At 41.3% G+C, this 72,089-nt stretch overlaps 2 protein-coding genes across 5 annotated transcripts; one reads left to right on the top strand and one right to left on the bottom strand.

Moving 5' to 3' along the window:
* The first annotated feature begins 2,182 nt into the window (after nucleotides 1-2,182).
* On the top strand, nucleotides 2,183-9,587 carry LOC112250619 (lens fiber membrane intrinsic protein-like). The gene is made up of 5 exons (XM_024420916.1): nucleotides 2,183-2,266; nucleotides 3,624-3,846; nucleotides 6,166-6,306; nucleotides 7,153-7,287; nucleotides 9,367-9,587. Exons 2-5 carry the CDS (start codon nucleotides 3,669-3,671, stop codon nucleotides 9,435-9,437), a joined length of 525 nt encoding a protein of 174 aa, XP_024276684.1. The 5' UTR covers nucleotides 2,183-2,266; nucleotides 3,624-3,668; the 3' UTR covers nucleotides 9,438-9,587.
* Nucleotides 9,588-11,277: 1,690 nt separating this feature from the next.
* On the bottom strand, nucleotides 11,278-49,503 carry LOC112250620 (GRAM domain-containing protein 2B). Of its 4 annotated transcripts, XM_024420917.2 has the most exons (13): nucleotides 49,430-49,503; nucleotides 48,735-48,773; nucleotides 19,235-19,369; nucleotides 18,895-18,955; nucleotides 18,688-18,760; nucleotides 18,305-18,408; nucleotides 17,790-17,888; nucleotides 17,350-17,490; nucleotides 17,083-17,167; nucleotides 16,444-16,524; nucleotides 16,108-16,207; nucleotides 13,967-14,074; nucleotides 11,278-13,426 (listed from the first exon to the last, which is right to left on the bottom strand). In XM_024420917.2, the coding sequence occupies exons 1-13, from the start codon at nucleotides 49,486-49,488 to the stop codon at nucleotides 13,387-13,389; spliced, it is 1,125 nt and encodes a 374-aa protein (XP_024276685.1). In that variant the 5' UTR covers nucleotides 49,489-49,503; the 3' UTR covers nucleotides 11,278-13,386. The 4 variants fall into 4 exon arrangements, with proteins under 4 accessions (XP_024276685.1, XP_024276687.1, XP_024276688.1 ...); XM_024420919.2 differs by lacking the exons at nucleotides 48,735-48,773; nucleotides 49,430-49,503 and adding an exon at nucleotides 33,944-34,160; XM_024420920.2 differs by lacking the exons at nucleotides 48,735-48,773; nucleotides 49,430-49,503 and adding an exon at nucleotides 28,145-28,301.
* Nucleotides 49,504-72,089: the final 22,586 nt, after the last annotated feature.

Below are 72,089 nucleotides of genomic sequence, written 5' to 3' on the forward strand. Positions count from 1 at the left end.
ACAGAAATGAATAAGGAATTTTGGTCGTTCTACGCAAGCTCATATTCCTCTCAAAGGAAGCTCGACAAGCAAAAGCTGGAATGCTTTTCGACAAACTTAAAACGACTTCAGTTATCAGAAAAGGACAAAGCAATGCTAGAACAACCCATTGAGTTACAGGAGATCTTACTAGAGGTGTTCAAAGACTCCGACATGTCTTCAACACTTCCTCCTTCGATGCACATAGTCATTATTGCTTTAAGACCGGGAAAGAACCTCTGGCCCCAGGCAACAATACCCAATTTCTCTCCTCCCCTATGATGAAAAGGTGCTGGCTAAAGTACTTTCTAGTAGACTGTCTAAGGTAGTGGGTATTATCATTAACCCGGACCAGTCTGGGTTCATACTACAAAGATTTCGACCAGACGACTGGTCAACCTACAGTAGCCTATGCAGGACAACTTCTCCAAGTATTGCTCTCTCTCTCGATGCCAAAAAGGCTTTTGATGGTGTTGAATGGGAATATTTGATGTAGATAAACATATTTTGATTTTGTAATCATTGTATTTAATGGATTAAGACTTTATATGATGCCCCTTCTGCCTCTGTGTTAACAGCCTCCTCTCAGAGCCCTTTGAGCTTCAACGTGGGACCAGAATAGATTGCGCATTGAGTCCACTAAATCAAAACCACATTTTATTTGTCACATGCGCCGAATACAACAGGTAGACCTTACAGTGAAATGCTTACTTAGAAGCCCTTAACACAACAATGCAGTCAAGGGGGAAAAAAACGTATGGAGCAACAATATAATAACAGTAGCGAGGCTATATACAGGAGGTTCCGGTGCAGTCAATGTGCAGGGGGTCACGGGTTAGTCGCGGTGATATGTACATGTAAGTGGAGGTAAAGTGACTATGTATGGATAATAAACAGAGTAGCAGCAGCGTAAAAATGGGGGGTGGGTTGGGGACAATGCAAATAGTACGGGTAGCCATTTGTTTAACTGTTCAAGAGTTTTATGACTTGGGGGTAGAAGCTGTTAAAAAGCCAAATAAATAAATAAACTATATATTCAAAATAAAGCAGTCGTGCAGCGCCCCTGGATGGACAGCATGTTCTGATCTCACTCTTAGAATATACTATATTATTAGCCATGCTCCGTGTAGAAATATGGTACCCTCTACAAAAGTGTTCCTCAGTTCAATGATTAGGCCAGGATTCAATACAACCGCAGTCACTGCGGTCTTAAAGGCAATGTTCCCGCATTCGCGGAGATCGCGTTCACAGTTAACGCTGCATATGTCGGGTTGGACATTGCCTTTATTAAAAGCCACATTGCCTGTTACCAGTGAGCGGATTTAATCCCGGTTTTACTCAATTTGGCTTGATGTTCAGAACACTGCAGATAGAAATACAAGGTGTGCGCAACTCTCCACTCCACATGATATAGTCCATTTTATGCATTACATTTAGATCTGCAATACTCTGAGCTGCTCCGCATCCTAGCATTACTGCAGAACTGCAGGTGATGGACCATGGCAGGCATAAACCCAATTCAAATTCTAACTGTGATATTCTCTGCATTGTCTGTTGGGGCAGTTGAGCCCTCCAAGACCTACCCTAGTGACCAGAGGGTTACCACTGACTAGTGCAGGGTTAGCCAAATCCGGTCCCGAAGAGCTTCTAGTTGTTCCAAGTGTTCAATCCAGCCCAGTTATAACACACTAGGATAAAGTATTCCATATGAAACTATCAATCAGTGTTACTATAGGGCTGGACCCTGGACCAGTGAGTGACCATGTACTGTACAGCATGACATGCTGACCCTGGATGGTACCCACTACCCACCATGGCGGTAAGGACATGGTGAACCCAGCCCTGGCATGGCTGAATCCGGGTGGTGTTGTGGCCCTCTATCCACAAAAGAGTCCCGCGACACCGAGGGCTGCCTGCCAGTGCAACTCAGCCACTCTCTAAGAGGAAGGCAGAATAGGTAAGGAGGAAGAGGCCATGAGTGAAGGTGTAAGAAATATAGCTGGAGTGAGCAAGCAAGTGTACAGTTTAGAGGGAGAGAGTGGAGGCAACGGGGTAACGGTGCGTGATAGAGGGATGGAGAGGGAGTGAACGAGAGAGAGAGAGAGAGAGAGGGATTACCATCATTCACGTTGCACTCGATCATTCCCTCTATTGTACAGGCAGACAATGAGGGCCATGGGTAGAGGGTTTAAAAAGGATAGACTCACGCAGACAGCAAACCACCCAGCACAGAGACAGCAACCAACAGGTATCTGCAAACGTTCCTTTTTTTTTTTTTTTTTACATGGATATAAATGGACTATATACCAAAACACATTATAGCAACAATAATGTGAGGGAACTACTCTTTGGAGAAAACTCACTTTATATCTTTGGTCTGTTATTTAAGTTATTTCAATCAAAAGAACAAATATAATTTAGAGTATAAATGGGCCAGTTAACATTTGATTGAGCTTTTGGTCTTCGGATGCATTGAGGCTGCTGCAGGAATTGAAATGGCAACTATGGAATATGGTACCCTTTCTTCACCATCGTGCTGCCCCGAAGGGCTTGGATATTTCTTCACCATCGTGCTGCCCCGAACAGCTGGGATATTTCTTCACACCAGATCTTTTCACATTGCCCTTCCAGCAGGGTTCCAAGCAGCATATGGTGGATGGTTTGGTTCGGCTCAGTAGTTTGGAAAGGGTATTGGTACCCCATCACGCTGGTCACAGAGCAACATGCTGACAGATCTATTGCTCAGCATTAGAAGATTAGTTGTGATGTGCTGGGGGAATTAGTTGGAAACAATGGTTTGAAATCAGCCTGTTCAGCACTCTCATTGACATGCAGTCATTTTGGTTAAGTGCTTTGTTTGGTTTGGCAAAATGTGCAGGTTTTTGCTTTTGTTCTTGGTGGCTCTTGATCAGATAGGTGGAAATATGCATTCAATAATGTTTAAATGACATTTTAATGGATTGGAAATGGAGTTAACTTGAGCAATCTTTTTTGCAAAGACGCTTTGCATGGTGACTAGAAGTGCAGTTGTTGTTAGTGTGCTTATATTTGGGTAGGTGTCACAACCACATGCCATTAAAACTTGATGTGTCCGCTCTGAAGCCTAAAGGTGTTAGTGTTGACTTCCAAATGAAGGCCCTGCTTTGAACTTCAAAAATGCATCCTTCCTTCAGTTCTTCTTTCAAGCCTAATCACAGATTAGACTAAACTGCTTTCGCCTATGAAAGGATGTCAGATAAGACCCAAGTAAAGATGCATTTCATAAAATTGAGCTCAAGGCTGTTTGCAATGCCACCATTGTGATGTTCACCCCAACACATGTCCACCCGTGTTCCCCCCCCCCTCCGGCATTTTTGTTGTTGTTACTTCCTCACCCAGTCTTCTATCCAATGTATGCCATAAGTTCGAAGCGTGGTTCTTTCCTTCTGATCTGTTCGACAAACAGGTGGTAAAAACTCAACACATGGTACACTTTTTAAAAGTAACAAATGTTATCCTATCCTCCACTTCCAGATGATTTTGTTCAAGCTTGTATTGGTTAGAGTGATACATAGTGATGAACTCTTTCAAATCTTCATTTATTTTTCATTTTTACCTCAAATCAGTTGCGGTGCATTTAGGAGGACTGTGCTATCCCAGGCTTCTCCTTGATGCTGTACACTTTAGCAGGAGGGGGCACACTCTGTGGTGTGGCCGCCCTCGTGCTCCTCATAGTCTCCACGGCAACCGACTTCTGGATGCAGTACCGCTACTCAGGCGCCTCGGCCAACCAGGGCCTCTGGAGGTTTTGCATCAATCACAAGTGCCATGCCCACACCATCACTGTGGGTGAGTAGTACAATCTACCTTTAACTAATAATTTAGGATCCACTATGAATTTTTCTTACTTTGAGGGGATTTTGGCATGCAAATAAGAGCATGCTACCTGGGGTCCATTGATTCTCAGTGCTTTTTTGTTGTCAATGCTAATGTGGCTAAGGCAGATAGTGGCTATGGTTATTTATAAGCTGGGTGGTTTTGAGCCCTGAATGCTGATTGGTTGACAGACGTGGAATATGAGACCGCATACCACGGGTATGATGAAACATTTATTTTTACTGCTCTAATTATGTTGGAAACCAGTTTATAATAGCAATAAGGCACCTTGGGAATTTGTGGTATATTGCCAATATACCACGGCTAAGTGCCGTGTCCAGGCACTCCGTGTTGCTTCGTGCCTATGAACAGTCCTTTGCCGTGGTATATTGGCCATATACCACGTCTCCTCAGGCCTTATTGCTTAAATATACATTATTTTTCTTGGCCCATAAACTACTTTCAAGGTAAGGAACCTACAAGTCATTTTGTATTTTTGGTGAACTACCCCTTTAACCTCAACTCTTGTGATCAAGAGTCTGTTTTTGGCCTAACCACTAAAACTGACCCTGAACGATAACGATTATGAATAGCCTATAGAGATACTGTAAGGTGAGTCAAATAATAGTTACATAAAACTGCTAACTATTTGGATTTTTAGAATCACACATAACTACAATACACATACATACACATACATACCAACCTATAAATAAAAAAACTTTTGATAGCTACGAAGGAGATTTCTCACCAATGCTAATATACTAAAGTATTCAGATCCCTTGGCTTTTTACACATTTTGTTACTTTACAGCCTTATTATGAAATAGATTAAATAGTTCCCCCCCTCAGTCTACACACAATACCCCATAATGACAAAGCAAAAATAGGTTTAGAAATTTGCAAATGTATTAAAAAAAGTGAAATATCACATTTACAATAATCAGACCCTTTACTCAGTACTTTGTTGAAGCACATTTAGCTGCGATTACAACCTTGAGGCTTCTTGGGTATGACGCTACAAGCTTGGCACACCTGTATTTGAGGGGTTTCTCCCATTCTTCTCTGCAGGTCCTTTCAAGCTCTGTCAGGTTGGATGGGGAGCATCGCTGCACAGCTATTTTCAGGTTTCTCCAGAGATGTCCGATCGGGTTCAAGTCCGGGCTCTGGCTGGGCAACTCAAGGACATTGAGACTTGTCCCAAAGCCACTCCTGCATTGTCTTGGCTGCGTGCTTAGGGGTTGTTGTCCTGTTGAAAGGTGAACCTTCGCCCCAGTCTGGGGTCCTTAGTGCTCTGGAGCAGGTTTTCATCAAGGATCTCTCTGTACTTTGCTCCGTTTATATTTCCCTCAATCCTGACTAGTCTCCCTGCCACTGAAAAACATCCCCACAGCAGGATGCTGCCACCACCATGCTTCACCATAGGGATGGTGCCAGGGTCCTCCAGACGGTTTCATCAGACCAGAGAATCTTGTTTCTCATGGTCAGAGTCCTTTAGGTGCCTATTGGCAAACTCCAAGCGGGCTGCAATGTGCCTTTTACTGAGGAGTGGCTTCTGTCTGGCCATTCTACTATAAAAGGCCCGATTGGTGGAGTGTTACAGAGATGGTTGTCCTTCTGGAAGGTTCTCCCATCTCCACAGAGGAACTCTTGAGCTCTGTCAGTGACCATTGGGTTCTTGCTCACCTCCCTGACCAAGTCCTTCTCCCCCGATTGCTCAGTTTGGCCAGGCGGCCAGCTCTAGGAAGAGTCACGGTGGTTCCAAACTTCTTCCATTTAAGAATGGTGGGGGCCACTATGTTCTTGGGGACCTTCAATGCTGCAGAAATGTTTTTTGTACCCTACCATAGATCTGTGCGTCGACAATCCTGTCTCGGAGCTCTACAGACAATTCCTTAGACCTCATGGCTTAGTTTTTCCTCTGACATGCACTGTCAACTGTGGGACCTTATATAAACAGGTGTGCCTTACCAAATCATGTACAATCAAATGAATTTACCACAGGTGGACTCCAAGTTGTAGAAACATCTCAAGGATGATCAATGGAAACAGGATGCACCGGAGCTCAATTTCAAGTCTCATAGCGAAGGGTCTGAATACCTATGTAAATAAGTAATATATATATATATAAATATAAACCTGTTTTTGCTTTGTCATTATGGGGTGTGTAGATGGATGAGGAAAATAATTATATCTATTTTAGAATAAGGCTGTAATGTAACATAATGTGGAATGTCAAGGGGTCTGAATACTTTCCGAATGCACTCTATATGACGTTGTCCTCTCTGCACAGCCTTCTGGGATGCGACGAGGGCCTTCATGCTGCTGGCCGTGCTGAGCTGCTTCGCTGGCGTGGTGCTGGGCCTGAGTGCCTTCGCCAATGGCACCAAGAGCAGGAGGGTCCGGATGGGGGGCATCGCTCTGCTCCTCTCAGGTAAACACCAGGGGCCATATTCATAAAGCGTTGCAGAGTAGGAGTGCTGATATAGGATCTGTTTTGGATTTTAGATCACAATGAATGACATTACATGGACATGGGGGACCTGATCCTAGATCAGCACCTACTCAGATGCTTTATGGATACCAGCCCTTATGTGAAAAGACAGGAAAGGAGAAAGCATGGAAGGCCAACAGGGGGTTTGCCTTGATCTGTCCAGTTCCTTCAAGGAGAAGACACCAGTTTACACAATGGAAGTAGAAAGTATGAGATAGCGGACCAGTCAGGAAAAAATATAGTGGGGAGAACAAGTATTTGATAACCTGCAAAATCGGCAGTGTTTCCTACTTACAAAGCATGTAGAGGTCTGTAATTTTTATCATAGGTACACTTCAACTGTGAGAGACGGAATCTAAAACAAAAATCCAGAAAATCACATTGTATGATTTTTAAGTAATTAATTAGCATTTTATTGCATGACATAAGTATTTGATACATCAGAAAAGCAGAACTTAATATTTGGTACAGAAACCTTTGTTTGCAATTACAGAGATCATATGTTTCCTGTAGTTCTTGACCAGGTTTGCACACACTGCAGCAGTTGGAGTGTACCTATGATAAAAAATTACAGACCTCTACATGCTTTGTAAGTAGGAAAACCTGCAAAATCGGCAGTGTATCAAATACTTGTTCTCCCCACTGTATATATAATAAATCAGGAATGACATTTTGCAGAATTGTATAGACTTGAACAAACATCAACATTATTTAAAAAAAAATCTGTCTTGGCCACATCGACATGTTTCTCTCTTTTGCCCCACCACATTTTCTTTCATCCCTCAGGTTTTCTTGCTCTGTTAGCTCTGGCCATCTACACGGGCGTGACTGTCAACTTTTTTGGCAAGCGCTTCCTTGATTGGCGCTTCTCCTGGTCCTACATCTTAGGTTGGGTGGCCATCATCTTAACGTTCGTTGCTGGTAAACTCCTCTAATAAACCCTTTGGTCTTTAAAGGGATAGTTTGAGATTAAAACCCTCTAGAGTCTAAGCGGGGTGGGGGGCTAACATGGAATTGTTTTAAGTTGGTCATACCAAGAATCATTTAGCTATTTGATTTGGAGTTTTAGGACCCCTTAACTTATCAAATTGTTTATTTTATTTGGCCTTACTGCTATTAGCCCATAGAAATGCCAGTGGTGGAAAAAGTACCAAATTGTCATACATGAGTAAAAGTAAAGAGACCTTAACATAAAATGACAAGTAAATGTAAAAATCACTAGTAATACCACTTGAGTAAAAGTCATTTGTTTTAAATAGACTTAAGTATCAAAAGTAAATGTAATTGCAAAAAATAAAAGTATAAATCATCTAATTCTTTATATTAACCAAACTGCACAATTTTCTTGTTAACTTTTTATGGATACCAGGGGCACACTCCAACACTCAGACATAATTTACAAACAAATCATGTGTTTAGTGGGTCTGCAAGATCAGAGGCATTAGGGATGACCAGGGACGTGCGTGAATTGGAGCATTTATGTCCTGATAAGCATTCGAAATGTAACAAGTACTTTTGGGTGTCAGGAAGTAAAAGTTGTCAAAAATATAAATGGTAAAGTAATGTACAAATACCCCCAAACAACTTAAGTAAATTTTACACTACTGAGCAATGCATTGAATAACAGCTTTGCACATGCATAATCAGATGGTCCCCAAAAACATTTTAAAAAGGAAGTTTGTTCTAGATCTGAGATATAAGATCAGGATTTTATTCTGTAATTTACATGCATTTACCCTTTATTTTAGGCACAAAACTATATTCATATATACTTCCATTAATTTTATTTTTATCTGGTACCGTCTACCTCTTCCTAGGGCAAAACAACCGATAAGTATGTGTTAGTGTGTAGCCCAAATGGTTCAGACGCTACAGACAGATGTTGCAGATCGGATGTACGAACTTAGAAGAGTCCCGTGTTCATGAAAGTCTCACCTTTCCATATAGGGGTCATAATAGTTTGTGGGCCACACCCTCCAGACGTTTGTGAGAAGCCCGATTTTCGGGACGTCTCATGGTCTGACAACACAGCTCTAGCTCTGCCACATTTCACCGCAGATGTGGAGGGCGACGTCGGCGGATGCAGTGGATTGAGACGCAGCCCATGCAAAAAAAAAGAAATAAATCTCTAGCTTAAACTGATGGATTTTGATGTGGATATCTTTGTTATTATGCAAATTGGATTTCTCAGAACCGCAGACACAGACTCTAGGGGGTTAAGCACTTTTTTCTACTTATCCAGAGTGTGTGCAGTTTGAAGGATGTTGAAGGTAGCTTCCAGTAGCTGCTCCTATAGACTTCGTCATTGCGCCAATGCTAGTTAACAGTGGCTCCAGAAACTACCTTCAAACTGCACTCAGCCAGAAAAATGGTATCCATGAGTTCATTGAACTTTAATCTCAAACTATCCCTTTGTGTTTAAGATGTTTTTTGTTTTTTTACATCAGCTACATTACAATATACAAGCTGGTTGAGAGAATGCCAAGTGTGTAAATCTGTCAACAAGGCAAAGGGTGATGACTTTGAAGAATTGTTTTAACACTTTTTTGGTTACTACATGATTCCATGTGTGTCATTTCATAGTTTTGATGTCTTCTAATTATGTAGAAAAATATATATTTTTTAAATTAATATATATTTAAAATATATTTAAAATATTTAATATTTAAATATTTAAAAAAAAACTTGAATGAGTAGGTTTCCAAACACTTGATTGGTACTGTACAATCTGGTGTTAGGATCAGCTGCAATCCATTGATTAGCAACACTCACAATCCTTCAACGTACATACTGTACATCTTCTGTGGTTCGGATGGATCCAACTTCTGCCACCAACGGACAGTGCTGTAGATATTGTGTCTAGGTCCCATGGGTTAGCTGGGTTGCAACTAGCTTTTCAGGCTGTCCAAATTCAGACTTTAAAAGAAGTCCCTCTCAGCAGACTCTTTGAAACTATTCCATGTTGTGACTCATCCATTTCATTGTTGCTTGATCTTTCAGGTGTGTTCCAACTCTGTGCCTACCAGAAGAACATTTCCGAACCACCTCCTCCTAACATTCAAGAAAGCTAAATGGAGCACATCTTTTACTTGCACAAAACATAAAAACAGTCAACCTATAGTCTTTAGCATTATCATTGATAGCAATGTGACCACAAGGGAAACTACCGGTGTCCTTTGGCAAAATCTACTGAACAGAATAAATAGGAATATTTGACTGTGGCCTGGTCTCTTTCCTTCATTGCTTATACATATCTTTTGATCTGTTTTCCGGGTAAATGGACAATGAATTCACCTTCCAAGTCAGAGTGACATCCATAAGAAGAAAAAAGAAAAAAAAAGTCCCCTTTTCAAGACCCTGTCTTTCAAAGATAACTCGTAAAAAATACAAATAACTTCACAGATCTTCATTGTAAAGTGTTTAAAAACACTGTTTCCCATGCTTGTTCAATGAACAATAAACATGCACCTGTGGAACGGTTGTTAAGACACCAACAACTTACAGACAGTAGGCAATTAAGGTCAGTTATGAAAACTTAGGACACTACAGAGGCCTTTCTACTGACTCTGAAAAACACCAAAAGAAAGATGCCCAGGGTCCCTGCTTATCTGCGTGAACTTGCCTTAGGCATGCTGCAAGGAGGCATGAGAACTGCAGATGTGGCCAGGGTAATAAATTGCATCGCCCGTATTGTGAGAGGGCTAAGACAGCGCTACAGGGAGACAGGACAGACAGCTGATTATCCTAGCAGTGTCAGACCACGTGTAACACCTGCACAGGATCGGTATATCCAAACATCACACCTGCGGGACAGGTACAGGATGGCAACAACTGCCCGAGTTACACCAGGAACGCACAATCCCTCCATCAGTGCTCAGACTGTCCGCAATAGGCTGAGAGAGGCTGGACTGAGGGCCTGTAGTAAGGCAGGTTTTCACCAGACATCAACGGCAACAACGTCGCCTATGGGCACAAACCCACCATCGCTGGACCAGACAGGACTGGCAAAAAGTGCTCTTCACCGACGAGTCACAGTTGTGTCTCACCAGGGGTGATGGTCGGCTTTGCGTTTATCGTTGAAGGAATGCGTGTTACACCGAGGCCTGTACTCTGGAGTGTGATCGATTTGGAGGTTTAGGGTCTGTCATGGTCTGGGGTGGTGTGTCACAGCATTATCGGACTGAGCTTGTCATTGCAGGCAATCTCAACGCTGTGCGTTACAGGGAAGACATCCTCCTCCTTCCTGCAGGCTCATCCTGCCATACTGCTCGTGATTTCCTGCAAGACAGGAATGTCAGTGTTCTGCCATGGCCAGCGAAGAGCCCGGATCACAATCCCATTGAGCACATCTGGGACCTGTTGGATTAGAGGGCGAGGGTAAGGGCCATTCCCCCCAGAAATGTCCAGGAACTTGCTGGTGCCTTGGTGGAAGAGTGGGGTAACATCTCACAGCAAGAACTGGCAATCTGGTGCAGTCCATGAGGAGATGCACTGCAGTACTTAATGCAAGCTGGTGGCCACACCAGATACTCAGTTACTTTTGATTCTGCACACCTTTGTTCAGGGACACATTATTCCATTTCTGTTAGTCACATGTCTGTTGTTGAATCTTGAGTTCATACAAATATTTACACGTTAAGTTTGCTGAAAATGAACGCAGTTGACAGTGAGTACATTTATTTTTTGCTGAGTTTATAACAAACATTGTATAGATGACAAAACAAAATTTTCTGCCACAAGTACTTCACTCACCTCAGTGGTGCTTTAGTAATGTGTAAAAGGCGATATTGGAGTGGTGCGACTATGAACAGAAAGGGAACACAGGAGCCTTCAAATACTTTGCTACATTTCCAGGCCAGAAAAGGTTGCTTCCATGAATATGATATGCATGTAACGTCTTATAAAAAAGTACTCTGTGCAACATTTGATTTATTTGTTTAACAATACCAAAACAAAATCTCACGGAGACAAATACTTTGAATTACACAGAATGCAAATAAATACATATGACCATAGAATTAAGGACATTACAATAATTTACACCACTTCAATAGTGCAAAACCACACATACTGCACTCTTCATTGAGATTCTTGCATTGTATCCGTTTGAAGAAGTGTGCTGTCTCCTGGTGGGGAAGTACAGGAACTGACAGTACTGCTTTATGGCATGTAGTTGAGCCCAACGCCTGACTACAACTACCCAATCATTAGGACATAAGACGCATTTAATGTCTCGTCAATAGAGAAAGTGTTTCAATTGAATGGATTTTCTTTCTCATGTTTTTCGACCAATCATCCCATGTCACGAGAGAAGTTCAAACAAATCAGAGACTGACATATTGCAAAGTTACAAAGTGATGCTCAATGAAAAGTAGAGGACATTATCGCTCCGATGGACAAAGTAAATGGCGAAAGAAAAGCAGAGAACCTGAAACTGTGGCAGGTTGCCCCCACCCCTGAGAAGAACAAAAGGCCTTAGCGCCATAAAATACTAAAGAACAAACACCTGCTCCCCCACCATCTGTCAAATTTGATGTCTTTGGATTGACAGGTTCCCAAATTTTAAAGTGCGCTTGCTCGCTCACGAGCCATTCTTTTTGCTTTATTTAAAAAAAACAAATAATAATAAAAAATATTTAAAAAACTACAGGTTTGCCAATAACATCTTTTTGCCTGCATGTTTTTTTGCATATTGAAATAAATTCGACCACATTTATTTCCTTCGTTTGAAATAGGACCTCCGTAACATCGCTTGATTAAAGTGTGCATAATATATCAGTCAAGTATCTGATGTTCCAGATACATGCAATAATATACAATACATCATGGCGCTTCTTAATCTAAATAGCCATTGAACAGTCCTGAAACAGCCGAACCGGTAGGAACAAGCGTTTAGTCATTGACAGGCCTGTTGAGAACATAGGTTTGATTCTTTGCTTTTACACAACATCAGTTCATTCTATACAGTACGGAAGTCATCAGATATTAGTCTGAACAAGAATAGTATTGGTATATCAAAAACTACTTTGATGATCAAAGTAATAATAAAATAAAAAAAGTTGAACATTTCTACGGCTACAAACGCGACAACACTCAACCTGATCGTACTTTTTTTTGTGCATTGAAAATGCATACATCCAGTGAGACTGGAGGGAGTAGCCTCCAAAAGCAGTGATCATTAAAATTGGTTTAAATCATGCGAATGCCAGGCTAAATACTGCTGATCTTTAAAAGAGAGGAGAGACCTTCAGGAGATAAGCTCAAAATGGCTGCTCGGCTGGCTGATCCGTGGAAGACAAGATAATTCATTATTATCATTATGGCTGATTACCAGGAGAATCATTCAAGAGTACCCGCAGATGGCTTAGTAGTGAAAGATTAAATACAGATAGACTTAACACCGTGATGAAATGCTGAGATAGGAGGTAAAGAATAAAATTCATCTCTGTGTACTCATGCCAAATACATGCATCTTTGGTTCTGCATAGCACTTGTACCTTACGGTAGGTGTTAAAAAAATAAAAATAAAAAGCAGCAGCAAAACGTAGGACTATACTCAATTTGACTAGTCTGCACAGACCACATGCTCATGAAGAGAATACAGATTGGAAACGCACACGCACGTTTCAGAGTTCTCTTGGAAATCAGAGAAATCGCTTCGTCAATATGATCTGAGAGCAGATGGAGTTGACTACCGCCTCCCTTCAGTTTATTCTTAGTTTGAGAGTTGGCTTTGGTTCCAAGTCACACAGCAGCTCATTTGTGTGCATATGTGTTGGCTTGGCTCCGCTTGCTGCGAGTTGTGGCTGGCCTGGGTCTAGCTCTCTTAAATATAGCCCTTTGAGTTTACCCGTCTGTGTTTGAACTCATACAGGGAGGTGCTCCAAAAGTCCTATATGCAAGAGGACGACAGGCCAACTCTGGAACATTTTCAAAATTGCTCCTAGTTCTTATAGGACAGAATATCTTCAACACGAGAGCTCCAGTTGGCGCTATATTGTCACATCCTCCAAACGTGAGTCAATCTCTCCTCTGGCCAATCATGGTTGTGTCTTTGTACCTAAAAAAAGAGAAAGGAGGCCGTTGAGTATACTTCGAGAAAGGTTTGAACACACAATACACCCCACGTGACACAAAGATTTGGCTTTGAGTCAGCTGAGCTGCACCTCTTATGGGAATTTGAAAGTCACAGCTCTGAAAGGGAGGGAGAGGCAATTTGCATAACCACAAAATATCGTAACTGACATCTTAAAATAATCAGATATCTCAGTTACGCCTGTATAGAACAGTCACACACACACAGATGAGGCATGTCTTCCAATGTGCAGAAGCCTGGTCCAAGATCTGTATATGTTTTAGCCAACTCCTCTGAATATAGCTGTCCTGCCATGAGCAAAGATATTCAGAGGGCTAAAACCAATCAGGATCTGTTGGCACGCAATGAAAATAGTTGTTGTTCTTACGTTCATACATCAAGGATGAGTTTAAATTAAGCAATTGTGGACAAGGCTTGCTTGAGACGTGACATGGTTGCTGGTTGTCCCGCGGTTGTGACCTGTTATGTGGAAGTTGTATTATGGTTGTTGTGGGGTTGTCATACCTGCTCTGTAAGGAGAATTCAGGGAGGGCGCCCAGAGAGGTCAACTGCTCCTCCAGAGCCACGATACGGAGGCCAATGTACCCGGATGATAGCAGCAGTAGTACCACCCTAAACACAAACAATGTTTAGTCACACCCGCATATGCAGCTTAAATTAAAACTCATGGTAAATATTGCCCCGCATCAAACAAAGTTCGCAACAGTCAGACGCAGGCGCAGCATACAACGTGGGTTTGTTTTTTTGAAAACATGGCGGAAGGTAGTGACAGCGCTCAGGAGATTTTTATGTCTTCTAAGAAAACCAAATCTGAAGTGTGGTCGTATTTTGGATTTTACAGGAGTGCTGAGTCTAGCCAACTTGCCGCTTACCTTGTCAATAATTAAACATGCTTTCAGTGTTACCTACTCTTCTAAAAACACTACACGTTGTTTGCGTCGTGTCTGCAGACTATTCGCCCATTGCACATGATAACACGTTGTAGTTTAGTCACCCAACCAACATATTTTGTTCATTTAAAAAAAGAATTAGTCAGACGTCGACTTGGTTGTAAAGTGCTCCAACAGGAGAAACACTATAGACTCCTATACAAGCCTCCTGTATAAATACTCATTGTATTTATGTAAATTGCGCATGGGATCATTGCATATACTCAAATGCAACACAGAAGATTGTGTGTGTGTAAGTGAATAATAATAATTATAATGTAACACCAATAATACATTTGCTGTTCCCTTGTTTACAGAGTGGGCGTGCAGCAGGTAAACCCAGTGATGCTACTGGTCCCTTCATAGTCTACAGTTGTGACAGACACTCGAGCAAGCGCTTAAAAAAGGCAGGCTGCTTATGCACCCGCATCCAAAAATGCTCAAGACCTCAATGCAGCCCTTTCATATTACATTGCAAAGGACATGATGCCATTTCAAATTGAGAGGCCTGGCTTTCTGAGGCTGTCGTGAGGCACGGCAACCTTTATCAAAAGTGAGTGCTGCTAATTTTGTTTATTTATCTGATTTGCTTACTTTAAAAAAAGGTTGTGTTTATTTAAACCTGCACTGGGGAAACTTTTACCTCATGGCGCCATCTTTAATTGTTAATGTTTATGGGTTAGGGTTAGGGTCCGTCTATTTCAGCCACAACCGTTGCGGACAGGTGTATAAAAAAATCAAGCCCCAGCCATGCAATCTCCATAGACAAACATTGGCAGTAGATTGGCCTTACTGAAGAGCTCAGTGATTTTTAACATGGCACCATCATAGGATGCCACCTTACCAACAAGTCAGTTCGTCAAATTTCTGTCCTACTAGAGCTTCCCCCCGGTCAACTGTAAGTGCTGTTAAGTGGAAAAGTCTAGGAGAAATAATGGCTCAGCTCACAGAACGGGACCGTCGAGTATTGACGCATAAAAATAATCTGTCCTCGGTTGCAACTCTCATTACAGAGTTCCAAACTGCCTCTGGAAGCAACGTCAGCTGTTCGTCGGGAGCTTCATGAAATGTTTCATGTTTCCATGGTCGAGCAGCTGCACACAAGCCTAAGATCACCATGAGCAATGCCAAGGGTTGCTGGAGTGGTGTAAAGCTCATCGCCATTGGACTATGGAGCAGTGGAAACACATTCTCTGGAGTGATGAATCACGCTTTGCATAGTGCAAATTGTAAAGTTTGGTGGAGGAATAATGGTCTGGGCGTGTTTTTCATGGTTCGGGCTAGGCCTCTTAGTTCCAGTGAAGGGAAATCTTAACACTGCAGCATATTCTAGACGATTCTGTGCTTACAGCTTGGGGAAGGCCCTTTCCTGTTTCATCATAGGCCCTTTCCTGTTTCATCATGGCAATGTCCCCGTTATTATTGGGAAGTCTCATGGTCTGACAAACACCGTTCTAGCTCTGTCACCTTTCACTGCAGATGCAGAAGTGGGACATAAGCGGATGCGGTGGATTGAGATGCATCCAATGCAAAAGAAATTGACATCTCTTGCTTAAACTGAAAGATTTTGATGGGGCTTTTTATTATGCAAATGAGATTTGTGGGGGCACGGACAATCAACCTTAGGGGGGGGTTAAACTGAGCAAATACAGAGTAAGTGTAGAGATAGGAAGTAGGATTCGGTAAATGAGTGTGGAGAGGTTAGAGGTCACTTACAGTATTAGGTAGATGAAGAGGAGCGTGTTGAGGCTGCTGGTCTCTCTGTGGATGAGAAGGGAGCGGGCTTTCTCCGTCACACTCCACACCCACGAGCCACCTGGCCAAGGAGAGAGGGAACAACACGGAGTTGGGCGCATGGGTGTAATGGGCAGCTTTATATGCATTTTCCATCGCCAAATAAAATCAAGCAATCCCACATGACTAACTGTGAAACGACTTGCTCGTCAGTGGCTCGCTGTGATAAAGCTTATTTTTGTACGGTCACGTGTGTTTCTGTTCGAGTGGGAAAAGGAGACAACCAGGCGCGTAGGCCTACGTTGTGTGTGTGTTTACCTGAGACGTTCTCTAAGGAGCAGTCACTCTGCTGCGTGTGCGTGCTCCTATGGCTGGAGCTGCTCCCTTGAGGCACTAGGTCTGAAGAGTAGGAGAAATAACATACACATTAGTCACTCTAAAAAACATTGCCTTGGACTTTGCATGTGGAGGTCAGGCACGTACACAGGCAACAGATAACGGTCACGCGTAGCCGACTAAAACTTTGTTAGTCTACACAATGGGGGTACTTTCAGGATAGGTTGAACAACGCACCATATCCCTTTAACCTAGACAATACACCATTCATTAGGAGAGAACACTCGCATGTAAAACTGTATCAGTCTACAAATTAGGGACTACAGGAGAGGTTGAACATAGGGCTTAAGATTCAGCACGCTCAAAAGGAAATTCTCCCTTGAAAGGGATTTTTAATCTAGGACTAGGCTTACTCTGTGTCCAGGAAACCGGCCCCCAATAAAAATAAATTTGATTTGTCGCATGTAGTGAATACAACAGGTGTAGACTTTACAGTGAAATGCTTACTTTACGAGCCCTTTCCCAACAACGCAGAGTTAAAAAGTACTAGTCCAGAGTAGACCCCCCCCAGACTAAAGGCTGATCATCTTCCAGACTACTATTCCAGTTAGGTTCACTCACCTGTGTGTGGGTTGGGTGGGGGTGAGTCAAGGAATAGCTTGGGGTCTGACCCATCCAGCTGGTCTAGACTGGACTGACTGGAGTTCTGGGGAGATGGAAAAAGACTGGGTTAAAACCAGCTTCAAAATGGAGGGCAAAACATCTACAGTAGAATATGAGGCAGTAACGTTAGGTTATGAAGGGCTGTTGTCGTATCTGCAGTATTTTCACTCAGGGATAAAAAATAATTTAACTTTAGGAAGACAAATACTAGTGATTCTAACTCACCACTAGCTTGCCCTGATCAAAGCTATTGTCCGTAGAAGAGAATAAGGGGCTGCTGTTGGCACTTCCATCCTCCAGTCGAGAACAAACGGACCGCAGGAGCTTGTAGCATGCCTCTCGGTTCCGCAAAGACACAAAAAGGTACTAAAAATGCACACAGGAGCGAGAGAGACATTTCAGCTCGGATGCCCTTTCGTCAAACTGGAAAGTACAAGGTTGCAAACCTTTGCCCTTAAAATGAGCCCAGTTATTGAACAGATTATACGTGTATACATACATACATACATACATACATACACACACGAGGTCAATGGGTGTTATGTAACTCATCGGTTGCCCTCTATTGAAGATTGATAATACAACCACCAGTGTAGATCTTATCATTTGATTAAAGGGATGGACTATGCAGTGTCAATGTGATAGGTGAGCAAGTGACCCCTGACCTTTTCCCCCTCGGTGGTGCGGATAGACAGGGCGTTGGGCACCAGCAAGGCGGTGTTCTGCTTCTTCACAATGTGCACGCTGGTCACCGGGATAACCAACTGCAGAAACACAGAGGAGCAACAGACCATCACATTACACTAAGAAAAAGGCTTTTCAAACAATAATCAAGTCAGTAGATGTACCAATTAAAATGCATATTAAGAAACTGTAGGGTTGGGCGGTATCCAGGTTTCCATACCATACCCCTACAGGCCACGTGGTGCAGGGGTGACCCTAACAGGTATTAATAAAAAATCTGTCCGTTTTTCTAAAAATGTACCGTACACAGGGTATTGCCCAAACCTAATAAACTGTGTGCTCAACTTAACACATAATTGGGAAAGAAAGCAGAGGTACAGGAATACATTTCTCCGTTAGCTACGATGGCCAAACCATCTATTCACAAGTAGGACCAAGTTCAAACCATGTTTTCAACTGAAAAGCCTAGTCACCAATCAAGGGTCAGTTTGCTTACCTTGGTGTCCTTGAGCAGCACGGAAGAGTGGAAGCACGCGTGGTGCTCGGTGACATAGAGCCTGCCGTGGTAGGGCACCTCCTTCTGCAGGGCACAGATGTAGGCTGGGAAGAAAGGGAGGACATGAGAATGTTAGTTACTTAAGGCCTTGCAGCGTGATGACACAGCAAGCACAGGCTGTCGGTCTGACGGTGATGGCCGAAAAGGCTGCCGGATATAGTTGTGGCAACACGTGCCGCAGCGTCGCCAAACCATGCTATCGTTTTAACGATTAGCTTACAATATGTCACAGGTCAGGTATGTGATTTGACTGAGAAGCATGAATAGCTGAGTATTTCACCAATAATGAGTATTTCACCAATAATATTCCAAACATCACTTACCATGTAGCAAGTCTTCACTCTCCGGAATGTCAGGAAACAGCTTGTGGAATGTTTTGTTGTGCTTTATAAAACTCTGTTGAACAGAAGGAAAAAAAGCATGACTAAAACTGAAATGTGGCGGTGGTTTGAAAAAGCAGTGCTTCATTATTTACGTAATATTCATAAACAAGGTAAAAAAAAAAAGAAAGTCAGAACGAATGAACGTACACTTTGTGAACCACTGCCTTCAGTCTTCTCAAAACTTCTATCCGCGTCAAACGTCTGAGACCTTTGGAAGACAAAGCATCAGTATGACGTTACGTGAAGTCTGTGGGTTTAGCGAATTCTTGACAGATACTAACAGTCAAACACAGAAGCCTTAGGTGTGACACATTCACAAAAGAGAATAAGTGTGTTTAAGCATCTATGGTAAATCTTGAAATCTGTATGGCTGCGTTTACACAGGCAGCCCATTTGATATCCTTTTTCCAATAATTGGGCAAAATATCTGAATTAGGCTGCTGGTGTAAATGCAGCCTACGGTTGCACAGTGCGTCTGTGTGGTTACCTGACGGGGGCTTGTCTGGTGAGGTTTCTGTTCTGCTGGAGCTCCAGTTGGGCCTCCTCCAGACTGAAGGCTTTCCTGGTCTTCACCTTCTTGCTCTCCTTCTTCACCAATAGTCCCCCACTCTCCAACGGGTAGCTGGAAGAGATGAAGAGGGGACGAGAAGGGTTCATTGACAGGGCAAAAACAGATAAACCGAAACACCCATCATTCTTACGGTCACTGAAGTTTGAGGAGATGGAGACAATAAATAAAATGTTTGGATTTATAGACCCGGCCAATGTCGAACCACGTATCGAATATGAATATTACGTAAATAATGAAGCACTGCTTTCCAAACACGCCGTGTAGCCTAATGCTTTCAGAGGGCTGCCTTAAGTACACACCATTCAGATGGATATGTATATCACCACTGGCTCAAAGTCAAACCACCGTCACATTTCAGCCCCTGCGATACAAGCAAAATTATAAAAGGAGTGAAAACCCATTATTTTGTCTCGCTGACACTTGTCACCGTGTATAATCATTGTGTTATTGACTGTATGTTTGTTTATTCCATGTGCAACTCTGTGTTTTTTGTGTCGCACTGCTTTGCTTTATCTTGGCCAGGTCACAGTTCTAAATGAGAACTTGTTCTTAACTGGCCTACCTGGTTAAATAAAGATGAAATAAAAATGTTAAAATAACAGATAGAGGTCTGGTCTAACAAGTGGAATAGTATGTAAATGGTAGTTTGTGTGGACTCGCTGCAAACGGAGTACATTTCCTCAACTCTTGACTAGGTTAACTGCAATAAAGGATCAATGAAAAATGGACAGTTGGAAGACAAAGGCTTATCTCTATGATTCACAGAAAAGGTGACCTAATCTGAGTAATCTGCCTTATAGTGACTGTAAAAAACTGCATCAACGCATCCTGTGACAAGGCTGTAAACAGATAGTAAACCACATGCTTTCTTGGCGATTAACTTACGTTTAGGCTCATCACATATACACTACATATATTTTTTATGGATTATCTACATAGGCTTACAGAGGCCCATTATCAGCAACCATCACTCCTGTGTTCCAATGGCATGTTGTGTTAGCTAATACAAGTCTATCATTTTAGAAGGCTAATTGATCATTAGAAGACCCTTTTGCAATTATGTTAGCACAGCTGAACTGTTGTTCTGATTAAAGAAGCAATAAAACGAGCCTTCTTTAGACTAGTTGAGTATCTGGAGCATTTGTGAGTTCGATTACAGGCTCAGAATGGCCAGAAACAAAGAACTTTGTTCTGAAACTCGTCAGTCTATTCTTGTTCTGAGAAATGAAGGCTATTCCATACAAGAAATTGCCAAGAAACTGAAGATCTCATATAACGCTGTGTTCTACTCCCTTCACAGAACAGTGTAAACTGGCTCTAACCAGAATAGAAAGAGTGGGAGTCCCCGTTGCACAACTCAGCAAGAGGACAAGTACATTAGTGTGTCTAGTTTGAGACACAGATGCCTCACAAGTCCACAACTGGCAGCTTAATTAAATAGTACCCGCAAAACACGGGCCTCAACGTCAACAGTGAAGAGGCGGCTCCGGGATGCTGGCCTTCTAGGCACACACACACACACGATGACCCTGCTATGGTGTAGATGAAAGCATGAAACATTCAAGCCCATGTCAAAACATTCTAGCCCAAGTCAAATCCAATAATGGCCATTTCTAGGCTACAAAGTGTAAGACATCATTAGACCTTTCACAGGACAAAAACATGCAACATAAAAGTGCAGAATGAATCTAAACTACAAACACACTACACAACAGGACAGTCTCAAACCTAGGTATTTAGCCTATTTGCACAGCTGTTCAAAGAACTTGCCTGAAAAGCAATCGACAACCAACTTAGCACAAACTGCCGTTTAAAGTCTTACCTGTTCAGATGCAGTCTCCTTGATGACCGAAAACTCATACCTGTTCATAGCAAGACCTCCTTATCTGAATAAAAACACACTGTAGCAGCACTGATTTCAATCCATAATTTGCAGCCAGTCAAAACAAAACCCGAAAACAGTTGAACAAAGGCCTTCAAGTCTGAACCTGCTACTGCATAATGATGGGTGCCGAGTGACTTCTGAACTAGTTCAGCTCAGTATGGCCACATCCTTCCAGTGAAAGCTGATTTTTCTATTATCTAAAAGGAAGTGGCTTCGTGTTGAAATAGTGTGACACGTCATAGTGGGTGACGTAAGGGCACACGCCTTCTGCACTAACAGTCAGCGGCGCAATAAATCATTTTCCCGTATTTAAAAACATGTCCACAAGCTCAGAGTAGCTAGGCTAGACTGAAATGAAAGATACGGATCCTTTACATATGATCGTAGCTTGAAGACATAATTACATTACAGTGCAGAGAAAGTCTGAGAAGCCCAGGTGTGTGGTGATGCCAGAGAGCTGCTCAAACCCAGCCCATCGAGTGTTCTCTGACAGGGAGTAGAGGTTCAAACTTCCTATTCCCCCAAGGCTATGGATCCACAACAGTACAGATCACATGGTATGCCACTTGATGTTCAGCACAAGAATATACAAAATCAACACGTCATCGTTTGCAAAAGCTAGACTTGGGCTCAATCCCAATACCCACCCCAAACAAAGTGAAATGCAGACTTCCTATCAAGGGGTTATCAAAAAGTCCCATAAAGCTCTGCGACCCAAGGCTCTAAAGTTGCTTCAGGAAGATGGCTGACAAAATGTAAGTTATTATAGCTTCATAACAAATCATGTAAAAAATAATGTACACTTCAGAGGAATATGTTAATTAATGTAAAGAAAAACGATGCATACATGTCAAATTTCCCAAAATCGCCATTTAACAAGCTAGCCAACTAGCTTGCTCTTTGGGCACATGCCATTTGTATGAATTGTAATCAGTCTTTGTTTAGGGACTGCTGAGCAACCCAGCAAGTCATCTTGTGAAACCCAGAGGATGTAAATAATCTAACTAGTTAGCTAAAGGATTTAATGCAAATTGAATGTCCAATTATGTAAGCTTTCCATGCCGTTCATTAAAAAATATTTCAAACTCAATAACTAGTCATGGTTCTTTATTTGTAGTGATGTTAGATTGAAGAAATTTGCCAATGCAGGTAACGTAGCAGTAGCTACCTATTTTCATGCTTATTGTGCAGAGGTTAAAAATACCTGTATGCTATGGCTGTGTAGCCATGTAGCCGATTGGTGTATGGACCTGAAAACATTTGGCATAAATATTAGCCTAGTTCAGAACAGAGGTTTTAATTGTTCTAACTACAATGCTTCCACTGGTTATGACTGAGTGAAGGAAATGTTACTGTTACATGTCAAACAGCTATGGGATGAAAGTCCTGCTTCAGTACTACTCCACACCGAACCACAGCGAGAAGATGGGTACATTGGTACAGGCACATTGTTGTTTTGCTGTTCTCATTTGTTGCGCATATAGTAAGTACGTATTTGTTACATGGGAAATAAGGAAAGCTATTATTGCCACCACTACAGGTATTGTGAAAAACAAGGCTCGTCATCATTCAATTGTGGTATTCGTTTGTCCCATTAAGCCCAATTTTGCTCTCCCTACCACTAGTTGTTCCGTTTAAGTGCCACTCCCCACCGAGGGACACTCAAAGGGGGGAATTGCACCAGAAAAACAGGCTCATGGTGAACAACTATAGTCAAGGTTTTCCCTAGTTAGTCCACTGTTCTATTTGAGGTACTGCTGCGATGCTCGTTAAAAAGACACTGGGATCCATCCATTGCCCCTGGCAACAAAGGCAGGGCCACCCCCTTGACGGACACACACTTCATAAATCTAAGCCAATTTGATTTGTCACATGCGCCGAATACAACAGGTGTAGACCTTACAGTGAAATGCTTACTTACAAGCTCTTAACCTCTTGAGCTTATGGCTCAATACTGCCCCCGTTGGAGGAAGTGCGTGCCCATAGTAAACTGAAAATATTTTTTTCCAAAATTGCTAATATATGCATATAATAATAATTATTGAATAGAAAACACTCTAAAGTTTCTAAAACCGTTTAAATTATGTCTGTATGTAAAGCAGAACTCTCAGGGCAGCCTTTCTCCCAAACTCTCTCTTGTCAAGAGAAAAGTTGGGTCAACTTTGACGTCATCGCCCCCACCCTTCCCAGGCAGCTACCGATCTGGGAACAGTATGTATTTGTTCAGCGCGATGTCTGCTTTCAATTGGCACGTTCATTGTTTGAATTTCGCGCTCCCTCATCCTTTGGCGGGCGAAAATGCCCGGTTCACTCTCACATACATGCACTCTATTGCGCGCGGCCGATTTGGGGAACGTTCTTTTCCAATAGACACCAGTTGAAGCCGGTTCGTTTGTTTGCGATTATCATTGTTTTACATGATAAAAACATCATTTTGCTCGATTCTGCACTTAGTTTGACCAGTTTAGTCGACATATAATATGTAATTTTGAAGTTTGATTGCGCAAGAGTGCGGGACCAGAAGGAGCAGAAGTTATTTTGGGTGCATTTCAGCTGAAGCTGTTAGCATATGCTAATACAAAGACGCACAACTTGAAACCAAACGATGTATTGGGTAAGTATGACTCCTTCTACGTCTTCTGATCGAAGAACATCAAAGGTAAGGGAATATTTATGTGGTTATTTTGGGTTTCTGTGGACTCCAAACGTAGAGGAGACACTGCTAATATCTGAGCGCCGACTCATAGCATAGACTAGTGAACGAATTCTGTAACGTTAAAAATAAATGTAACACAGCGGTTGTATTAAGAAGAAGTGTATCTTTGTAACTATATGTAGAACATGTCTATTTAGTCATGTTTATTGCTTGTTATCTGACGTTATCTGTCCGAGCTATCATAATTTCTCCGGACATTTTGAGTAGCATTTTTTGAAATGTCGTCATTGTAAACAGAGATTTATGGATATTAATGGCATATTATTGAAAAAAAAAAAAATGTACTGTGTAACATGTAATATTACTGTCATCTGATGAAGATTTTCAAAAGGTTAGTGAATTATTTATTTTTTAATCCTACTTTTAAATTTTATATTTTCTGGGACAAAATGGCCGCCGTTTGCCTTTTGTTTCGGTGGTGGTCTAATATAAATGTGTGCTATGTTTTCGCCGTAAAACATTTTAGAAATCTGACTTGCTGGGTAGATGAACAAGGTGTTTATCTTTCATTTGAGCTATTGGACTTGTGTAGGTGTGGAGGTTAAATATGTCTAAGAATATTTTTTCACATTTTGTGTTATGCTAATGAGCTTGAGCCGTAGTCACGATCCCGGATCCGGGATGGGTAGCATCAAGAGGTTAACCAACAATGCAGTTAAGAAAAATAAATGTTTAGTAAAAAAATAAAGGAAAAATAAGGAAAGTAACAAATAATTAAAGAGCAGCAGTAAAATAACAATAGCGAGGCTATATACAGGGGGGTACCGGTACAGAGTCCATGTGCGGGGGCACCGGTTAGTCGAGGTAATATGTACATGTAGGTAGGGGTAGAGTGACTATGCATGCATAAACAGAACAGCAGCAGCGTAAGAGGGGTAGCCATTTGATTAGAAGGTTCTATTTTTTTGCCAAAATGGAAATGAATACACAAGCAACATTTCGAACTGGGATATGTTTTACGTTACACCAGCAAGTATAACTATTTGCCAGAGATATTTTTTCAATATTGTATTATATCACATGTGGGAAGCTAAAAAGGCTAGCTATCTTGCTATATTTTTAGCTAGGCTAAAACCAGCTAGCCAGGCTGCCAGCTAGCCACTACTAGCAAGGGAAGGTGACTCTTCCCCTTGTGAATGGGAGTGAGACCGGCGAGGATATCATGTTACCAAAAGGTGTCTGGTATTCCAAAAATCCCACTCCACCCACGTGCACGCAGCTCAACAGATTAGAGCTTGTAGTAACCTTTACATGATATACATGAGCTGTCACTAATGGTCAACATGCCACTCACTGCTGTACGAAGTTCCAATTACACCATAGCCCTTTCAAAAACCTAGGCCTGGGATATGTCATATAGGCCAAGTCTCTTCAGAAATAAGGCGGTCTAAAACATCAGTCAAGGACGATTGAGAAATTTAAGCAAAGTAGATTGGATAACTACTTGCATCACTCAAGCTGTGTAAGTTACTTCCCTGGATGCCATTATCTCACTTCAGTTGGCAAAACCGTCAGATAAAACACTTTACAGTTTCAGGAAGCCTGTACCAGTAAACAGGCCTATTAGTGTGGAGGGTTAGGTGATACATGTCCCAGTCATACTCACATGACTAAGCCTGGGTGGGGGAGGGGCTGATATAGGAGTATAAAACAATGAAAGCAGGGTAATGGGAGCTCTTGAAAGCCCTGTGAAATCCCATTCCTTCCTTTACATGTTAGTGTGCAGACCATTGGGCCTGGGAATACTTTGAGAAAAACTAACCTACTTTATTTACAGACAGATCTATAGCCTGACCAAATGTGTTTATGTAAACAGTTGTCTGCATCTGACCAGATCTTACTCTACATTGAATTTACATTTCTTTCATATTACACCTGGCATTGGGTTTCACCTCATGGAGGCATGTTTTTGACAGTTAGATCATGCCACTGTGCTTTTCTTTAATGAAGAGAATGAGAATCTGATAGGGCCAGTTCTATCTATCCGTTACAGAAGAGAGGAAACATGGGACGGAATGTGTATGCTTAGACTGATGGTAGAACTCGCAGGCCCTGCCACGTAGCACACGAATATGCACAGATGTTGTAGTGTGTGCTTTTGAGCATTGCTTGCCAACCAGTCATACAGTACTGCAGGCTATCAGTTCAGTTTGCTTTCCCAAGTGGCGCAGCGGTCTAACACGGAACCCAAACCGGCATCGTGCATGTATTGTGTACCCCCCCACACCAAACGCGATCACAACACGCAGGTTAAAATATCAAAACAAACTCAACCAATTATATTAAATTTTGGGGACAGGTCGAAAAGCATTAAACAAGTATGGCAATTTAGCTAGCTAGCAGTTGCTAGTTAATTTGTCCTATTTAGAGAGCTTGCTGTTGCTAGCTAATTTGTCCTATTTAGCTAGCTTGCTGTTGCTAGCTAATTAGTCCTGGGATATAAACAGTGAGTTGTTATTTTACCTGAAATGCACAAGGTCCTCTACCCTGCCAATTAATCCACACATAAAACGGTCAACCGAATCGTTTCTAGTCATCTCTCCTCCTTCCAGGCCTTTTCCTTCTCTTGACATTAGATTGCGATTGGCAACTTTCATAATTGAAGTGCATTACCGCCACTGAACTCGTTCGTCTTTCAGTCACCCACGTGGGTATAACCAATGAGGAGATGGCACATGGGTACCTGCTTCTATAAACCAATGAGGAGACGGGAGAGGCAGGACTTGCAGCGCAATCTGCCTCACAAATAGAACTGACTTCTATTTTAGCCCTTGGCAACACAGACGATCTTTGGTGCCCGCGAGCAGTGTGGGTGCAATAATTGAATAATATAGATTTCTAAATGTATTTGCAACGCGAGTGGTGTAGTCAGCCTGTAAGGTACTGCATCTCAGTGATTGAGGCGTCACTACAGACACCCAGGTTCGATTCCAGGCTGCATCACAACCCAGCCGTGATTGGGAGTCCCATAGGGCGGCGCACAATTGGCCCAGTGTCGTCCGGGTTTGGCAGGTGTAGGCTGTCATTGTAAATATGAATTTGCTCTTAACCTAGTTAAATGAAAAATTAAATCCATCAGGAAAGAATTCTGGACCATCTCATGTCCACTGTACATGTTACATGGGGCTAGTGAGGCCCTAATCACATTTTTCTAATGCAACTGCACATGAAACGCATGGGAATGACATTAAATTAAAGCAACCAATTTGTTGCATGCTAGAAGTTGTTTAAGGGCAATTGTGGTCTACTGAAGTAATTCACATTGTTATATGACATTGTTCAAGGCCAATTGCCATTGAGGTCTGTGCCAGTACAGATTACATGTTCACCTTATTGCCAACACCGTCAGCCGATATTAAATCAGCTGGAATGTATTGTATAGACATGTGAATATCTGACAATCATGTCAACTCTAAGCAATAGGCCTACAACTTTCTCTCCATTGAAAGGGCTCAAGTTAACACTTGTCCCATCCTTTGTACAAACTCGTACTACTGGAACAAGGTCCGGACCCTTTGTGGCAGTGTCCCCACCTAGACAAACAAGGAAGTCAGTGCCCCAATTATTATTATTATTTTTTAGTCTCCTATATCTGCTGGCATAGCAGAGGCCTTGAACCTTGGCCCACTACCTACGTGCTGAGAAAAGTATCCGTTTCTTTTCACCCAACTCAGCTAGCCCAGCACTAGAGACAGATTGAAAAGAAAACAAGACCGGAACAATACCAGCACATCTGTGACATAAGCCTATACAATCTCTTAGGTTGTAAATCGATAGAGTATGATATGATATCGCTGAATGGTGATAGTAACTTGTCATGTTAATCTGTTCTGACCACAATGTACCGTCTATGAGCACAAGTCCACTGAACAAACAGTGATACCCTCAAGTGGTGGTGAACCTGATAATCGTAGGCTAATAGATTGTCCATTTGATAAGCCTCGTAGACAAACATGATCATGACTCTTGAGACATTGAGGATGTGCTCTACTGACTCCCTCTGGTAATGGGGTTAGACAGAGACCTTGATGACTAATCCTGATGGGAGTCAACAGCAGGCTAAAATCAGCAGTCGATACATTGAGGACGTCTGTTGACGTCATAGTCACAAATGATTCAGTATTGACATTCACTTAGGCTTAAACCCTAATCACTAGAAAATAGGCACTGAATAGGCTGTGGACAGGTGCAGATAAAAAGCAGTGGAAAGCCACGCTTGCCCTACCTCGCCTCATCCCCTGCCCGAGGAGGATCCACAGGATCCTGGTTGTCCCACTGGCTCTTCTCCCTCTCCATGACCAGCCAAGCTTGTCCTAACCCACTTCTTCAGTTGCTACAGAGAGTGCCGGTCTGAACACAAGCAGCGTTTGTGAAAAATAAAGAGTGAGCTTTTTGCCCTCTGCTCTGGACCCGGGAGCAATGGCAGGCAGTCAAAAGGGTGTAAAGGTCTTTCTAGCTTTTATTGATGCATTTCAAAACGTGGAAGAACCTGTCCCTCACGCTGCGTCATCCTCCGATATTTGGTCAACTGGCATTAGCTTGGAAACAGCTGACAGTGGGAAGAGAACAGTGGGAGGTGGGGGGAATAACACCAACCTATATTCTCACCACAGGAATAACACCAGCCTCTCTTCTCAACACAGCATGAAATGGCTTCAAATGACACTGTCAGCTGAATGGCAGTCAACTTCAGAATGCCTGAAGGGAAATGGCTACAAAGCAACGAGTACAATGAGCATGTTAAATGGTTGTCCTCTTTGTGGAGGTCATACACAGAACCAAAATACACATGGACAATGGCACCTGTTAAAAATGACACCTTTCAGGGTCAGGAGGTCAAATAAACCCCATAGGTTCATCCAATTTTAGTGCAAGGTCAATAGGTTAAATGCACTGTGTTTTACGACACAATTAGGGTCCTAATGTAAATGGACGGGCATTTCCACAGCATAAACCCTTATGCAAATGGCCATCAGTCATAAATTAACTCCTTATGTAAATCCACATAAGACTCCTATAATACAGGAGGTTACCAAACGGGCTGTGAAAAAGTGTCAAATGCAAAAGGGTCACTTCTTTTTAGCATGTGTGTGGTTCACATTTCTTCAGGGTAAATTACATAGGCTAAATAACATTGGCATGATCAAGCGAGTCGTCAAGTGGTGGTAGTGTGCAACAAAGACACAGATTTGCTAATGAGCTGATGAGGTCTTCCGCATCATCAGGCCCTTTTGCTGACCACGTCAATTCAATGACATTTGAAATTGAAATCACTTCACTTGCATGGCAAAAGGTGGATTAAAATATAGCTTAAAGACATCCAGTCAACTTTGTTCTGTAATGCCACCAACTAGCCAAGAGGTCGCTTATCAGCCACTTCTCTGCTGAAAAACCACAGTCCATTATGTCATGTCTGCACACACTATTTTACCTGTGCACGCATTGTATGAACTTGGACCAACAATAACTCCCTATCCACTTGATGTCTCCCTTTATCCGCTTCAGGTTTAAAAATCACCGGATAACATTTATAGCGACGGCTATGGTCACATGGGGGTGCGAGGGCTTATCGCGAAAAGCTTGTACCATTGCCATTCCTGAAAGAATCCCGACACCTAAAATACACTTCCTAGTATCAAACAAAACACCCAGCGGATAAGAGGCTGTCGTTGAGATGAGCATATCAGTTTGTACAGACGATGTGCGGCTGTGCACAGAGTTATAGAACTGGTAGTACACTGTACCCGCATTGAGCAGGTGTACAATATCATCAAGTCTGCAAAAGCAGCTGCATTGCATAAGCTTTAAAGGGCATTAATATGAGTGGACTAGATACACACACCCCCCCCCCTTCTATGGTAAACAGAGAGCAGTGGTGGGGAAACGGGTTACCTACTGGTCAGTTCTTGTGTTCCCAACATGGCATTTCAGAGCCCCCGGCTGAGAAATGGATGTTACAGCGCAAGGCAGTAAAAAAAACAGCTTGTGCTCCTGGACATGACATTCTTGAGTCGTGTGTCTGTAATGCAAATTTCTGTTAATGCATATTATTCTAGGCACATGGCTCTGCACAGAATGTGTGCATCTGCCCTATAACTTCAACCTCAAAATGTTCTAACTTTTACATGTGTTATATTCACATGCAAAGACTGGCTTAATTGTTATGGGCCATGACAAATACATCAGTTCAATGAGGAGTATATTGTCCGGTTATGAACAGCATGAATGCACCATCTAGTGGACAACAGAAAAAGTTGTACAGCCCAGTCAGTCATGTGAACTGCAGATTTTCTATCGTCCAATCATATCGAGTTTAGTCATATGCAAAGATCAGATGACTAAGGCTGGGCTTTTTGGAGCTTTTTAAAAGAAAGACTTTGTGCTCAGATTAAAAACAAGGGAAAGTACAGACTCCAAAGCTTTCGCACATAGCCAAACCATAAGTTAATACAGGGATTTTTCTGCCATATGAGATCCGTAGGTGGGATTTTAAAATTAATTTTAGGGATGGAAAAAGTGTCAATTTAACCACTAAAACCAGATATAAATGTAGAAAAGACAAATGGACATATCCTTTCAGAACTAACAATCACCAAAATAAATGCTAGTGTCAGGGAGAACTGAACAGTAAAAAAAAAATGATTTAGCAGTATTTTATTGTTTGAGCAAAAGAACAGCATTAGCCATGGCACAATTCAGAGAATTGCAGGAGATTTGCTTAAAAAACACCAACAATTTCTCTCAGCTCCATAGAAAATGTATAGAATTGCGGGAAAGTGGCTTAAATGCTAAATGTGTCTCTACACCGCCAAGAGGGGGGCCTCAAATTCAGACAGGCTGACGGGTGGTGTACCCTAAGTCGCCTTTTGAGACAGAAAAAAATCTATTGTACAAAATAACTCCAAGGCTAACAGTAGAATCCAAAAACCAAATCCAATATATCAACACAAGTTAACATCTCAGTAACAATTCAAGTGAATATGCCAAATCAACTATAAGTCCCAGCAATTGGCTAGAAAAAAATAAAGTCAGACACTCCAAGTGATTTGGCCTGTGAGGGAGTCGCTTTGCTCTGCAGCAGAGTGGTCAAGAAAAGACAAGTCACCAGAGACTGGGGCCAAACAACAAGCGGCTTGTGGCGTGCCGCCAGGCCCAGGGCTTGCAGAACAGTGTGCGTTTGTGAGAGTCATGTGGCCCATGCATGCAGGGCTCTCGCCACTTCCTCCGCGTTCAGCTGACCGAGACAGAAGGCCTTTCTTCCACCGTTGCCTCATGATAGTTCAACAGTAGGAAATTCAACAGCAGGAAATTCCCACCTGGCTCCTGGGTAAGCCAGTGTCTACCTTAACGTTCAGATGGTACTGTACAGATTAGTCACGTGAACAACAGTGTTTAAAGACTTGTGTATAGTTTGGAGAGACAGCTAGAACTTTGAGGAATTTACCAGTCCTCTGTGAAGTGAAAAGGTTCCCGGGTGAAAAAGGAAAGAACATTTCTTGACTTTGTGAACAAAGTCTGGGAGAGTGCTCATTAGCACTGTGCTGGGAGGCGACACACATGCCCCTTTAACCATAACCCTGACTTAACCATAACCTCAGGTTTAACTATAAACCCCACTCAAGCCTGCAGACGTGGCTCTCTCCCTTTAATTTAAAAAGTCAGGCCTACTCCCATTGGCATGCAAAACAGCTGGTAATTTAGGCCTTTCTTGGCCACTGGTTGTACACTCCTTCCAAATGGACGCCGGCACTGCAGCCTCTCCCTGTCTATTCCTAGCTTCAATGTAGTACTACTAGACTTACAAAACTAGGTTTCCTTCAACAAGCTTCTCTCGTAGACAAGTCCGTACGTTATCACTGTACATTAACAACCTGAGACGACCCCCATTAATGTCACATTCACATACCATAGCTCGCTAAGAGCTGAGGAGATAACGGCCCAGGGCTCATGGGGGGGGGTAGCACAGTTCCTATTGGATGGGGCTTAAACAGTGATATGTTATGGCCTTTATATAACGAGAGACCCCCTGTGGGTGACCCAAGGAGACTAAAAATAGAGTTCTCAAAGAAAACGTGTCCCCGGTATGTCTCCTCTGCTGTAACACCGGTCCTGCTGTCTGTGGTTATTCTCAGAGCAGGATCATCCCTGCCATTAGGAGGATAAGTAAATAGTAGTCTCCTTCTGACCCACATGGAGGAGCAGGAGGACGATGAGGTAACGCATTTTCATCTGCGAGAGGCAATGATGAGATTAAGAACTGTCCAGAAGAACCCAAGCATTGGAACATGAAATGAGTTTCCATACAATGTAAACTGAGTTTCCATACAGCTCACCACACATCGCTTTCAGCTAACTTGGTGGTGTAATGCCAATATTCTGGACCTGTTTTGAATGTAAAGAAAACACCTTTCCTTGACTGTAAGCATGTGTATACAAAAACATTGCCTGGATGTTTACCTAGCTGTTTTCCTTTACTCATAATTGACACATTTAAGAACAAATGTATGTTAAAAAAACAAAAAAACAGCAACTCTGTGAAATTAATTCCTGATCTGTTGTACTCTGTATCATGACGTCAAAGCATCCTCTAGCTGTAGTACAGGAATACACTCGTCTAAATTGCGACCTAATTACAAAGTGTAACTCCCAAAACTAGCTAGCTAATTCTGTAGGAAGTTCTATGCAATAAAATACATTGTTTAAATTGCCCTAGGTCCAGCTGTTTGCACAATAATGTTCCTATTTGAGACACTTCTACTAGCTGGCAAGCATTTGAGACAGCAGATAAATATGATTACCTTTTACAATGTGGTCAATAACTTACAGCTTTTACTAGACACAGGATGTCACCTAGGAGGCAGCTAGCTAACTAAACTGAACAAAAACATAAAATGCAACATGTAAAGTATTGGTCCCATGTTTCATAAGCTGAAATAAAAGATACCAGAAATATTCCATCCGCACAAAAAGCGTACGTCTGTGACCATTAGTGACCATTTCTCCTTTGGCAAGATAATCCATACCCCTGTGTAGCATATCAAGAAGCTGATTAAACAGCATGATCATTACACAGGTACACCTTGTACCGTGGACAATAAAAGGCCACTAAAATGTGCAGTTTCGTCACAACACAATGTCACAGATCAAGTTGATGGAGCATGCAATTGGCATGCTGACTACAGGAATGTCTAACAGAGCTGTTGCCAGAGAATTCAATGATAATTTCTCTACAATAAGCCACCTCCAACATATTTTAGAGAATTTGGCAGTACATTCAACCGGCCTCACAACCACAGACCACATGTAACGACGCCAGCCAAGGATCTCCACATCCAGCGTCTTCGCCCGCAGGATAGTCTTTTATTTATTTCACCTTTATTTAACCAGGTAGGCAAGTTGAGAACAAGTTCTCAATTACAATTGCGACCTGAGTCTGAGGGCGAGGGGGTGCTGAGGAGCATTTCTGTTAGTAATAATACACATTTCGAGATTAAAACGAATACTGATTGGCTGGACATGGCTCCCAAGTGAATGGGCCTATGCCGTCCCAGGCCCATGGCTACACCCCTGCCTAGTCATGTGAAATCCAGTCTAATGCAATTATTTCAATTGACTGATTTCCATCTATGAACTGCAACTCAGTAAAATCTTTGAAATTGTTGCGTTTATATTTGTGTTAAGTATAGTTCCCTAGTTGTGCTAGGTTTAACGTTAGCTAGTTCAATTCCAGCATGTTAACGTAGTCCCGCAAGAGTGCACAGGGCGACCCATTACAGTAGCCACCACTCGGAAGAACCTTAACGTCTCTTGCAACACAAGTAATAACTATACAAAGTAATTCAGGGCAAATGCTTAATGCAACAATAGAACGTAACTAATTGTATGTTGTATTGAATTCCAAACGTTGTTTCTTATAAGAAGCGAAAAGCCAGCTAGCCAAGTTAGCATCTCTATTAACACATCCACCCACTGCTAGAGGGCTCACGGCGTGATAGTGGTTTAGGTAGAGAACAGTTATATTTACCTTTCTTTCATGAAGTGCTTGATTCTAAAGATGGCCTTTTCATCTATTTTTCTTATGAAGGTTTTCAACCTCTCTCTCTTGTTTTCGAGCATTCTTCTTCCAACCGGTGTTCGGGTATAAGACTCGAAACGCCGCTCCACCAGAAATATTGCACGCCGAGTCTTTGGATTTGTTTAGCTTCTGCTTTTTTTTCTTCTCCAACTCCATCTAGCTATCCTGATAGGGGAAATGAGCTCAAATCGGACGAAGCCTATCGACCAATGGGAAGAGGCAACTTCGTTAAAAAAAATGTAACATGTCAGACCAATTCTCCAATCAAATCGCGGTACATGACTACTCGTCTCCGCCCATTGCCTTTTATGGGACACCAAACCTGCGTCCATCTGTTAATGGGTTATCAAATCGAGAGGGTGTGGTCCCTCGAGAGTTCGCCAGAGTCTTTGATGCTATTCCATCTGGAACTCTCATGTCGTTCAGAGATGTTACCAGACCTCACTTTCTTGACCTTCCCTCGCTTAATCCAGTTGACTCTGCAATAAGAAAAATGTGTTTCTCTTTGCTCCCTCAGAACAACATATCTGTATGTGCTTTAGTTCAAAGGGATATTGCATCTATTCCTTAAATCACAACTTCCTGGAATACATTTGTCAATAATATCTGTTGTGAAAAAAGTCTGGTTATTACCACACAAATACCTGCTTGTTAACAAGGTCAAAGTGGTCTCTTTCAGAAGGAACAGTTTTGCAATTTATTTTGGCATTGTCTAAATTATGGCAAAGATATTTATAGTTTTATAATTGTTAATATTCTTGATGACTTTTGTTTTTTTATGGGAGAATATGCTGCTCGGTTTCCTTAACTATAATAAGGATAAAGAAAAACAATTTTACCTTGTGAATCTAATTGTGCAATGGCAAAATGTCACATTCATACATGTAAATTCACTAATAAAAAAAACACTCTTCCGTGTTTTCTATAAGGAATTTGAGCAGTACATTAAGACCATTCTACATTATTCTAATAAGAAAGCTGATACACACACATTGATTGTTTTATCTTTTAAGGTCATGTATAATCTGTAATTTGTTGTATCCCCTAGCATATGTTATCATCGTCTGTTTGTATACTTCTTGTATGTATACTGGTGTTAAAAAAATAAATAAACACATGCTGGCCCTGTATCCAGCGATTGTACCAGCGAGGTTGCTTCAATTAATGATTTTAAAAGACAGATGTAGCCTAAATATGACAACATACAGTATATAGCCTAGAAAACCACACTTTCGCTTATCAGCAATATTGTGCTGCACGTGTTACATGACATTTCATACAATTAAGTACATATATTTGGTTGTTAACAAAACAAAAAATGTTTGAAAAAAATATCCTGTCAAGAGGACTGTAATTACAGGTAGTAAGTAGACTATTTTATGACTAATTATGACTTATTACTGCTACTAAGGGCTATGAACCTGGGTTGACCAGCGCTGCTACAGGTCGTTTTTTAATGTGCAAATTCCCAAAACATTCAAATACATTCAAGAACATACCTGCCCTACAGTATATTATGCGCATCCTATGTAGACTGGCTTCTGCTTATACATTGTTGTGGATGTTATTTAAGGGCACTACAATGTATTCCGAAAGTATTCAGACCCCTTCCCTTTTTCCCTCCAATTTCTTACGTTACAGCCTTATTCTACAATGGATGAAATATGTTTCCTAATCAATCTACACACAATACCCCATAATGTCAAAGCGAAAACAGGTTTAGACGTTTTTGCTAATTTAATACAAATAAAAAACAGAAATACCTTATTTACATAAGTATTCAGACCCTTTGCTATGAGACTCAAATTTGAGCTCTGGTGCATCCTGTTTCCATTGATCATCCTTGAGATGTTTCTACGACTTTATTGGAGTCCAGCTGTGGTAATTTCAATTGATTGGACATGATTTGGAAAGGCACACACATGTCTATATAAAAGGTCCCACGATTGACAGTGCATGCCAGAGCAAAAACCAAGCCATGAGGCCGAAGGAATTGCCGTAGAGCGCCGAGACATGAGTGTGTCGAGGCACAGATCTGGGGAAAGGCACCAAAAAAAATCTGCAACATTGAAGGTCCCCAAGAATGCAGTGGTCTCTATTATTCGTAAGTGGAAGAAGTTTGGAACCACCAAGACTCTTCCTAGAGCTGGCTGCCCGGGCCAAACTGAGCAATCAGGGATGAAGGGCCATGGTCAGGGAGGTGACCAAGAACCCAATGGGCACTGTGACAGAGCTCCAGAGTTCCTTTGTGGAGATGGGAGAACCTTCCAGAAGGACAAGCATCTCTGCAGCACTCCAGTCTGGCCAGACGGAATCCACTCCTCAGTAAAAGGCATAGGACAGCCCACTTGGAGTTTGCCAAAGGGCACCTAAAGGACTGTCAGACCATGAGAAACAAGATTCTCTTGTCTGATGAAACCAAGATTGAACTATTTGGCCTGAATACCAAGCGCTACGTCTGGAGGAAACCTGGCATCCCTATGGTGACGCATGTTGGTGGCAGCATCATGCTGTGGGGATGTTTTTCAGTGGCAGGGACTGGGAGACTAGTCAGGATTTGTAGGAAAGATGAACAGAGCAAAGTACAGAGAGATCCTTGATGAAAACCTGCTCCAAAATGCTCAAGACCTCAGACTGGGGTGAAGGTTCACCTTCCAACAGGACAACAATCCTAAGCACACAGCCAAGACAACACAGGAGTGGCTTCGGGACAATTCCTTGAGTGGCCCAGCCAGAGTCCGGACTTGACCCGATCTAACATCTCTGGAGAGACCTGAAAAGAGCTGTACAGCCATGCTCCCCATCCAATTTTACAGAGCTTGAGTAGATCTGCAGAGAAGAATGGGAGAAACTCCAAATTTACAGGTGTGCCAAGCTTGTAGCATCATACCCAAGAAGACTCATGGCTGTAATCGCTGCCAAAGGCGCTTCAACAAAGCACTGAGTAAAGGGTCTGAAAACTTATGTAAATGTGATATTTAATTTTTTAATTTGTAATAAATGTGCTTGTTTTCTCATTCATTATGGAGTATTGTGTGTAGATTGATGAAAACTAAAACAATTTAATCAATTTTAGAAAAAGGCTGTAACGTTAAAAAAAAAATAGAAAATTCAAGGGGTCGTAATACTTTCCAAATGCACTGTATCTAACGGGGGCACAACATTGACTTGGGAATCATGTCCCCCCCACATTCTCAAATTGCATTTTTATCCTCCCCAGTTTTATCGTTGCAATGTGATACAAAAAGCAGCAACGGTGTGCTTTAGGACCATGCGGACTCCTCTGAGCAGTCGGGTAGGCTGTTTGGAGTGTTCAGCAGACTGGATTTAGGACTGCGTGGACACCACAGAGTGGGCTGACAGGCTGTGTGATGGCAAAGCTCCTGGAAGGCTGGCTGGATCAGCACGGTTGAGTTGAGCATAGTTCAGTGTGTATGTGTGGTGCTTTTTCACCGAGCTGTAAAAGCAAGCATGTCAGAAACTGGTTACTCTTTAGTTGGCAAGGTAACTGCTATTTAACTTTAAAAAATAAATAATTTAATAGTATTTATACGCAGTGCTGAGCTAGTATTGTAATTGACAAGTAACATTAGCTAATGTCTCACCCCCTCTCGAATGATGTGAATGAAAAAGATACTCTTGCTAGTAGCTACCACAGCCAGGTCAGTGCTAGCCTCTGTCAGGTATCGATATAAGGTGACTATTATTAATATCTAACAGCAGTTTGTAAAGCAATGTTTTGTACTCTTTCTTTTGTCCTGTAAATTAACTTGACTAGCTTTCACCAGTTGATGTACTGTTAGAGAGCTGGCCAAAAGTTGGCTAACGTTAGCTATTCTTTGACTCAATCACACTAGACCTGAATCAAAACGATTGATATTCTGATGTTTTTTGTGCAATGTGAGTTTTATTCGTCAGTATGGCAAAATAACGTTATTGATCTGTCAGTTTTCCTAGCTAATTTACTACTTTTCACACTGACATAGTAATAAACAGCTGTTCGAATCCCTCCCCCTCCCGCTACCACAAGAACTGGTCCCAAACCCAACCGTCCTGCAATGTTATTTTAGGCATGTGAGACGCAGCTCACTTGCCAGCCATGGTGCCAGCAATCTTGCGCCCTATAGGCAATATCAAATGCGCAAAAATAACTTAAATAGGTTAAATTACCAGAGATTCTCACATGGCCCTTATATTGTATTACTGCTATTTTTATAGCCTACCTTTTAGGAGTGGGAAGATTTTCAGACAGAGAAATATGGGTAATCAATATTTAGGCCTAGTTCTAGGCAATGTAGTAAACTGTAGCCTAATCATAGGTCTATTTAGGAAGTACATTTTCTTGGAAAGATAACTGCCTCGTGCTTCTCCATCCATGCATAGGCTATAGGCCTACTCTATTTAATTGAGACCACATGCGCACCGGATCTCGCAGGTATGGCTACTGATCTGGAAGCAGCACAGCAAGAATGATGATAGCAACAGTTGCTACGTTTTACATAGGCCTATAGGATGTAGCCTACCTTTTAGGAGGACGATTTGCAGGCAGAGGCACATACATAGGTAATCAATAGTTATTGACATTTAAAACACTCGCTCAGCATAACCTGTTTGCGTTGTGCTTTTTCCTTTTCAATGATAACATTTTTTGATTGCACTTCGAATCACGTTAGTTGGGCACCCTACACTTTTTTCCATTATCAATATTTGTTTACTGTAAGGGATTTCCTCCTCATCTTTCGAAGAGGAGAGGCGAGAAGGATCGGAGGACCAATATGCGGCGTGGTAAGTGTCCATGGTTCTTTTAATAAGAAATAGTACACATGAACAACTGAATACAAAAAACCTGGAATGAACGAAACCCAAAACAGTACCGTGTGGTGAAAAACACAGACACGGAAACAAACACCCACAAACACACAGTGAAACCCAGGCTACCTAAGTATGATTCTCAATCAGAGACAACTAATGACACCTGCCTCTGATTGAGAACCATACTAGGCCGAAACATAGAAATCCCCAAATCATAGAAAAACAAACAGACTGCCCACCCCAACTCACGCCCTGACCATACTAAATAATGACAAAACAAAGGAAATAAAAGGTCAGAACGTGACATTTACAGACACTGTAGTAAACTACGGTCTAAATCATTTTAAAGTTAATTTCATATTCAAGTTAACTGCCACTTGATTCTACACTCATGTAGGCAGCCTACTCTATTTCAATGAGACCACACATACTAGGCGAACTTGAACTCTCACGTCCAACTAGGAGAGGTAGGCTACTGAATTCTGTTTGAATAATGCAAAAAAAGATGTACTTTTAATAAAAATAGGTAGGTCAAAGTATACAAAGAAGAAAGGAGTGTTTCCAAATTATCTGTAATAACCAAATAAGCTGCCTGCATGCCCGACCCCCACCAGTCTAGTCAATAAGTCAACTCTCTCCCAATACAATTTACTTACCAATTCACACCTTTAATTTTTTTAAACTCCCCCACACCCCCTGCCAGGTTATGTCCCCACACTTCTAAAGACAAAGTGGCGCCTACACTATCTAGTATGTTTAATCTGTATGTGAGAAGTTCAATAGCTTTCAAAGCATTCACTTATGGTAATGTATTTCAACATAACAACCTCTAAAACAGTGGCTCCAAAAGCAATTACATGATTACCTAAAAAAGTGTGGCTAAAAGCAAATAGAGTCAGCTGCATCGAGTCTTAATAGCTCATGAATTCAAATAATTAACTACAATGGTTATGAATGGATCAAAAAGACTAGTGATTCACAAGACTGCAGAGGCAGTCAAAATGTCAGTTATTGACTTTTCTTTCGACCACAGGATATTTACAGCCACACTGGACTGTGGCCAGTGACCACTGTCCGTTGCTCTCCCTTCCCCCACTTCCTGTGAGACAGCAACTGCAGCACCAAATGGTCATGATACACTTTTTCTTCTGACCCATAGCAATTCACAGTACTTGCTATTTCACCCTAATTTCTCAACTTTGCAATCCCTTGAGAGCTTTCCTACAGCCTAATACAGGAAGTCCATCTGTCTCCTTTTAAAAATGCTGAGACTTTTCACAAAAACTAGCTATGACTCAAACAGACAGTGAAAAGGGTTTCTTGGCAGGCCAGCTCATATGACTGTATTTAGGAATCATCTCCCCAGCCAGCATATAACGTTCTGAGAACCATGTTTCTTACAGCTTGGTGAGAGTGTGGTTGTCCTGTGGTTATTTTACATACAACCTTCCCAACTTTCTGGAAATGGTGCAGGATAGTTGCTTGGCTTTGGATCATTCTCAGCATATTTAAGGACTTGACATTTGACACTGACTTGACATTTAATTGTTTTATTGGAAATGTTCTAGGATCGTTCTCCAAATAGCTTCACCTTGGGAATGTTCTCAAATGGTTCCCAGAACGTTAAGGAAAAACATTCTTTGGTTATCCAAATGGCTACACCTTGGGAATGTTCTCAAAGTAGCCACCATTTGCCTTGATAACAGCATTGCCCAGTAATGGCATTTTCTCAACCAGATTCATGAGGTAGTCAGTCACCTGGAATGCTTTTCCAACAGTCTTGAAGGAGTTCTTACATATGCTGAGCACTTGTTGGCTGCTTTTCCTTCACTCTGCGGTCCAACTCATCCCAAACCATCTCAATTGGGTTGAGGTCGGGTGATTGTCGAGGCCAGGTCATATGATGCAGCACTCCATCGCTCTTATTCTTGGTCAAATAGCCCTTACACAGCCTGTAGGTGGGTTTTGGGTTGTTGTCCTGTTGAAAAACAAATGATAGTGGGACTAAGCGCAAAGCAGATGGGATGGCGTATCGCTGCAGAATGCTGTGTTAGCCATACTGGTTAACAGTGCCTTGAATTCAAAATAAATCACATACAGTGTCACCAGCAAAGCACCCCCACACCATCACACCTCCTCCTTCATGCTTCACGGTGGGAACCACACATGCAGAGATCATTCGTTCACCTACTCTGCGTCTCACAAAGACATGGTGGTTGGAACCAAAAATCTCAAATTTGGACCCATCAGACCAAGGACAGATTTCCACGGTCAGTCTAATGTCCATTGCTCGTGTTTCTTGGCCCAAGAAAGTCTCTTCTTATTATTGGTGTCCTTTATTAGTGTTTTCTTTGCAGAAATTCAACTATGAAGGCCTGATTCACGCAGTCTCCTCTGAACAGTTGATGTTGAAATGTGTCTGTTACTTGAACTTTTTTTGGGCTGCAATCTGAGGTGCAGTTAATTGCCGATTTCTGAGGCTGGTAACTAACAAACTTATCCTCTGCAGCAGAGGTAACTCTGGATCTAATTTGCAATCTTTCCAGCTTCAGTTTGAAATGATTGTGTTCCTCTAGCTGTGGTTAGTTACTCTGAACAACAGTGTCCTGACGATTGAGTGCATTTTCTATGCCAGGTGAATAAGCTCATTGTTATGGATGTATCCAAATAAATAACTTTCACTTGAAAACAACTTAAACAAATGCAAATGCAGCTACTTTGCTGTTATTCTTGCTGCACTTTTTTTTGTTTGAATGTGACTAAGTTAGCCGTGGTTGGCTTGATAGCAAGCAAGGGATAAGAGCGTTGCCAGCCAGTATGGCAGTGGAACATTTAGAATGAACGACTGGGTTGCGTCCATAGATACAGAACAAAAATACTGAACGACTAGGCCTCGTCTCTAGCAACCCTAGATTTGTGTCGGTACTATATATTTTGGAAGGATGAAATGGTATGAATAAATTAATCAAAATAAAGTTGAATGAAAATACATCAATCATTATTTGAATGTGTTGGTAACCCGTTGTATAGTGATAATGCCCTCTAAGCCGGGGTTTGGAGGATATATTGGCACGGTTTGCCAGCCGCTGATGAACAACACGTGCCAATATATCCTCCAAACACTGGCTTCTCTGGCATTATCACTTAATTTTTGTATATGCATGCAGCCTCCTCAGTCTTACAGAGACTGGACTCTGTTTATCATGTTGATTATGCATCCTTGTGCTTTATTACAAATGCCAAGTCACTCACCCACTATTGCACCTTGTAACAAATGGTGGGTTGGACCTCACTTTATATGCGCAGAATTTGTACATTTGTATGTGTTCTACAAAGACTACAAAGACCTTTTGGGTAAACTCCCTCTTTACCTTTGTAGTCTAGTCTCCTTCACCACCAGCAATTACCATACCAGGTCTGCTAGGTGGTTGCTACTTAAAGTCCCCAGGACATTTACAGTATTAGGCAAGACTGGTTTCTCATCTTGTGCACCAGAGGCATGCAATAGTCACGGAATTAATAAAACAATTTGATAGGAGACTGTTACAGAGGAGTGTAAATGCTTTTTTTAGGCTGGATCATGTATTGTTGTATGTTTTAATTATGTATTGTATTGATTGTTGATGCCTTCTTGGCCAGGTCTCCCTTGAAAATGAGACTATGGGTCTCAATAGGCTTTTCATGGTTAAATATAAAATAAAAAGAGAACAGAAGATCATAGGTTTGAATCTCACTGATACAATGTCACAATAAAAACGGTTTGCATGATCAATGCCTAAGCAAATACATTACCTTGGGTCCTACTGTTTTGGTGGTTGGGGTATTTTATTTTTTACACAAAATAAAGGAAGTTATTCAAAAACTACCAAATAACCTTTACATTTACAATGGGGCAAAAAAGTATTTAGTCAGCCACCAATTGTGCAAGTTCTCCCACTTAAAAAGATGAGAGAGGCCTGTAATTGTCATCATAGGTACACTTCAACTATGACAGAATGAGACAAAATGAGAAAGAAAAAAAATCCAGAAAATCACATTGTAGGATTTTTAATGAATTTATTTGCAAATTATGGTGGAAAATAAGTTTTTGGTCAATAACAAAAGTTTATCTCAATACTTTGTTATATACCCTTTGTTGGCAATGACAGAGGTCAAACGTTTTCTGTAAGTCTTCACAAGATTTTCACACACTGTTGCTGGTATTTTGGCCCATTCCTCCATGCAGATCTCCTCTAGAGCAGTGATGTTCTCTGGAGACTGACTAGGCCACTCCAGGACCTTGAAATGCTTCTTACGAAGCCACTCCTTCGTTGCCCGGGCGGTGTGTTTAGGATCATTGTCATGCTGAAAGACCAGGCCACGTTTCATCTTCAATACCCTTGCTGATGGAAGGAGGTTTTCACTCAAAATCTCACGATACATGGCCCCATTCAATCTTTCCTTTACACAGATCAGTCGTCCTGGTCCCTTTGCAGAAAAACAGCCCCAAAGCATGATGTTTCCACCCCCATGCTTCACAGTAGGTATGGTGTTCTTTGGATGCAACTCAGCATTCTTTGTCTTCCAAACACGACGAGTTGAGTTTTTACCAAAAAGTTATATTTTGGTTTCATCTGACCATATGACATTCTCCCAATCTTCTTCTGGATCATCCAAATGCTCTCTTGCAAACTTCAGACGGGCCTGGGCATGTACTGGCTTAAGCATGGGGACACGTCTGGCACTGCAGTATTTGAGTCCCTGACGGCGTAGTGTGTTACTGATGGTAGGCTTTGTTACTTTGGTCCCAGCTCTCTGCAGGTCATTCACTAGGTCCCCCCGTGTGGTTCTGGGATTTTTGCTCACTGTTCTTGTGATCATTTTGACCCCATGGGGTGAGATCTTGCATGGAGCCCCAGATCGAGGGAGATTATCAGTGGTCTTGTATATCTTCCATTTCCTAATAATTGCTCCCACAGTTGATTTCTTCAAACCAAGCTGCTTACCTATTGTAGATTCAGTCTTCCCAGCCTGGTGCAGGTCTACAATTTTGTTTCTGGTGTCCTTTGACAGCTCTTTGGTCTTGGCCATAGTGGAGTTTGGAGTGTGACTGTTTGAGGTTGTGGACAGGTGTCTTTTATACTGATAACAAGTTCAAACAGGTGCCATTAATACAGGTAAAGAGTGGAGGACAGAGGAGTCTCTTAAAGAAGAAGTTACAGGTCTGTGAGAGCCAGAAATCTTGCTTGTTTGTAGGTGACCAAATACTTATTTTCCACCATAATTTGCAAATAAATTCATTAATCATCCTATAATGTGATTTTCTGGATTTTCTTCTTCTCATTTTGTCTGTCATAGTTGAAGTGTACCTAAGATGAAAATTACAGGCCTCTCTCATCCTTTTTAAGTGGGAGAACTTGCACAATTGGTGGCTGAGTTAAGAAAACTTTCACAACATTTAATGTTATTGTCATTTAATGTTATTATTTCATTATCTTCAAATAACCTAAAATATCCATTCTCAGAGTGTTAATCGCCCAGTGCAGTCGAAAACATGATTTTCCTGTGTTTTATTTACACTCACCAGCCAGTTTATGAAGTACACCACCCCATTCATCAAAATGGATCGCTCCTAGAGACAGTGAGTCATGTGGCCGTGGCTTATTATATAAAGTAAGCAGGCAGGCAGGCATCCAGTTACTGTTCGATTGAATGTTATAACGGGCGAAACGAGTAAACTAAGTGACTCAGAGCGGGATAATCGTCGGCGCCAGGCACACTGAATGCAGTGTCTCAGAAACAGCAGCCCTCCTGAGCTTTTCACACACGACAGCATTGAAGGTTTACCGAGAATGGTGCGACAAACAAAACATCCAGTCAGCGGCAGTCCTGTCGGTGAAAACAGCTCATTGATGAAAGAGGTCGAATGAGAATGGCAAGAATCGTGCACGCTAACAGGCGGGCTGCAAACAGACAAATAACAATAATGGCGTTGTAATGGTAATAATTATGGTGTGAATAATGGCAGCTTGGAATGCACAACTTGTCGATCCTTGTCACGGATGGGCTATTGCAGCAGACGTCCACCCCAGGTTCCACTCCTATCAGCTTATTAAAATAATAATAAGCGACTCCAGTGGACACACGATGACCAACACTGGACAATTGAGAAGTGGAAAAACATTGCCTGGAACATAACAGCGAGTTCAGTTTACTTAAGTGGCCTGCGCAGTCCCCAGACCTCAACCCAATAGAGTATCTTTGGGCTGAGATGGAACGGGCTGTTCGCAGCATGAATGTACAGCCGTCAGATCTGCAGCAACTGCGTTATGCCGTTATTTCAGCATGGACCAAAATCCCTGCGGAACATTTCCGACACCTTGTAGAATGCCCCAAATAATTCAGGTTGTTCTGAAGGCAAAAGGGGGTCCAATCCTGTACTAGATGGGTGTACCTAATGAAATATATTTCCACACTATGAGGTTGGAATAATACTGTAAAATTGTAAAGATTATGACAATGCCCTTATAATTTAGTGTAACATGCTGACCAGAACGCTCACGTGCATCCGCGTGCGCCATCACGCTCATGCTGATATTGTCCTCCCACACCAGACGAGATCAGGAGACTCATGTTTAAATATAAAAACGAACTCTGTACCAACTATATTAATTTGGGGACAGGTTGAAAAGCATTAAACATTTAAGGCAATTTAGCTAGCTAGCTTACTGTTGCTAGTTAATTTGTCCTGGGATATAAACATTGGGTTGTTATTTTACCTGAAAAGTACAAGGTCCTCTATTCTGACAATTAAACCACAGATAAAAGGGTCAACCTAGTTAGTTTCTAGTAATCTCTCCTCCTTCCGGCTTCTTCTTCTTTGGACTTTATATGGCAGTTGGCAACCAACTTTAAGGTGCATTACCATTACCAACTGGACGAGTGTGAACCTCACTTCATCTTTCAATCACCCATGTGGGTATATGCTCAAAAAAAAAACAATGAGGAGATGGGAGAGGCGTGAGTTGCAGCGTTTCAAGTGTCACAAGCGTCACAAATAGAACCAAGTTCTATTTTAGTAGTGTGGGCGCAATGATTGAATAACATGTATGTGTACATTTATTTTTGCAACGCTCACGCATGCAATGCGAGTGGTGTGGCCAGCATGTAAGAGCGGTTTGAAAAGACGACCTGAAATTTCAGCCTGTTTTGATGGGATGGCATTTTGACCTAATTTTGGTAAATTAGACAAAAAGAGTTCCAAAGCTCTCTGCCAATAACAGATCGTTTTTCCGTTTTCCCTTCCCACTCAGACCACTCCTAGACAGTTGTAACTACATTGTTGTTTGAGAAATTGCTCTTTGCTAAAAAGCTATTTTGTTTCTTTTTGACAATTTTTATGAAAAACAATCACAATAAGGTACTTAAAGATACAATATGCAACTTCTTGGGTGACCTGACCAAATGCACTTAGAAAGGTGAGTTATTGATCTGCCATTATCATTTAAAGCAAGTCTAAGAAGTGGTAGATTTGTTCTGTGAGCGCTATTTCTATGCTTCCCGTTCTTAAATTTAGGTTTTGCGTATTTTACTTTTCAGTTTTGTACACCAGCTCCAAGCAGCTGAAAATACTGTATTTTAGGTTATGGAAAATATATTTCATGGTTTAGATGGTACTATAATTCTCTATACACGATTACTGCTTGTTTTGTTACATAAACTGAAATCAGGCTAACTTTTAGCGACCAGGAAATGGCAGAGCAATTTATGCATATTGCACCTTTAATTGTTACTCAGAAATTATATAATTGAGACAAAAACGACTGCATTGGAGCTTTAAATAAAACCTCCCAGGAAAACTTAAGGAACCAGAGTAAAACATTCTCAGAACTCCCTACAACCTAAAAATAAAGTTAGGTTGTAGGAAGACTAAATGTTCACTTCTGTTCTCATAATGTAAAACAATTTAGAAATCAGTTTTACCAGTCAAGAAACGTATGGCTTCGTTCCCACAACCAATGTGAAACCAAAAACACATGTTCCCACAACTTCCCACGAACTAAATGTGCTAGCTGTGTCTTCACATAAGGAACAGAGGAGGCACTGTAGTGCCACATGACACAGCAAACACTCCACACTTTAGCAATCTGGATGTCCGGCTGACAGGAAAACAAAGAGGGCGCTTGCAGTAGAGGATTAGGAAACAAGGCTTATAATAGAGCTGGGAGAGGTTGATGGGGATATGTTGAGGATATTGTGAAAAGGGATATAATGAAAATAAAGATCAGTTTTCATATGGACGTAGTGGGGATTTTTGATAATTGCTCAGTGGAGTGGGTTCTTATGAAACATGGGGATATATTGTAATTTTCATTACATTTATATTCTTGTTCAGTGTTTTGGGCCTTACACATTTGATATCTATTTTTCCTACAGCACCAGTCATATTCTAGTAACCGTCAGGGCACAGTTCATCCCAGGCATTTGATTGGATAGGAACAACTGAGGAACTGTGTTGCACCAACATGATAGAAAACAAAATACCATGGTAATAGCTCTATAAGACTGTTCGTATACAATAAACTGTATAGTCTATCAATATTGACCATGTGAGTCATAAAAATTAACATGCTCATGATTTTGGCCTACGCAAATAATATTCACGATTTCAAGGAGGAAATAGCATGGGCACTCAGAGAAGGCCAATAGGTTTTTGAAAATAATTTAAACATGTACACTACATGACCAAAAGTATGTGGACACCTGCTCATCGAACATCTCATTCCAAAATCATGGGCATTAATATGGACTTGGTCCCCCCCCTTTGCTGCTATAACAGCCTCCACTCTTCTGGGAAGGCTTTCCACTAGATGTTGGAACATTGCTGGGGTGACTTGCTTCCATTCAACCACAAGAGCATTAGTGAGGTTGGGCACTGATGTTGGGTGATTAGGCCTGGCCCACAGTTGGCGTTCCAATTCATCCCAGATGTTCGATGGGGTTGAGGTCAGGGCTCTGTGCAGGCCAGTCAAGTTCTTCCACTCCAATCTCAAGCCATTTCTGTATGCACCACGCTTTGTGCATGGAGGCATTATCATGCTTAAACAGGAAAGGGCCTTCCGAAACTGTTGCCACAAAGTTGGAAGCACAGAATCATCTAGAATGTCATTGTATGCTTACTTCAAGACTTCCCTTCACTGGATCTAAGAGGCCTAGCCCGAACCACGAAAGACACCACGCCATTGGGGCGGCAGGGTAGCCTAGGGGTTAAAGCATTGGACTATTAACTGAAAGGTTGCAAGTTCAAATCCCCGAGGTGACAAGGTACAAAATCTGTCGTTCTGACCCTGAACAGGCAGTTAACTCACTGTTCCTTGGCCGTCATTGAAAATAAGAATTTGTTCTTAACTGACTTGCCTAGTTAAATAAAGGTAAAAAAATACAAATAAAAAATTGGATGGTGTGGAAAGGCACCCATGCAGGTGCCCACAAAGTTGTCAAAGCCACTACCAATCAAATTCTTATTTTCAATGACGGCCGAGGAACAGTGAGTTAACTACCTGTTCAGGGGCAGAACAACAGATTTTGTACCTTGTCAGCTCGGGGATCCGAACAGCCACCATGGATGCCCACTAGGTTTCCCTCAAAAAACAAACGAAAAGAAAAACACACAACAACTTGTAAGTAAAAGTAAAAATCTACCTCTGAAGTAAAAAGTAAAAATAACATGGAGCAAAACAAACAGGGAAAACTCAGGCTTCTTTCAAACTTAAATAGGTTGCGCTTCAACTCTCAGCTCAGCTGCCGTGAAGCGTAGCTTTCCCCACATCTCTCAAGCTCAAATGGAGAACTGGGCCAGCCACTCTTAAATATCACCTGGGCCAGCACAGGTGGAAAACCTTCCGACCAACGAGATGGACAAGCCAGAACAGGTGCAACAAATACTCACCAACGAAGTGAAACCAATCGGTGCGCCCCCATGTGCCACCTCGAAATACAAATAGAAAAAACCTGTTACAATATGACCCTAAAGGGTCTGGCATGTAGTAGTCAATGACATTTCAGATTTATATATGTGTCACACCCTGACCTTAGAGAGCTTTTTATATTCTATGTTGGTTAGGTCGGGGTGTGACTAGGGTGGGACATCTAGGTGATTATATTTCTATGTTGGCCTGGTATGGTTCCCAATCAGCTCCAATCAGTTCCCAATCAGCTGTTTATCGTTGTCTCTGATTGGGGATCATATTTAGGCAGCCATTTCCCCTTTGTGGGATCTTGACTATGTATTCTATGTAGACTATGAGAGCAAGAAATCTTGCTTGTTTGTAGGTGACAAAATACTTATTTTCCACCATAATTTGCAAATAAATTCATTAAAAATCCTACAATGTGATTTTCTAGATTTTTTTTCTCATTTTGTCTGTCATAGTTGAAGTGTACCTAAGATGAAAATTACAGGCCTCTCTCATCCTTTTTAAGTGGGAGAACTTGCACAATTGGTGGCTGACTAAATACTTTTTTGCCCCACTGTATAGAACTATTTTTTTTAAATTCTGAAACAACATAGTTTGACATTTGTTCACTTCATAACAGCCTCATTTCAATATTATTAAAAATAGTTTAAAACGAAATGTGTCATACTTGCTTCCGGCATAGTAAAACGGTCTGAGCCTTTGCAACGCTTTGAGGGGATCTCTCATTTCTCATTTCCCAAATTTCCGGAGCATGAATGCTCAAGATTCTGTGCAGTAAAATATTGGACAGTATTATGGCAATTCTTAGTACAATTAGAATACCTTTCCCAAATACATTGATCTAGAATGAGAATAAGGGGTTGGCTGACCTGGTAAAGGATCCTCCTCACTATAATCACTTGAAGGTTTGCGTGGTGTTTTAGTTTGCCATTTCCCCTCACCACCAATACTTAGTGGATTGCAGGGCGTTTTAGCCTTTTGCTTCTTAGTGGCATTGGCACAGGTTTTCTGGCACTTCAGAGCAGATTTTAGTCGAGGCTTGTGAAGGCCAAAAAAACAGCAATATGCAAGTGTAAAATAACATCCAGCATTTTTCTACACACAAACACAATATAAACACAATATCATTTCTACCAAACTTGAAACCAAAATTCTAAATGGAGAGTTTCATACTTGCATCTGCCACAGGAAAATGTTCTGATCCTTTGCAATGATTTTGTGAGGGGGAAATCGCTCAATTAAGAAGAGAGAAGGAGCCTTGAGCCCTCATGCTCCAGGGTTAATCCATGTGAGAGACCAAGATGATTATCTGCAATAAAAGATTGGACATGTCAATTGTTTTTGCAATAATGCATTTCTCAAATACAATGATCCAGAACAAGGAGATCGAAGGGTGTTCCTCACCAGCATTAGGCTACTTGGTGGCTAGTGCTGCATTTGAGCCTTTTTAGCTTAAATCATTGGGTACAGCGCAAGAAAAAAGTCAGAGTAATCTTAATAAATGGGGTCATTAATTTATGTTCACATTTACAACATAACATACATAGGCATTTTATCATTAAGACATTTAGAAAAATGTCTGTAGGGTGAAAATCCCCAAACATATTTTGCTCAGAGCATTATTTAAATCACCTCCCCTGTCAGATATTTCCATTTTCTCTATGCCACAAAATCTAAAAGGTAGAAATGTCATGTTTTGACCATTAAAATGTACCGCCACTGGATAATCCCTGTCGTTTCACCTAATGTAACTTTTATGTTCACTAATTTTCTGCAGAGAAGGAGAGATTTTGACCTACATAACACAGCCCACATGGACATTTAATCACGTAGATAACATGGGTGGTGGAGCACGTAATAATGTCATTTATTTGGCCAGCCGGGGTTTGTCCTTGTTCCATCACGCTGTAGTGACTCCTGTGGCGGGCCAGGCGCATGCACACTGGTATTTCCTCCGACACATTGGTGCGGCTAGCTTCTGGGTTACACGTGCATTGTGTCAAGAAGCAGCTTGGCGGGATTGTGTTTTGGAGGACACACGGCTCTCGACCTTTGCCTCTCTGAGCCGTACGGGAGTTGTAGCGATGGGACAAGACAATTGAATATAACGAAAAGGGGGTAAAAAGAAAAATTGTGGATGGGTATAATTTGTATGTTTAAAATGTATAATAGTAACTTCGTGTAATTTTGTATACATTTTTTGAAAATTGCCCGATGTACTTGGGCCAATTCTGGGCAGTCACTCATTTTGAACATAGGCCGAACCCGAAACCCGATTCAATCAGTTCTGGCTGGGTAGGCCTGCTACGCTATGAAACCACACACTATTGCAGAGACTTTGATATTAACCGCTGCAAATTATATGGTGAAAACAAGGTGTGGGGAGGCAAAGGAACATCAATACCTTTTGTCAGTTAACACTGTTAATCAAAAAATGTATGCTGTTGCTAGTAATCAAGAGGAAAATGACTGAACGACTCAAAAACTCCCCAGCTTAAGCTCTCCAAATGGACGTTAGCTGTGAGGGCCAAAATGCCCATGCATTGACTTTTGTTGCTATACATGTTGGGGGATGCTATTCACGAGGACATATTGTTGTGTTTCACGATTCCCGAGCATGAAATGTCACAGGCTATGTTCAGTGTGCTGCATATCTATATTGACGGAAAACAGATTCCATGGGATTGAATGGTGGGCGTTTTGCACAGATGGGTCTCCATCTATGGCGGGAAAGCGGGCAGGCCTCTGCACTAGCTATGAATGTGTCTCCCTCTGCCATATGGACTCATTGTATGATACATGAAGAGAAACTGGCGTCAAAAGAGCTAGCATAGAACTCGAAGACATACTGCAGTAGGGTAACTTTGATTGTAAACTTACATCAAATCACATCCATTGTGCGCATGCCTGTTCGCAAAACTATGTGGAGATATGGGATCAGAGCATGACGATGTTCTATTTCACACCAAGGCTTGGTGGTTATCGAGGGGGAGTGTTGTAAAGACTTTTTCTCATTGAGAGAGGAACTGTTTTCATTCAAAATGGACGTTAAAAAACAGACTTGGTTGACTTTGTGTAATGAAAATAAAATGTTTCCCATTGCCTATGTAATACACATATTTGTGAAACTGAACGAACGGAACACAAGCACGCAGGGGAAATACAAAAACATTCTACAGATGAGTGACCGAATCAGGGGATTCAGAGGGAATTATTATTATTATTGGAAATAGTCTTTCAAAAGCTAAACATGCCCCCTTCCCTTGGTTGTGCATGTTTCTAACAGAAAACAGCATCAAGCATCAAGTGAGTGTCCCACACGGGTGATGATCGCTCTCCTCCAAAGCTTGGAAGAGAACTTTTGGACCTACTTCCCAATCTGTTTGACTGTGATCCTGGCCCAGTTGACATGCCGGTAAGTGAAATTGAACAGCTGATCGAGCTGCCATGTGACCGAATGCATTCACGGGTCACTACGGATAAGAAATGTAATAATGTTTCCCTGAACAAAGGGGGTGGGATCAAAATCAAAAGTAAAAGTCCGTATCTGGCCTCATTAAGTACTGCAGTGCATCTCCTCCTCATGGACTGTGCCTGATTTACCAGTTCTTGCTGTGAGATGTTACCCCACTCTTCCACCAAGGCACCAGCAAGTTCACGGATATTTCTGGGGGGGAAGGGCCCTAGCCCTCACCCTCCGATCCAACAGGTCCTAGACGTGATCAATGGGATTGAGATCCGGGGCTCTTCGCTGGCCATGGCAGAACACTGACATTCCTGTCTTACAAGAAATCACACACAGAATGAGCAGTATGGCTGGTGTCATTTTCATGCTATAGAGGGTCATGTCAGGATGAGCCTGCAGGAAGGGTACCACATGAGGGAGGAGGATGTCTTCCCTGTAATGCACAGCGCTGAGATTGCCTGCAATGACAACAAGCTCAGTCCGATGATGCTGTGACACACCGCCCCAGACCATGACGTACCCTCCACCTCCAAATCGATCCCGCTCCAGAGTACAGGCCTCGGTGTAAAGCTCATTCCTTTGAAGATAAACGCGAATCCGACCATCACCCCTGGTGAGACAAAACCGTGACTCGTCAGTGAAGAGCACTTTTTGCCAGTCCTGTCTGGTGAGGACCTGCCTTACAACAGGCCTATGAGCCCTCAGTCCAGCCTCTCTCAGCCTATTGCGGACAGTCTGAGCACTGATGGAGGGATTGTGCGTTCCTGGTGTAACTCAGGCAGTTGTTGTTGCCATCCTGTACCTGTCCCGCAGGTGTGATGTTTGGATGTACTGATCCTGTGCAGGTATTGTTACACGTGGTCTGCCTTTGCGAGGATGATCAGCTGTCCTCCCTGTAGCGCTGTCTTAGGCGTCTCACAGTACGGACATTGCAATTTATTTCCCTGCCCACATCTGCAGTCCTCATGCCTCCTTGCAGCATGCCTAAGGCACGTTTACTCAGATGAGCAGGGACCCTGGGCATCTTTCTTTTGGTGTTTTTCAGAGTCAGTAGAAAGGCCTCTGTAGTGTCCTAAGATTTCATAACTGTGACCTTAATTGCCTACCGTCTGTAAGCTGTTAGTGTCTTAACGACCGTTACACTGGTGCATGTTCATTGTTTATGGTTCAATGAACAAGAATGGGAAACAGTGTTTAAACCTTTTACAATGAAGATCTGTGAAGTTATTTTGATTTTTAAGGATTATCTTTGAAAGACAGGGTCCTGGAATAAAAGGATGTTTCTTTTTTTGCTGAGTTTATGTTTACAGTGCCTTGCGAAAGTATTCGGCCCCCTTGAACTTTGCGACCTTTTGCCACATTTCAGGCTTTAAACATAAAGATATAAAACTGTATTTTTTTGTGAAGAATCAACAACAAGTGGGACACAATCATGAAGTGGAACGACATTTATTGGATATTTCAAACTTTTTTAACATATCAAAAACTGAAAAATTGGGCGTGCAAAATTATTCAGCCCCCTTAAGTTAATACTTTGTAGCGCCACTTTTTGCTGCGTTTACAGCTGTAAGTCGCTTGGGGTATGTCTCTATCAGAATGGTTCAAAAATAAACATATCCAGGTGTTAGAATGGCCAAGTCAAAGTCCAGACCTGAATCCAATCGAGAATCTGTGGAAAGAACTGAAAACTGCTGTTCACAAATGCTCTCCATCCAACCTCACTGAGCTCGAGCTGTTTTGCAAGGAGGAATGGGAAAATATTTCAGTCTCTCGATGTGCAAAACTGATAGAGACATACCCCAAGCGACTTACAGCTGTAATCGCAGCAAAAGGTGGCGCTACAAAGTATTAACTTAAGGGGGCTGAATAATTTTGCACGCCCAATTTTTCAGTTTTTGATTTGTTAAAAAGTTTGAAATATCCAATAAATGTTCCACTTCATGATTGTGTCCCACTTGTTGTTGATTCTTCACAAAAAAATACAGTTTTATATCTTTGTTTGAAGCCTGAAATGTGGCAAAAGGTCGCAAAGTTCAAGGGGGCCGAATACTTTCGCAAGGCACTGTACATTGCCAAAGCAAGTGAAATAGATAATAAACCAAAGTGAAATAAACATAAAACATTAACACTTACAAAAGACATTTCAAATGTCATATGATGTCTACATACAGTGTTGTAGCGATGTACAAATAGTTAAAGTACAAAAGGGAAAATAAATAAACATAAATATAGGTTGTATTTAAAATGGTGTTTGTTCTTCACTGGTTGCGCTTTTCTTGTGGCAACAGGTCACAAATCTTGCTGCTGTGATTGCACACTGTGGTATTTCACCCGAAAGAATTTGTCAAAATTGGATTTGTTTTCAAAATCTTTGTGGGTCTGTGTAATCTGGAAATATGTTTCTCTAATATGGTCATACATTAGGCAGGAGGTTAGGAAATGCAGCTCAGTTTCCACCTCATTTTGTGGGCAGTGTGCAAATAGCCTGTTTTCTCTTGAGAGCTTGGTCTGCCTTCGGCGGCCTTTCTCAATAGCAAGGCTATTGCAATAGCAAGATCGGTCCATAGTCAAAGATGTCCTTAATTATTTGTCAGTCACGTGTACTTTCTGTTTAGGGCCATATAGCATTCTAGTATGCTCACTTTTTTTGTAAATTCTTTCCAATGTGTCAAGTAATTATCTTTTTGCTTTCTCATGATTTGGTTGGGTCTAATTATGTTGCTGTCCTGGGGCTCTGTTTTTGTGAACAGAGCCCCAGGACCTGCTTGTTATGGAAGGTTTGGAAATCACTTCCTTTTAGGTCTTTGTAGAATTTAACGTCTCTTTTCTGGATTTTGATCATTGGCGGGTATCGGCCTAATTCTAGTCTGCATTCATTATTTGGTGTTTCACGTTGTACACAGAGGATATTTTTTTGCAGAAAACTGCATGCAGAGTCTCAATTAGGTGTTTTCCCCATTTTGTGAATTCTTGGTTGGTGAGCGGACCCCAGACTTCATAACCATTAAAGGCAATGGGTTCTGTAACTGATTCAAGTTTTTTTGCCAGATCCTAGTTGGTATGTCAAATTTTATGTTCCTTTTGATTGCATAGAAGGCCCTTCTTGCCTTCTCTGTCAGCACGTTCACAGCTTTGTGGAAGTTACCTGTGGCGCTGATGTTTAGGCCGAAGTATGTAAAGTTTGTGTGCTGTAGGGCAACGGTGTCTAGTTGGAATTTGTATTCGTGGTCCTGGCAACTGGACCTTTTTTGGAACACCATTATTTAAAAAAAATCTTACTGAGATTTACTGTCAGGGCCCAAGTCTGACGGAATCTGTGCAGAAGATCTAGGTGCTGCTGTAAGCCCTCCTTGGTTGGGGAGAGAAGCCCCAGATCATTAGCAAACAGTATACATTTGACTTCAGATTCTAGTCGGGTGAAGCCGGGTGCTGTAGACTGTTCTAGTGCCCTCGCCAATTCGTTGATATATATGTTGAACAGGGTGGGGCTTAAGCTGCATCCCTGTCTCACCTCCTGGCCCTGTGGAAAGAAAAGTGTGTTTTTTGCCAATTTTAACTGCACACTTGTTGTTTGTGTACATGGATTTTATAATGTTGTATATTTGTCCACCAACACCACTTCCCAAAAATTTGTATAGCAGGCCCTCATTCCAAATTGAGTCAAACTTTTTTGAAATCAACAAAGAATGAGAAGACTTCCTTTGTTTTTTAATTTAATTTATTTTATTTCACCTTTATTTAACCAGGTAGGCTAGTTGAGAACAAGTTCTCATTTGCAACTGCGACCTGGCCAAGATAAAGCATAGCAGTGTGAACAGACAACACAGAGTTACACATGGAGTAAACAATTAACAAGTCAATAACACAGTAGAAAAAAAGAGGAGTCTATATACATTGTGTGCAAAAGGCATGAGGAGGTAGGCGAATAATTACAATTTTGCAGATTAACACTGGAGTGATAAATGATCAGATGGTCATGTACAGGTAGAGATATTGGTGTGCAAAAGAGCAGAAAAGTAAATAAATAAAAACAGTATGGGGATGAGGTAGGTAAAAATGGGTGGGCTATATACCGATAGACTATGTACAGCTGCAGCGATCGGTTAGCTGCTCAGATAGCAGATGTTTAAAGTTGATGTTTAAAGTTGTGCTGGTCGAGTGCAGTCAGGTCTGGAGTGAACCAAGGGCTATATCTGTTCTTAGTTCTGCATTTTTTGAACGGAGCATGCTTATCTAAAATGGTGAGGAAGTTACTTTTAAAGAATGACCAGGCATCCTCAACTGACGGGATGAGGTCAATGTCCTTCCAAGATACCCGGGCCAGGTCGATTAGAAAGGCCTGCTCACAGAAGTGTTTTAGGGAGCGTTTGACAGTGATGAGGGGTGGTCGTTTGACTGCGGCTCTGTAGCGGATACAGGCAATGAGGCAGTGATCGCTGAGATCCTGGTTGAAGACAGCGGAGGTGTATTTGGAGGGCCAGTTGGTCAGGATGACGTCTATGAGGGTGCCCTTGTTTACAGATTTAGGGTTGTACCTGGTGGGTTCCTTGATGATTTGTGTGAGATTGAGGGAATCTAGCTTAGATTGTAGGACTGCCGGGGTGTTAAGCATATCCCAGTTTAGGTCACCTAACAGAACAAACTCTGAACCTAGATGGGGGGCGATCAATTCACAAATGGTGTCCAGAGCTGAGGGGGGTCGGTAGTAGCAGGCGGCAACAGTGAGAGACTTATTTCTGGAGAGAGTAATTTTCAAAATTAGTAGTTCGAACTGTTTGGGTATGGTTTGTTTGTTTGTCAATTAGGGTGTGCAGGGTGAATATGTGGTCTGCCGTACAGTAATTTGGTAAAAAGGCAATTTGACATTTGCTCAGAACATTGTTTTCACAGAGGAAATGTACGAGTCTGCTGTTAATGATAATGCAGAGGATTTCCCCAAGGCTCCAAATATCAGGAAATATGCCAGAGCTGAGGATGATGTTAAAGAGAAGTATAAAAAAAGTGTAAAAGTATAGCCAATTGGAATTTGTGGGAAGGTTTGTATTTTGTCCTGTAGTTCATTCAATGTAATTGGAGAATCCAGTGTGTTCTGGTACTCTTTAATAGTTTATTCTTAGATTTGTATTTGATCATGTATATGTTTTTGTTGTTTGTTCTTTGTTATAGAGGCAAAAAGATTGGAGAAGTTGTTTATCCATATATCACTGTTTTGGATATATAACTCTTCGTGTTGTTTGTTTAGAGTTTTCCAATTTTCCCAGAAGTGGTTAGATTCTATGGATTTTTCAATTACATTGAGCTTATTTCTGACGTGCTGTTCCTTCTTTTTCGGTAGTGTATTTTTGTATTGTTTTAGTGATTCACCATAGTATAGACTCAGGTTTTCTGGGTCTCTATGTTTTTGGTTGGATAGGTTTCTCAATTTCTTTCTTAGGTTTTTGCATTTTTCACCAAACCATTTGTTGCTAATTTTCTTAGGTTGTCTGCTTGAATTTTTTTGATTTGATAGGGAGGCTGAGAGGTCAAATATATTGAACTCTCTGACTTCCGACATCAGTGCGTTCAAGACAACAAGGAACTTGGAAATAAACGTGCTCCGACTGGTAAAAATAGTTTTGGATGGTCATCCAACTCGGAATCTCGGGCCTCTTTCTAGAGCGCCGACTTTCCGACCTGAAGATCACTGAAGTCATGATTTGACCGCGTATTTTTCTGGGCAATTTGTTGTCCCAGTTGTCTTGAAAGCACCATCAGTGCTCTTGTCTGCTTTAAAACCAAAAATCAATCCAAGTTGGATGTGACAGCAGAGATGAGGTGCGCGCTGTCGACCACGCCCCCTGGCTTTGAGAAGCTCAGAGGTGACATGCATCAAGCACATCCATCTCATAAGTGGTGGTGAGATAAGGTACATTATGTCAGACTCATTTACAATTGACTGTCATAGCCCCACATTAAAAGTATGTGATGGTGAGTTGAGAAGACAATCAGAAATACTGTTAGAATGTCTTTCAATTGACTGTCATTAGCCCCACATTAAAAGTATGTGATGGTGAGTTGAGAAGACAATCAGAAATACTGTTAGAATGTCTTTCAATTGACTGTCATAGCCCCACATTAAAAGTATGTGATGGTGAGTTGAGAAGACAATCAGAAATACTGTTAGAATGTCTTTCAATTGACTGCCATAGCCCCAAATAAAAAAAGTTAACATTGGCTGTTAATTACAGAATTGTTTTCACATGGCTGGGGTTGCGAGAATTTTCAGATATCAAAAATAAGTTTGGGAACACCCATGGGATACAGTATAATCAACAAAAGCGTCATTTGCTGGTATTTCCTGATTCACGAGGGGGATAGAAGACCATTGTGTCTTCATCCCTGGGGATCTTGGGAAAAGCCCAGACATGTCAGGGACCACTGGACATGCTGCATCATAGTCCCATTATATTTGATTCATCTTTAAATAAGGCAATTAAATGAATCAATTGGATACACCACTAATGACAAAAGAAGTGCTATTCTTGTACCAGTCGGGTGTAGTGGAAACACTAACCAACACACATGCCTCCCGGCGAGGGGGGTTCGAGCCCCGCTTGGCCACCATCGGTGCCCTTCCTTCCTGAGGCTTTCTTGAGATCTGTCTCCCTCTGTACTGACTATCCAGTCAAAATGTATCCTAAAAAAAAGTAGATGACTTGTTTCCCAAATTTAGGGAATATTTAATTTTTACCTTTATTTTAGGCAAGTCAGTTAAGAACACATCCTTATTTTCAATGATGGCCTAGGAACAGTGGGTTAACTGCCTGTTCAGGGGCAGAATGACAGATTTGTACCTTGTCAGCTCGGGGATTAGAACTTGCAACCTTTCGGTTACTAGTCCAACGCTCTAACCACTAGGCTACCCTGCCTCCCCAATATCCTGTGCTTTCAGAAGCATACATCATTTTGCAGGACTGGTTCAAGGTTTTGTGAATAAAATGGTAGGTCTTACTGTGATCTATATTTACACCATAATATACAGTGGCAATAAAAAGTATGAGAACCATTTGGAATTACCTGAATTTCTGCATAAATCGGTCATCAAATTTGATCTGATATTCATCTAAGTCACAACAATAGACAAACACAGTGTGCTCCCAAGCGCCCAAGTATAAAGTCTCAAATTAGTATGATATATTACACAAAGACGTGCTCAAGATCATGTTCAGAATTGGAAGGACTTGATCATTTTGACTTTTGATCGAATGTTACGTACTAAAAAAGCAAGATTGAAAATAATTCATTCAACATTTCCAGAACATTCCAGGCCTGATTTCTGAGTGACAGATCCTCAGTTTACTGACCTGTCTTGATAGTAACTGTGAATGAATGTTTTAACATTGAACAACTCCAATGTGTGGATGAACTTCTAGTAATGTCATAAAAACAGCTGGAAGAACATACAAAATGTCCTTGAGAGAAATCTACTGATCTGGCCTAATGGAGAACCGTTTAGTGGGTCACGGCCGTCCACACTGCAACCTGTTGCTGTCTCAATGCCATCACAGATGACATAAAGATAGGGATTATCTAAAGGGAGGTGAGTAGAATTATATAATATAGTTTTAAGAACACATTTGACACTATAATATATATAGAATTTTCCTTTCTTGGGCGGTACAGTTTTTTGTCTTGTAAATGTTCCTAATAATGCTGTTGTTTGTGTACAGTGGGGCAAAAAAGTATTTAGTCAGATAGCCAAATACTTATTTTCCACCATAATTTGCAAATAAATTCATTAAAAATCCTACAATGTGATTTTCTGGATTTTTTTTCCTCATTTTGTCTGTCATAGTTGAAGTGTACCTATGATGAAAATTACAGGCCTCTCTCATATTTTTAAGTGGGAAAACTTGCACAATTGGTGGCTGACTAAATACTTTTTTGCCCCACTGTATGTGCTATTATAGTGTGCCGTTTGTTCCCAAGTCTTATCATTGGGAGTATCCTGAAATGTGATGCAGCCAGTCATGTATAGAACAGAACTATCAATGTGGAGTCACAGTTTCACATGGGTTTTCAAATCAAATCACACGGTTTCATGTGATATTGGTGGTATCCAGGGCAAAGCGTCAGAGGCTCGTGAAGATTAGGTCACGTCTGTCTAACTAGTATCACACTATTTAAGTCCCATCTGCTCAATCTGTTTTAATGTATGTGATTCTAGGCATTTATGTCATTTGTCTAATTGTGGAATATTTAAGTAACTGTCTTGTGTTTCCAGATATCTAGGAAATATGACCTGTAATTATTTACAATATGAGTGAATTATTTTTCTTTAAAAAAAAGAAGCAGCTTTTATGTGTTGGAATGAAGTGGGCATACCCCAACAACAGAACGATGACGGCGTATACTGGTCATTAAAAATATGAACGTGAGTAGACCGCTGATTGGCCAGCTCATCCTCTTCAGGAGAATGACTTCATCTTCAGGAGAATGACTTCATCTATGAGGAAATAGCAAGCATTTTGTGAACGGTTTGTTTGAGATACAAGTTTGAGGTGGGATTTTTTAAGTGTTTTTTTTCTCTCCAATTTATGCTTTGACCACAAATACGAGTATAGGATGAGCCAACAACATTATTAACAGAATATTAACTTTTAAAAGTGTCAGCTTGGGTGGCAGGTAGCCTAGTGATTCAGCCAGTAACCGAAAGGTTGCTGTATTGAATCCACAAGCTGACAAGGTAAAAGTCTGTCGTTCTGCCCATGAACAAGGCAGTTAACCCATTGTTCCCCGGTAGGCCGTCATTGTAAATAACAATTTGTTCTTAAATGACTTGCCTAGTTAAATAAATACAAATCATTTCACTAGAAAGTTAATTTAATGTTGTCTTTTACTCAGTGCTCTTGAATATATAAAAAAATTCCCGGACAAATACATTTTCTGATTCTATTTCTAATTCTAGGCCTTTGGATAGCAAGCTGGCAGCATTTCACATTACAACCTGCAATAAAGTTCTAGTGTCACTTGCCAGACAGGCTTATACCTGTCCTTGAACTAGTGTCGAAGACACTAGGCTAGGCTGAGATACAAGAGTTTATAGGTAACACATTACCTACAGGTAGCAAATTCAACATTGAGAGAAATTACAGAGGAGAGGTTATTTATTTTCCCAGAAATTGCATGAAACTAACAGTGTTTTAAGGAGGTAAAAATATAAAACTATGATTCGTTGACCACTAGCTGAATCCAGTGTTTTAGTGCTGGGCTGGAGGAAAGGATTGTCCAGTCCAGACAAGATCACAAAATGTTTTCATGAAGTGCTGTCGCTTGACTCTGTTACAACACTGCCCTCTGCTGTTGAGATTTAGATGTTTTTCTCCCTACTGAACACGATCCTGTTGTCTCTTTTGATGTTGATGACCCTACTGGAATTTCATATAGATTCATCTTTAGACTTCATTACATTTTGGGGGTCTATTCTTCAAATGTATTTGATTTTGAGGAATAGGCCTATTTACTATTTGTACAAGCCATATATCCAATCATTTGCACCACTTCATTGCGTTCCATACAGTGGTAGCTGTTTGTTTTATTGTTGAATGAGATCACATGTTTTGAACTATACTGAACTAAAATATAAACACAACATGTAAAGTGTTTGTCCCATTTTTAATGAGCTGAAATAAAAGATACCAGAAATTTTCCATGCGTACAAAAATGTTTTTTTTTCTGTCGAATTTTGTGCACAAATTTGTTTACATCCCTCTTAGTGAGCATTTCTCCTTTGCCAAGATAATCCATCCACCTGACAGGTGTGGCATATCAAGAAGATGATTAAACATCATGATCATTACACAGGTGCACCTTGTGCTGGGGACAATTAAAGGCCACTCTAAAATGTGCAGTTTTGTCACACAACACAATGCCACAAATATCTCAAGTTGAGGGAGCCTGCAATTGGCATGCTGACTACAGGAATGTCCAACAGAGCTGTTGCCAGATAATTGAATGTTAATTTCTCGACCATAAGCCGCCTCCAACGTCATTTTGGAGAATTTGGCAGTACATCCAATCGGCTTCAAAACTGCAGACCAAGTGTAATCACACCAGCCCAGGACCTCCATATCCGGCTTCTTCACCTGCGTGATTGTCTGAGGAGGGTGCTGAGGAGTATTTCTGTATGTAATAACAGTCTTTTGCGGGGAAAAACTCATTCTGATTGGCTGGACCTGGCTCCCAAGTGGGTGGGCCTATGCCCTCCCAGGCCCACGCATGGCTGCGCTCCTACCCAGTCATGTGAAATCCATAGATTAGGACCTAATGAATTTCTACCAATTGACTGATTTCCTTCTATGAACTGTAACTCTAACTCTGTAAAATCTTTAAAATTGTTGCATGTTGCATCTATATTTTTGTTCAGTGTAACTTCATGTATTTCCTGCTGACCATTGCTCCTCTCTCTTTTCTCTCTGTGGGCATAGATCCACTTCTGTACTCTGAACTCCCACAAGGTGGACATGCAGAAGCTGTTGGGTGGTCAGATCGGCCTGGAGGAGTTAATCTTTTCCCATGTCAAGGGGGGAGACCAAAGAGGTGGAGGCCACCAAGACAGGACACCCTCGGGCTGACCATCACTGGCAACGGAGCAGGATATGCTTTCATTAAAGTAAAGACGTACATTTGCAAAAATGACGAGGAAAAACAAACAATTTAATCCATTTCAGAATAAGGCTGTAACGTAACAAAATGTGGAAAAAGTCAAGGGGTCTGAATAGTTTCTGAAGGCACTGTAGATGTGAAAGCCAGAAGGAGGGACTAGAGCAGCGTTCCCCAAACTCGGTCCTCAGGACCCAAGGGGTGCACGTATTGTTTTTTGCCCTAACACTACACCGCTGATTCAAATTATCTTATAAAAATATAGATTTTTAAAAGTGTAAAAATTATTGGCATTCGTTTTCAATACTCCGTCACCCTCTCCTTGCGAGGGTAATAGCACTGAGCCAGCTTTTTTCTAAAATGTTTTATGAGAATGGAAAACACATTGGGAGGGATCTTAGGGCATTCCTCCATCAGTCTGCGCTTATGGACTACCCTCTTCAGTTCAAACCACATGTTTTCAATGGGGTTCAAGTACAGACTCTGAGATGGTCATTGCAGCATTTTTATGTTATGGTCAATTAACGTTTTCTTTGTGGATTTTGATGTATGGTTGGGGTTATTGTCTTGCTAGAAGATTCACTTGTGGCCAACTTTCAGCCTCCTGGCATAGGCAACCAGGTTTTTGGCTAAAACATCCTGGTACTTGGTTGAGTTCATGATGAGGTTAACCTTAACAAGGTCCCCAGGACCAGTGGAAGCAAAACAGTCCCATAACATCAAAGATCCACCACTATATTTTATAGTAGGTATGATGTTCTTTCCTGCAAATGCAACCTTTTTGCGACGCCAAACCCGCCACTAGTTTGCGTGGCCAAAGCGCTCTATTTTGTGTCATCTGACCAGTCCAGGTAATCAGGCAAGTGATGGAGTCCAGGTGAGTCTAATGATGGCGCAGAGGCGCCTAACGATGGTGACAGGTGTGCGCCATAATGAGCAGCCTGGTGACCTAGAGGCCGGAGAGGGAGGACACATGACATAAATAAATCCCCTTTGCACATAACTATGGATAAATCTGACAGGAGAGTGATGAAAGTTGGACAGAGGATCTCAATCTCTGAGAAAGATATTTTCTGGCAATTGTGCTGTTATTATGTGCAAGATGTTAAGACTACAAACCGTTATAAATGGCCCATTTGACTCATTTCAATAGGCATAGGCTACAGACTAAAATCTGAGTTTATGATTGCAATTCAACTTTGCCATTGTTTGCTTGGATAAAGGTAGGTAGCCTATAGACCCTGATAGGCCTACATCTCATTTCAGTCTACAGTAACCTAGCCAAGATGTAGGCAAGATGTAAACTGAACGATTTAGCAGCTTGCTTAGTTCAAACTAACAGACCCATTTTACTCATCATGAATAGTGAAGCGATTTCAAGGTAAGAAGTGCTTGTTTCCCAAATAGCCTGCTGGAATAGGCTACTGAGGATGGGGTCATAATTTCAATCACTGAATTAAATATTAATAATATGTACATTGTATATGAACTGAATATGCTTGTCAACAGCCAGTATTTATTTTTGATCGGCAATTGCGATAGAGCTTTGATAACTTCCAATTGAATTAACTAAACATGTTCATTAATAATTGCATAATAACAACAACAACAATAAACTGAAGTTATAGGCTAGTAATTAAATTGGATTGCCAGTTCCAGGTAGGCTACAGTGACATTTATTGTATCAAATGGTAGCCTACAATGGCATAAAAATGAATAGGCTACTTGATGGTCAACAAAGGCAAATGTAGGCCTATCATTCTCCACATTTAATTTCCCCATAAAAAGAAGCACGCAAGGGAGTTCCATAACTTCCAGTGCAAATTCACACTCGGGCAGCCCCCGGAGACCAAAGAACTGATCATGCATAAAACACTTAGCTTAATACCCTTTCCTTTTAACAAAGTCAACATTAGAATGCAGTTTAAACCACCTCAGAGTGAATTTACGTAATGCGTTCTACTGCGCCCAATGTCGTTTTCCAGTGCTTTGTCTCCATAATTTTTGTGCATCAGTTCTAGCGTATTAATATATATTTTTTGAACGAAAAAAGGGTTGGAAATAGGTGTCTCCATAATGACAATCTAAATAGCCTACCTACAATTGGTAAAAAAAGTGTTCCCGCTCCTCTCGCTCAGCTGCCAGCCTTACTTACTGCCTTTAAAAAAAAGGTTTCCACTGACAATTGAGATGTACAAACTATGGCATAAGCGAACAATGAGCGGATAGGAGGCAATCCGTAATTTCAATTAAGACATTAATGAGTGAGCTAGGACTAACGTAGTCAATATAACTATTTGTTCAGCACTTTTGAATGTACAGCGACAGAATTCAGAACATGGGCTGTCCTCGCAGTATTCTCCCTGTACTCCAAGTCATAACAATAGGATAAATAAAGGGGGCTTATAAGTAGACAATGAAAAATCATACAATTTGCGATGATGACATTTCTCTAAAACAGGCTATAGGCTACATGTGCACCACCAGAACAAGTCAGAACAGTAGGCTAAGTTACGAGGGGGAAAGGGACCAAATTATTAGTGTGAGGCACTTGGGCTAATAACAACTTGCTCCACAACACACACTTAGTATTACTTTCTTTGCTACAGTATACATATCTCCCTGGCATATTACATAATTTATGCAGCATCATACAATACATTTCCAGGAAGGTGGCGTGGCGGGCCTTGTGGGCAAATTTTGTTATGAAACTTTGTCATCGAAGTCTGGCATTCTCTGGATTTATGGGGCTTTCAAGACAACTGGGAACAAGGTTGAATTATGACGTCAGTGATCTTCAGGTTGGAGCTCTAGAAAGAGGCCTGAGATCCTGACTTGACATTCTAAGTTGGATGACCGTTCAAAACGTATTTTCCCAGTCAGAGCTATTTTTTTCAGCGTTCCCAGTTGTCTTGAACTCACTGAAGTCTGAGATTGACAGCATGGCCAATGTATACAACCTTTTCTGGCCCATGTGTGTGAAATGTTTATCCTTTTAAGCTTGGAAAAAAGACCCTTAAACCCAGACTTGGACCACACACCCTCTCCACCGAATAGCAGGGGAAGCAAAATAGTGATTGCTTTGCAATCCTTGCAGTGAGCCACTTATTCCTTCCAAACCACTCATTGTTTAATTTGTGGTTTCCATCTTGTTGTGTAATGTTTATGTCCAATGACCGATGAGCACCGATAAGTTTTATCTATAATTTCTCTTCATATGGCAAGGATTGAAAAGGAATTGCCAATAGATTGTCGACATGATTCATGATGATAACTGCTTGTCTAGCTTCCTTGGCGTTCACGTCACCAACAAGCTAACATGGTCCAAGCACGCCAAGACAGTTGTGAAAAGGGCACGACAAAACCTATTCCCCCTCAGGAGGTCCTTAGATCCTCAAAAGGTTCTACAGCTGCACCATCGAGAGCATCCTGACGGGTTGCATCACTGCCTGGTGTGGCAACTGCAAGGCACTACAGAGTCTACTGAGTACGGCCCAGTACATCACTGGGGCCAAGCTTCCTGCCATCCTTCCTGTCATCCTCTGACACCAGGCGGTGTAAAAAACAAATGGCTACCCATGCTATTTGCATTGCCTCCCCTTCTACACTGCTGCTACTCTCTGTTATCTATGCATACTCACTTTAATAACTCTACCTACATGTACATATTACCTTGACACCGGTGCCCCTGCACATTGACTCTGTACCGATACCCCCTGTATATAGCCCCGCTATTGTTATTTACTGCTGCTCTTTAAACATGCAACACATCATTTGACCAAGAAGTGAATATAAATCATTACTACATAGAATTGCAGGACATTTGTTTAAAACAGCCATAAAATCAAGCTTTTGATATGGTGTATTCATGCATCTCTATAAACAATAACCTAAATGCATTCCCATTGACAATTACCATTTCCAATTGCCTACCCTGACATACCAAGCTAGAACAGGCCCAGCATGTCAACCAATAGCCGATGTAGGCTAAATATCCCAAGTAGGGCAACAGCAACTTCCGGAGAGGGTCTGGTTCCTTGGGAATCTCCTTCCTGATCAGTATGACAGCTGTGTGGTCCCATGGTGTTTATACTTGCGTACTATTGTTTGTACAGATGAACGTGGAAATTGCTCCCAAGGATGAACCAGACTTGTGGAAGTCTATAATTTTTTTCTGAGTTCTTGGCTGATTTCTTTTGATTTTCCCATGATGTCAAGTAAAGAGGCACTGCGTTTGAAGGTAGGCCTTGAAATACATCCACAGATACACCTCCAATTGTTTCAATTGATGTCAGTTAGCCTATCAGAAGCTTTTAAAGCCATGACATCCTTTTCTGGAGTTTTCCAAGCTGTTTAAAGGCACAGTCAACTTAGTGTCCGTAAACTTCTGACCCACTGGAATTGTGATACAGTGAGTTATAAGTGAAATAATCTGTCTGTAAACAATTGTTGGAAAAAATACTTGTGTCATGCACAAAGTAGATGTCCTAACCGACCTACCAAAACTATAGTTTGTTAACAAGAACTTTATGGAGTGGTTGAAAAACAAGTTTTAATGACTCCAACCTAAGTGTATGTTAATTTACGACTTCAACTGTATGTAGAATAGAGTCCAATTTGATGATTTAAAGTGTTATATTTTGTATATCTTTTGTTTGTGTGTTAATTAATTTGTATAAAATGTTCTTTGACACTTAGAAAGTGATACTACCACAAACAAGTTCCCCATACAACCACCAGTTAGTGCCACAATGGCGCTCATTTGGGGAAGAAATGTAATGATGTATTAGGTGAATGTTGTGCGTTATTAAAGCCTGTCTAAGTTACTGCCTAGATCCACCAGCCTCGACAACTGGACGACAGGTCCGGAACGATGACTGAAAGAAATGGTATAATATCTGTACATTATAGGAACACCTGAAATTACAAAAGTACAATGATTCATGTTTTGCTTTAGTTTTGAGATTAAGAATCAGTGGTAGACACCTTGCAAGTGCATAAAGAGGTCAACTGTACAAAAGTCATATGCCTTTGTTGAAACTATACTTTCAGTTCCTGTTGATACTATGTTCCAGTCTTACTTCTGCTGGCACATGATAACAATAAGAGGAAGAAGGATTGGGAAATGAACTGCCAATAAGGATATAGCTGAACTCCGCCTAGCAGAGACATCTTTGTATTAGCAACTGATAATTATGAACTTATGAGCTTATATGGTATTAAAGTTAAAGGACATCACCCTGGGCAGGGTAAACCTCAGTAGGGGATAAAAAGGTTAAACCCCATCTTGAGAACTGAGTGTGTTACTTGCAAATTACTGTAAGTGTATACTCTGGGTTGCACTCCGGATTGCAACCGTTATTAAACAAACTAACCTCTGATCAAAGAAGTTTCCTGTGGTCTCTTGTATGGCAAAAATCCCTAGCACGATCCACAACCAGGACATCCCATGGCCATTCATGTGGTGGTCTGCAGCTTGCAGAAATCCTACCAGGTTAAACCACCAGAAGAGGACACCACGTGGTCACTCTTGTGGTGGATTGCAACTTGCAAAATCCTTCCAAGAATGAACCCACCAGAGGGGGACTGACACAACGGTACTGTTGAGGAACCAGATGAGTCAGGTCAGCTTTGCAGTGGATGACTTTGGCCAGACCCCAAAGGGGGGGGGGGGAAACTGGTGGGGGGTTGACAGTTCACATCCTGTTGCAAATCAAACAGTTGCAAATCAAACAGAGATCATTCCTCTCCAATGTTCACACAGGAACGTGCATTTGTCTACACAGACGTTTTCCCGCCGAAACTCTAACATGTTCTAAAGCGAATCCTGGAGCAATATTTCTAACATAGAATGTGGGGAATGATCAGAGAAGATCTAAAGACTAATGATGTAATTGCGGTTGTTATTTTATTATGTCATTAAGAAGGAAATACTGTAACTTGAAAAGTATATACACTACAACTACGAAGTCTCCGTCCTCCACGTTGTGTTTGAAATAATGAAAAACAATGAGAGTGTTTTTGTTGAGAGGGATGTGATCTTAGGGAATTGTTTCTAGAACTTTGTACAAGTGAGTAGTCACTGCCCCCATGAGTGAGGTCTGAGAGTGTGTCAGACTGACAAACCGCCCCTTTTGAAGAACTGTATAAAATGAGGGGTTAAGAATGAACATATCAGACCAGAGAGGCATGTAGCTGCAGCTCACGTCCAAAGTGGTTTGAACTCTGAAATCTCAACACGAGGTAGAGACGATAACGTCACCTCCCGGACAATCACTGATACGGCTGATTAGCTGTCCTAAGTAAAGCATCTAGAAAAGTGAACTTAAGTGGGACCATTTGACCTCTTTTCTCAAATCACTGTAGTACGCTACTCTCATCACCCAATGGGAACCATCAACACGGCTGGCTAGCCTATCTTCAAAGAGGCAGTTTCAGGAGCAAATGGAAGGGAAATCAACTCTGTAGTTCTGTTCAGGACTACACGACGAAACCAAGACATTTACACACAGACAAACACACAGTTTTATAAGTTGTCTGGGTGGCTGGTCTCCGACAAACCCGCAGGTGAAGAAGCCGGATGAGGAGGTCCTGGGCTGGCATGGTTACACGTGGACTGCGGTCGTGAGGACGTACTGACAAATTCTCTAAAATGATGTTGGAGGCAGCTTATGGTGGGGAAAATAGCATTCAATTCTCTGACCACAGCTCTGGTGGACATTCCTGCAGTCAGCATGCCAATTCCACGCTCCTGTGAAATCTGTGGCATTGTAATGTGAAAAAACTGCACATTTTAGAGTAGCCTTATATTCCCCTAACACAAGGTACACCTGTGTAATGATCATGCTGTTTAATCAGCTTCTTGATATACATCACCTGTCAAGTAGAAAGATTATCTTGGCAAAGGAAAAATGTTCACTAATAGGGATGTAAAAAAACATGTGCACATAATTTGAGAGAAATAAGACTTTTAAAAGAACATTTCTGTTATCTTTTATTTTAGCTCATGAAACATGGGACCAAAATGTACATGTTGCGTTTTATATTGTTCTTCAGTATAATATAACCAACTTTGAAAGCACCAGCTACCACTCAAAATCACCCATATTGTGCCATGTTTTTGGATTGTAACTTTGGTGATAGAAGCACCAAATTGCCACACACAGCTAGAACAGGGTTTAAACAAATGTAAAGTGCAAACACATGTAAAGTCTTGGCCCCATGTTTCATGAGCTTAAATAAAAGATCCCAGAAATGTTCCATACGCACAAACAGCTTATTTCTCTCAAATTGTTTGCACAATTTTGTTCCCATCCCATAGCCTACATTACATATGAATTGTGACTGGATCACGACAACCATGGATGTACGTAGAAAACACCTGATTTTCCTTTATGTCACTCCTGTTGGCTCCCCCATGTGGGGGTTCATTCTCTCTCACACTCAATTTGTGCAAATATGTACAAGTATTTCAGCAGATTTTGTGTGTTTTTGTGTGGCTTAATTCATGTGAAAATACATATATGTTTTGTGCGACTTCATTCATAGGAAAATCATTTTTTGTAGGGCACTTCAGCACAATCTTTTAAAAGTTATTAGAGCAATGCATGATGGGCAATGGTGTTCTACACTGCCTTTTTTTGTGTCCCATATTTATTTATATAGAAAAATGTGTTAAAAATCCAATATTGTTAATCAACAAGGTTAATTATAATAGTGTAATAGTAGCCTTATGTTGTTTTTTAATTGTTTTATTCATTCCAATACTATTTTCTATGCTTGTTTTTACTTTGTGATACTGGTGAACTCGTAGTCAGAAAGGCCCTTTTTTCATTTAGGCAACAGTAGGCCTGTAACGTGTACACTGGGAGTCGGAGAAACAAGTACAGGGAGTAAATTTAATAAATAAACGAACATGGAACCAAACAAGAAACAAGAGTAGCGTACAGGCATAAATCATAGGAAAATAATCAATAATGCCTATATATATATTGAAGGTAATCAGGCAGGTGATGGAGTCCAGGCGAGTCTGATGAGACGCTGGTGCGCGTAACGATGGTGACAGGTGTGAGTAATAATTAGAGGGAGTATAAGTGACAAGGCCTACACAATTTTCTTCATAACACATTTCATATTTCATGGAGCCTACATTACACAATTTTCTTCATAATGAATTCAAGGCCCCACTTTTTCATGTACATTACACCATTTCTTTCATAATGCAGTTCATACAAGGATATGTTGAATTTTATGAAGGTTGCCGGATTGTCAGTTTATTTTGCGGTATCGATGAAGGTATTTGATTAGGGAACGAGGATACATTTTTATGATGTGAAATTATAATACACACCATAATACACACAAACACTTACACACATATACACACACTCACTTTGTTTGTACTCATGTTATAGCCAACTCTTGACTTTTGTATGAATTATTTTTAATAAAATATTTGTATCTAGTTGTCATGTATTCATTATCTTTAACTGGTTAAATGTTTGTAGTTTGCATGGTTGATGATGAAGGAATGATGAACATGGTTAAATAGTCGTACATTTCTGCTTGGTTTAGCTTTTGGTATATTTGGCATTTTTAAACATATTCTATATTTCTATTGTAGAAAGCAATTATTAATCAACACACTACATTAAATAAATGTTTACTACCTATCATAAAGCGGAAATTACTCTGTGTAAATAAATGGTGAGAAATGCTCAGTCGGAAGCCATTCGGCTATGGGTTTCACAGAACCCTATTTATTTAACCTTTATTTAACCGGGAAGGGCTCATTGAGATTTAAAATCTCCTTTTCAAGAGCGTCCTGGCCAAGATAGGCAGCACCAAGTCATTACAAAAATTATATAATAATTTATACAATGATACAAGTTATATCACCTTAAAAAGGGTTTATTTACAACCTATGAGGTATAACAGGTTGGGAAAAGTGCTATAGGAGAGTCTGACATATAACCCCTAACTTGAGTTCAGTCTTCGCAAATGAGAACCAAGAGGGTGCCTAGCTTCGTCCTTCTTGACTAGGAAAGGCTTCGATTCTAGGCCACAGAAAATCCTACATCCATCTCATTAGATCAGAATAGGACAGATCAAGAGTGATTCATAATACTGGTTTGCTTCTTAAAAAAAGGATAGCTGTGTTCTGCTGCATAACACACATTATTTGTCGACCCATATGATGTGGATCATTGTCAGGTTATTA

Source organism: Oncorhynchus tshawytscha, linkage group LG05, assembly GCF_018296145.1.
Source record: "Oncorhynchus tshawytscha isolate Ot180627B linkage group LG05, Otsh_v2.0, whole genome shotgun sequence".
Classification (NCBI taxonomy): domain Eukaryota; kingdom Metazoa; phylum Chordata; class Actinopteri; order Salmoniformes; family Salmonidae; genus Oncorhynchus; species Oncorhynchus tshawytscha.

Bases quoted from the DNA above. Each gene is read 5' to 3' on its own strand.
- LOC112250619 (XM_024420916.1), top strand. From the start codon at position 3,669: ATGCTGTACACTTTAGCAGGAGGGGGCACACTCTGTGGTGTGGCCGCC. The intron at 3,847-6,165 runs GTGAGTAGTACA...CTCTCTGCACAG, and splicing joins TGCCCACACCATCACTGTGG to CCTTCTGGGATGCGACGAGG. The intron at 6,307-7,152 runs GTAAACACCAGG...TTCATCCCTCAG, and splicing joins CATCGCTCTGCTCCTCTCAG to GTTTTCTTGCTCTGTTAGCT.
- LOC112250620 (XM_024420917.2), bottom strand. From the start codon at position 49,488: ATGAGAGATCCCCTCAAAGCGTTGCAAAGGCTCAGACCGTTTTACTAT. The intron at 17,889-18,304 runs GTAAGCAAACTG...GTGTTTCTGCAG, and splicing joins TGCTGCTCAAGGACACCAAG to TTGGTTATCCCGGTGACCAG. The intron at 14,075-16,107 runs GTAAGTGACCTC...GTTTGTGTTTAG, and splicing joins CTCTTCATCTACCTAATACT to GGTGGTACTACTGCTGCTAT.